Source organism: Helianthus annuus, chromosome 13 (assembly GCF_002127325.2).
Source record: "Helianthus annuus cultivar XRQ/B chromosome 13, HanXRQr2.0-SUNRISE, whole genome shotgun sequence".
Taxonomy (NCBI): domain Eukaryota; kingdom Viridiplantae; phylum Streptophyta; class Magnoliopsida; order Asterales; family Asteraceae; genus Helianthus; species Helianthus annuus.
Window position 1 is genome coordinate 109,039,650 of NC_035445.2, and position 72,089 is coordinate 109,111,738.

Sequence of the window (72,089 nt, forward strand, 5' to 3'; positions counted from 1 at the left end):
AAGAGATTATCTTAGTTATTGTAGTAGGCCCCTCTTTTGAAGGCGATGTTACCCTCAACCCAGTAGTTTGAGTCAGCAAGGATACAATCCTAAAGGGTCGGATTATTGAAAGATAATTAATTAAGTTATTAATGCATAATGTGGTAGGCCTCTCTTTTGAAGGTGACGTTACCCTCGGCTAAGTAGTCTAAGTCAGCAGGGATACAGTCCTAAGTAGCCGGGTTAAAGTTTTAATAGTAGTTTAACTTATGAGGGGATCAAAGAGTTTGGACCCCGCCATCCAATACCGTTGGGTATTGAAGGAGGTCCTACTAAATTTGACCTAGGTCCTTTGCAGGATCTATACACTGAACAATGGCAAGACTCTTACCAAACCGTTCCCTTAACCCCCGACCAGGTAGCCAACATACCTCCATATAGACCGTGGAGATATGAATGGTGAAAATCTTTTATTTTATATAGACAGTAAAATAATGCCAAGACACCACGGACAAACGATAAGGAAGAATCACCTTCAACATAAGAAACTAGTAATTAAAGTCATTAATACAAAACCAATTAAAAAGTGCAAAAGATTAAAAATAAAAAGTATTACACTAAACACTTGTCTTCACCAAGTGATGTAAGAGACTTAGGCAAATATGGCCTTTGATTGTCAAGAACTCTTACGATCAATCTTGGATCCCGAGACGACTCACACACTCTATGATGGACAATGGATGATGGTGGTGGATGATGGTGTTGTGATGGTGGTGGGTGAAGTGAGAGAGAGGTGGTGTGCCAAGGGATGAGTTGCAAAAGCTCCAAGCACTCCTATTTATAGGCTGAACAGAAGCTCAGGCACGGCCCTGTGTCCACTGGGCACGGCCCCGTGCCCATCCGACTCTCTCTCTTCATTAATTGCAATTTCATTAAATGCTGTCTGCATTAGTTGACCACGCCCCCGTGTCCGCTGAGCACGACCCCGTGTGCAGAAGCATATCTGTACTATCAAGATTTGCCTGGATTTCGCGAATCTTATAGTTGACCACGACCCCGTGTCCGCTGAGCACGGCCCCGTGGTGGGCAATAGAAGCTTCTACCACTTTGTCTTTTCCGCTGACACTTGGGCACGCCCCCGTGCTCACTAAGCACGGGGCGTGTTCAGGCTTCTGTCTTCTTGTTTTGCTTGGGAAGATGCTGTCGGGAGGTCGGGCATGCCACGTTTGTTCCTTTTCTTGTATTTATGTTAGATTTAGCTGCCTTTTTCCTTCTTTTGTTCATTTGAGCTCATTTAATCCTGAAAATACAAAAGGAAGACAAAACACACTTTTTCCAACATTAGTACTAAAAAATGGTTAGTTTTATGCCATAATTGATGTAATTTATATGTTGCATTTTGTGCACATCAACGTCCCTAAAACCTGCTTCCATCACTAACACACCTATTTTTCTAAGTGACCATAGATCTTTCAATCTTCCAACTATAGCAAGGTTATGAAATTCATCGACAAAATCTGAGACCTCCACAACTTTGACCTGTTCCAAGCCCTGATGCAACCCCGGAAACCGTCCCCGCGTAAGAGTTTGCACCCGGAGCAATCGTCCGAAACCTACGATCGAACTCGTCTGCTCCTTGTCGCTTGCCCCTTCTCATTCTTTATCCCCTTCTCTTTGTTGTAGAGATTATCTATATTTCCCAAACTTCACACCATTTTCCATCGAGAATCTCGCTACATTGATGAACAATCTGTAGTTACCCATCCAAACTCCTTACATTCTTTTTTCCATTTCTATGAGGTCTTTGATCCCTCTAAAACTAGTGAAACTGAAACGGTTCCCTCTTTTATCCCTTTTTTCTTGCGATATAAACCCCGGTTACCTCCACAAAATCTACGAGAACCTCCGCGGCCTCCTTACAACTACACTTTTCCAGCAACCCGTGATACGAAGAACTTCGTGATATCCTTGTCTCCCCTTCGACCCCCATCCTCTTTGCTTGCGCCTGCTACGTGTTCTTCCTTTCCTAGTCATCTTCTATGGAGTATCCTGTTGTCTGGTCTGTATATATAAACTCTAACTTTAAAGATAAATTATAAAACATGTAATTTTATATCAAAATAAAAGGCGTTTTTTTTTTAATTTTGTCTGAAAGTTATCGACAATTCTTATAATCATTAATTATTCGGATTTTTTTGGACTAAACTAATTACAATGTTAACAATTAAAATTTATTGACATAGTTCTTTTTTCTAATCTAGAGATCATTTCTATAAATAAAATCAAACCATTTATTTATTCATTTACTTACTTAGGGGCTGTTTGGCAACTTATGAATGGTTAAGTGCTGAACCAGTAAGAGATGTGAACCATTAAGTGCTGAACCAATAAGAGGTCTGAACTATTAAGAGCTAGTATAATGCTTAGCCATTCCGAGACAAATGTCTGACCAATTCAAATTTTAGGAGTTAACCATTCAGATTTAGTATAATGCTTAATCATTCAGATGCAAATGCCTGAGCCATTTAGACATCTGCTCACGAAACAAACAGTCTGAACCATTAAGGGGCTGTTTATTTACATCTGAATGGATCCATTAAGAGGCAGGCCTCTGAATCGGTCAGACGTCTGGGTGTTTGGTTCACCAAATAACCACATCTTAATGAAACCATTCAGATCTGAATGGTTCAACTATTTTTGAGATCTGAATAAAGAGTAAACTGCCATTTTGGTCCCCGAGGTTTGATCACTTTTGCCACTTTAGTCCAAAACTCAAATTTTTTGCATCTGGATCCCTGTGGTTTCAGTTTTATTGCCATTTTGTCCCAAAAATGAAATCAGTCATATTCGTCTTAGAAAATCCTGCAATTTTGTCATTTTCCTTAGGGGCAAATCAGGTCATATTTGTCTTATAAAATATGGTATTTATTTATAAAAAAGAAATGTTCATTTTGCCCCTGCCGAAAAGGACAAAATAACAGGATTTTATTAGACAAATATGATCTGATTTCATTTTTGGACCAAAATGGCAATAAAACTGAAACCACAGGGACCCAGATGCAAAAAGTTTGAGTTTTGGACTAAAGTGGCAAAAGTGACCAAACCACAGGGACCGGATCTTCCCCTCCTCTCCTCCACAAGTCGCCGCCCTCCTCCACTCCGAACCTCCACAACAACGTCGACCTCCTCCACTCCGAACCTCCACACAGTCGTCACTCTCCCCCTCAATCGGAGCTCCACAGCGGCACCACCTTCCTCCTTAGCCGACACCTCCGTAGCGCCGCCGCCCTTATCCGAGACCTCTCCAGCGCCGCCGCCCTCCTCGACGATCGATTAAGGTACCGTTTTACACATTTTAAATTTATATCTCTGTGTATATAATGTCTGTTGATATTATACATTTTGATTTTGAAGTTATATTTTTGTGTATATAATGTCTGTTGCTATACATTCTGACTTTGAAGCTATTAATTTTGAAGTTACTAATTTGAAGTTTGAGTTTGAATTTTGATTTTGAAGCTATATATCTATGTTGTGTATGTACAAAGTTTGAGTTTGAATTTGTGTATTTACTTGTCAAGATGTGATAGTTTAATGATACGATATTGTGATGTTATAATTTGATTTATTTTCTCATCTTAATGGTTTGATGGTATGGTTTGTATTAAGTAGCTATTTTGTGTGTGTTGAATTGTTCAAAGAAATGACATAAAAAAGGGGTATGATTAATTGGAACCTAGAAGGTGTTGAGAAAACATTTCTTGAAACATGTCTTCAAGAAACCACACTTCGTGGACGTGAAGGGAGCACTCTTAAACCACACTCATGGAAGAATGTAGGTGAAAAGTTGAAAATAGAACACAATTTCGTAGTGGATCAAAAGCAAATGAAGAATCGTTATGATTATACAAAATCAAAATTTGCGACATGGTTAAAGCTTAAATGCAAAACCGGTAATGTTTATGATCCCATAACGAACACATTTAAGTTATCAAAAGAAGAATGATTATGATTTTCTATTATGTTTTGTATTTTTTAAAGTTATTCATCATTCAGTACAGAGCACTAACAAACAACTATATTTCATTTAGCACAAAGTAGTTTAGAGGAGTAAAAATGTCATTTTACACAGTCATTCAGAGGTGCAACTCAACAACACTTTATTGGTTCAACATTTACTGGTTCAGAGTCTCTTAACTATTCAGACCTCTTATTCATTCAACACTTATTGATTCAGATGTTGCCAAACGGCTCCTAAATGATTAGCCAGTAAAATATCTAAATATCTGAACCATTAAAAAACTAATTAAGAGCTATGTCTGAACTATTAATATTAAGAGACTCGTTAAAGGTAAAGAAACAACTACTTTATAATTTGACTAAACTGCCATTTTGGTCCCTGAGGTTTGGTCACTTTTGCCACTTTAGTCCAAAACTCAAACTTTTTGAATCTGGGTCCCTGTGGTTTTAGTTTTATTGCCATTTTCATCCAAAAATAAAATCAGCTCAAATTTCTTAAATAAAATCCTAGGTTTTTGTTCTTTTCCCAAGGGCAATATGGTCATTATAAGTTTTATTATAACAAACTATTAATTAAAAAAATAAAATTAAATATTGTTGATAAGCAGACACTTTCATGACCATTTTACCAAAATCACATTTCAACTTTCTTCATCTTTCTTTCAACCCAGTTGAATGTTGAATCGAAGGTTTGGTTATCTTCTTTGTTTAGAAGAAATGAGGGTTTGGTTAGAAAGAGGGTAGGTGGGAGACTGTCAAATCTCCATACCCTCTCTCTAAAATTCCATGTTTTATTCTCTCAAAATATAATGATCCCTGATTTTCAAGGTATTTATCACCAAAATCTAAACAATTTATTATTCGTTGATTTGGATTCTTCAGCTCCTTGATTTTTTTTCTTTTAAATATTATATCTTGTGTTGTTTCTGTAGATTTGGATTTCAGTGGAATCAATAAATCTATTTTGTTTTTGTGATTAAATTCAGATTTCTTTTCACAGTCACTGTGTGTAAGATATATATGCGTTTTTGAGAAGTTAGCTTTGTTGGTTTGGTGGGTGTGTGTTATTTATGAGTAAGAAACCTTCCCCTTTATGGAAATGAAATCACCTTTTTTACATCTCATCTCATCTCATCTCATATTATCTCACCATACCCCGAATAATAACACCACAGTGAATTATTGGTTCAAAAGGTGTTCCAGGAGGCAAAACCGACCCATGGACTAAGTTGTGGGTTTATTTGGAGTTGTAATTTTAAGATTTGGGTTAGTACAAGTCTGCGCAAACTGAAAAAAATAGGAAAATGCTCACCCGACCGACCACAATTCGTCTTGCAACCGAGGTTAAGGTTCGATTTTGATTTATGTTTCTCCTTATTTGTGGATCTACACGTTATCCTCGAATTTTTCTTTCTTCTAAGATTTCAGAGTCGGGTTATTAGCTTTTAATCTGTTGTTTGTTTTATCCCTGAACTTCCTGTTATAAAAAGGTAAAATGATTTTTTTGCGGGTGATTTTGTGTGCAAATTGATGGAGGGCAATGGAGGGGGTCAATTAGATGGGAAGGTGTTGCAGACATTTCAAAAGAGTTTTGTCCAAGTTCAAAACATTTTGGATCAAAACAGGCTGTTCGATTCAACTGGAGAGAAAGAAAGATGAAGGAAGTTGAAATGTTGATGATTTTGGTAAAATGGTCATGAAAGTGTCTGCTTATCAACAATATTTAATTTTATTTTTTTAATTAATAATTTGTTATAATAAAACTTATAATGACCATATTGCCCCTGGGAAAAGGACAAAAACAAAGGATTTTATTTAAGAAATTTGAGTTGATTTTATTTTTGGATGAAAATGGCAATAAAACTGAAACCAAAGGGACCCAGATTTAAAAAGTTTGAGTTTTGGACTAAAGTGGCAAAAGTGACCAAACCTCAGGGACCAAAATGGCAGTTTACTCTTATAATTTACACAAGTTACCACCTTGAAAAAACAATAATCAAACACATAGAAGCCTCCAAGAATCTCACCATTTGCAGCAGCCCCTTCCGTACGATTAATTTACTCATCTTCGTCAACCTTCCATTTCTCATTCAACCAATTCTCTTCACACAAGATCCAAACCGTTCTTCAATCAGGTAATTTCACTCGAATCTCAAAGATCTCGTTCAATCTTCACCTGTTTTTGATCTCTAGGTCACCACACTCCCTCTATATACGTATATATCTGTTCATATCATATCGATGCATCTGTTTATCAATTTGCTAGCAGTTAGGGCTTCTTATTGTCGTTGAATTGAAGATATTTGGTTTTATACGTGTGTATTGTTTTGGTTGACAGTTTGTAGAGTTGAAGGTAGCGATGTTTGGTGTTTTCCGGCGAAAAGTCGTCAGCGGAAGCTGTTCTGCTTCGGTAAGCCTCGGTTTTGTTGTTAATCGTTTGTTATCTTGTCACTTTGTTTCGATTTGCGTTGTGTTTTTTATAATTTTATGTATGTTGCATATTTAATTTGGAAATGAACAAGTTGAGTGTTGATTGTGTTGGTTTTGACCTAAAGTTTTGTCATATTTGTTGTTTTGTGTACGAAAGTTCGGTTTGTAGGGTAAGTTTTGGTTATCTGGCATCATTAGAGTTCGTAGACAATGAGTAATTGACTATTGGACACACGCTTGCTTGATATATGTTACTTTGATTTGGACAGGTTATAGGAAAATCATGGCGAAGAACTCGTCCTGTAGCATCTATAAATGCGGATTGTTTCACCTCGGAAGGAGAGGTAGTGGTTATCTTAATTTCGAGACTTTTTTACTTATTTTGTTATGTTGCAGAACAAGTAATTTGTGCGGTAGGAATCTATTTTGATGCAAGTTGGTTTAAGCTTGTTGATCCGTAAACTTTAGTATTGTTTATGGTGTTTATGTTTGAGAATACATTATCTTAATTAATTGATTTATGACCTAGGAGCAATAAACAAATACTGTTAATTGAGTAAAGTCCAGTACTTCTGAACTGTGGAGTTAATGTTGCAGAATGCATTTATCTTAGTTTATAGGTTTATGACCTACTTGTTTATTATGTTAACTGTGTAAACTCCAGTATTTCTGGACTGTGCATTTGTGTTGCCGAAATCGTTCTTTCTATGCTCTTGGAATAAAACTGCATGCGATAAAAGTTGTTTCAAGATCAAGATTTTATTGCTTGATATATTAGTTGGCTATTGTGATTTGTGAATGTCTACAAGCATATGTAAAATGTCCAGCAAACTTCATGTGTGGGGGCTGACTGAGCAAAATTCTTTTGCTCTGAGCTTAAATTAACCTTGTCTAGTTACCATTACCATTACTAAAAGGAAAATGAAAATTTCTAGAAGTTTCCGACTTTCAGTTTGTTAATGATTTACAAATCAAGTGCATTGTGTTTTACTTTTACACTTTTCCTACACAACATGCTAAATGATTCATGCTATGTGTACTTGTCATTGTTCTAGGGATAACTATTTCAAAATGTCTATAGGTATTACGCCATTCACGAATCACCGAAAATGTTCGAAGTATATGTCACGTTACCCAACCTGGTAAGTTTCGGCCCATCTTTAGTTTGTGCTTTCAGAAAAGCTGATTGTTAGTGTATTTATTTAGTTATGTGAGGTTTTGATCTTTTTTCCAATTACTATTGTTACAGGTGCTGCAGTTAATCTAAGGCCTTTAAGGTTAGTGCATATACCATGGTTTTTATATCTGCTAAGAGTATTAATAGTAAATATTGTTGATGAAAATTTAGAAGCATGATGCAATGAGATTCATCATTCATGCCGAGTATATTGCTATTGATGTGTGCTAGTGTGATTTTTTTTTAACTAAACCGCTTTTCTTTGCAGGGATGTTATGACCAGTCTTCATCCATGTGTCGGCATGCAACTGCAAAATAGAATGTTCTCCTCTGAAAGTGGTATGACATTCATATATTCTTTTTGCTTACGTTTTGTTTGGTCGTATGTTAAACATGCATATATAAGATGATGTGTATCTCTGAGATGTTAGCACCAACGTATGTTTACTTTTGGTCTGGGAGTGTTGCATTCGTATGTTACATCTGCTGATTGCAAGTCTTTTAAGTAATATTGTATCTGTTCTATTACGAGAATGTAGAATGCAGTAATAGTCTAAAAGCTGTCAATTCTTTTATGCTCATTGAGTACCATTTGTCCAATTCTAAATATCTTCCTTGCTCTCTATTTCATGTTAATTATAAATTCTGATTGTCTTGCATATGTGCTACTTTTGTTCAAGGTGATCTGGTTGATGCCGTTGTTCCTTTTATGGGTGAATCAATAAGTGATGGTACTCTGGCAACTTTTCTAAAAAGTACGTTTCTCTGCTCTGTTAGAACGTTTACAATATTTGTTGTTATTGTGCATCTTCTGTTTTTTAATTGGTCTTCTTTGAGCAGAACCTGGTGATAGGGTAGAAATTGATGAACCAATTGCACAAGTTGAAACAGACAAGGTATTTCTTACAATTTTACTTCGGCTATAACCATTGTTTTTTAATTTATTTTTTATAGGGATAAAGTCATGAAATAATAATGAAGTTTCGGTATTTGTTCTAATATATGAATATAACCACTCAGGCTTCATTATTGTTCCATTGTTGTGAAACTTTTTTTATAAATGTTATTTTTTTTTAGAATGAAGTGACATTAATGGAATATATGTTACTTGGTTACTATTTAGCAATGCAGTTAAATCGGTGATATATCACTGATCTATCGGTTATCAGCCTCCATGTAAAATATCGGTGTCAAATATTGGTAAGAATATTGGTACCGATATTATCGGCGATATTGACTGATATCAGACCGATATTTGACCGATATATCACTGATTCCCGATATCAGTACCTTTTGTCTTAGTTTTACCATTTTTCTTTCTTCGTATTTCTGCTATTCGTGTTTTAGCTTTTAAGTCTTAATTGTTAATTGTTAGTGTTTTAAGTCTTAATTGTTAATTGTTAGTGTTTTGCAAGTTGCAAAGGGTTAATTTGTTAATGGTAGGAGAGTATACTGAATTGTTAGTGTTAAATTGCTATAACCTATATCTCAAATATGTATATTCTACATGATATTAAAATTACCGATTCCCACCGCGATAACCTATATCTCAAATATCGGTCAAGACTGATCCGATTTTTTACCGCCTTAACTGCTTAGCTATTTAGTGGTAATCTTTTTAAGGTGGTGTAAATGGAACAATTATGAAACTTGGTTATGAATTTTTTATTTACTATTACCTGCTATTTCAGGTTAAACTTGAAAAATATTCACTAGATCGCTTTTTTTAAACATTTATAGAAGACTTGTTTATGATGCAGGTTACTATTGATGTTGCTAGCCCTGAGGCGGGTATCATTCAAGAGGTACAATATTAAATATTACATCACTGTTGATAAACTAGTTATAAATTTTAAATTTTCTTGAAACTGAACTCGAGCTTTGATGTTTGTAGTTTGTTGCAAAAGAAGGGGATACTGTTGAACCAGGTACAAAGGTCGCTATCATCTCAAAGTCGGCAGAAGGTGCAGCTGTTCCATCCAAGCCGGCATCTCCTGACGCCGTTTCTCAACCACCATCTACCGCTGAGAAGGCGGAGGAGACACCAAAACCGAAAGTCGAAACTACCCCTGCTGTTGAGAAGCCTAAGCCGGCTTCTCCACCGCCTCCTAAAACCTCTGCTTCCGAACCCCAACTTCCTCCTAAAGAACGAGAAAGACGTGTGAGTGTCATATTTTACGCTAATGCTCTAGCTACATTAACATATAGGGCTGCAAACGAACTGAAAAACATGAACCTAGTTAAGGAAATATATGTGTTCACGAACTATTCATGAACACTTACCTCTGTTCGTATTTGTTTGTTAAGGAAATGAACGTGTTCATGTTCGTTTGTTAATTTTAGGTACCGAACGAACACGAACAAGACTTTGTCCGTGTTCGTTTCTGTTAAGGAAATGTATGTGTTCACGAACTGTTCATGAACACTTACTGAACGAGATTCTCTTCTTTTGTGTTCGTTCATTAAGGAAATGAACGTGTTCATGTTTGTTAATTTTAGGTAACGAACGCAAACGGACCGAACGAACACGACTTGTTCGTGTTCGCTTTTGTTAATGAAATATATGTGTTCACGAACTATTCATGAACACTTCCCGAACGAGATTCTCTGTTCGTGTTCGTTCGTTAAGCAAATGAACGTGTTCATGTTTGTTTGTTAATTTTAGGTAACAAACGCAAACGAACATCCATGAACACAAACGAACACAAACTAATATTCATGAACATAAAGGAATATTGGATTTTAATAATCTCAATTATTCGCCGTTGGCTGCCAAAAGTCCCAACATAAAAAATAACCACGGGCAGTCTCAACTATTAACATATTGGCCTCCAATGGACCAACTTATACACCTATCTTTTATGCTGAATCAAATTATACAACTAAAACCAAATTGCTTATCTTTTATGCCAAATCAAAACAGTTAACCAAATTGCTGTTTTATACTTTCATGTATTACAGAGGACAACCAAAAATCTAAAACAGTTAACCAAATTATAAAGAGCATAAATAACCTGCTGAGATACACAAACAGCATAAATAACCAAATTTATACATGATTTTGAAAACGAATTGCTGTGAATTGATTTTAGAAACTGAGTATTATGGAAACGAATTGTTGTGAATTGATTTTGGAAACTGTGTATTATGGAAACGAATTGACTGGTTGCCTGATTATACGCATTCTCTGTTTTCCCGCCAAAGAAAAACCCTAAATTCGCAATCTCTAATACGATTTCCACAATTAAGGTACGTATCTAAAACGAACCCTAAATCGAACCCCAAAGCAAATTGAACAAACGAATTGCTTAATCAGATCGACGAATGGAAACCCTAAATTCGCGAATTGGAAGCGTACCAGTTCGTATGCGTATTCCGTATCATACGAAACGTACCAATTCGAAAAACGTGTGATTCCCAGCGAATTAGGTGACTATGTGCCTAACTCCATTAGTCTCCGGAAAAACGTTTTTGGGCGGAAACTTCTTTTTGGCTAGAAAACTCACCTTTTCGTCACAAACCTCTTTGCAACCTTATTATGGACCTTTAGGAACCTTTTTCTAGTAAAAGCCCCAATTATGGAGGTCGCCGGAAAACTCTGTTTTTGCTCGGAAAACTCAACTTTTTTGGCCGGAAAACTCAACATTTTCGTCCTAAACCTCTTTGTAACTTTAGATCGGACCTTTATGAACCTTTTTTTGGCCAAAAACGTTTTTCGGCGATCGGAGACTAACGGCGTTAAGGTTCTGTTAGTCAGGGTCCATTGGAGGGGAATATGTTAAATAGTTGGGACTGTTAGTGGTTATTTTTGAAGTTGGGACTGTCAGTGGTTATTTTTAAAGTTGGGACTGTTGGCGGTCAACGACGAATAGTTGGATTATTAAAATCCAATATTCCGAACATAAATGAAAACAAATGAATATAAACAAGAGTTCATGAACATGATATATAATACAACAATACTTATTGAATATATAATTTGCCAGAGTTTTGAAGTGTTTAAATTAAATATAAAAATTAATAGCACTAACAAACTATCGAACATAAAGAACACATTAACGAACGTTCATGAACGTAACTGAACGAAAGCAGGGTCTGTTCATTTAACTAAACGAACGAAATTTCTTGTTCATGTTCATTCATTTATTAGATGAATGAACACAAACTTCCTGCTGAACTGTTCTTTGAACGTTCGGTTCGTTTGCAACATAGTTTTAAAATCTATCTATGATTTATGGTAATATGGTTAAATTATCTGTTATCAAAGTAAATTAGCTTTTGTGGACTTTATTTAATCACATTTTTTTTCTCAACTACTGTATTTGGTTTAAAGTTATGTTTGATGTGTTACCAATGTAGGTTCCTATGACCCGTTTAAGAAAGCGAGTTGCCACACGTCTGAAAGATTCTCAGAACACATTTGCTTTGTTGACAACGTTTAATGAAGTTGATATGTGAGTTCTTTACATCATTTTTTTACAACATGCTAGTGTAGTTTAGAGTAAAGTAACAGATGGTCCCTGTGTTTTACCAAAATTTTGGATTTGGTCCCTAGCTTTTAGAAGTACACGGTTGGTCCTTGTGGTTTGCACTTTGTAACGTATTTAGTCCCCAATTAATAAATATAAAAGGTTTTTTCATGTCCAAGTTAGGGACTAAATGCGTTACAAAGTGCAAACCACAAGGACCATTCATGTACTTTTGGAAAAAAACTGGGGACTAAATGCGTTACAAAGTGCAAACCACAAGGACCATCCATGTACTTTTGGAAAAAAAAAATTGGGGACTAAATGCGTTACAAAATGCAAACCCCAGGGACCACCAGCGTACTTTTTAAAAGCTAGTGACCAAATCCAAATTTTTGGTAAACCACAAGGACCATCCGTGTACTTTACTCTTTATTGTAACAACCAAATGCTGTTTAGGAGTGAGATCTTTCTACAATGAATAATGTTTGTATCTGCATTGTAAACTTTATAGTCTTCTTGCGTGTTAATTAAATCATTATTCTCTTTTATTGTTTGCTCACATTTTTACAGGACTAATTTGATGAAGCTCCGTTCCGAGTATAAGGACGCCTTTTTAGAGAAGCATGGAGTCAAGTTGGGTCTGATGTCTGGTTTCGTTAAGGTACGGCCCACCCTTCTTTATTGAAGCTTTTTGACGTCTTGACGTTTTTTAAATACTTGAAGATCTCTCAAATTACAGGCTGCTGTCAGTGGACTCCAAAATCAGCCTATCATCAATGCAGTTATTGACGGGGATGATATTATTTACAGAGACTATATCGATATCAGTATAGCCGTTGGTACTCCAAAGGTAAGCTCAAGAAATTTATACTGTTTGACCCATTTTCTTCTTAGCTTGACTTTGTTATATGATTTCCAGTTTGACTCATCGATAGAATGTGCCCAAATTGGCTTGTTTTATTCTGTCTGTCATGCAGTTATGTTTTTTTTTTTATTTTTTTTTTGTTTTAGGGACTTGTTGTGCCGGTTATCCGCAATGCTGAAAAGATGAACTTTGCTGAGATAGAGAAAGAGATAAACACTCTTGCTAAGAAGGCAAATAATGGAACCATTTCTATTGATGAGATGGCAGGAGGCTCGTTTACAATATCTAATGGCGGTGTTTATGGAAGCCTTTTGAGCACTCCCATCATCAATCCTCCTCAGGTATGCACTTTTAGTTGGTAATATTAGAAAAAAAAAATATATATTTATCTAAATGAAAAATCACCCTAATTTTGTTTTTGCCCCACAAAATTTTCATATAGTTCATTAAAAATACAGTTCTTTTTAATCATATCTGATGCACCAAATAAGCTAACAAAGTAAGGGTTTTTTTTTTGCATAAATACTCATTGAAATTTTGTTGTACATTTGTGTCATTAAAAGATGTTTTTCTGTCCTGTGTGGGACATTTTGTAAATGTAGACGTATATCTTAGTATTTTTATAAAAAAAGTTTATATATAAAATGATGAATTTTTAAATATATATGATCACCTAGGCTCAAGCTAGGCTCGTGAGTAGTTTTCGAAACTCGAGCTTGGCTCATTCGTTATTTATTAATTGTTTTAGATAAATGAATGTATAATTATATTTATGTGTATATAATTATAAAAGAGTTAATTACATAGTTAGTCCCTGTGGTATATAGGAAGTAACAAGATCAGGTACTAATAGTTTAAAATCACATTCTAGGGTACCAACTTTTGATTTTGTAACAACTTAGTATTAAGACTAACAAATGTTAGTTTTTTTGTTAGGTTCAAGGGCATTTAAGTTCTTTTACACTTGGTTTAAAAAAGCGCGAGGCGCTCCGAAGCGTTTTGGTTCCAAAAGCTTTAAGCGAAGCTTTAAGCGCGAAGCGAGAGCTTCACGTATTCGAAGCGCTCAAAATAAAAAAAAATAAAAAAAAATATTATACACATCAATATGACCTATTCTACTTGTTAATCAATAAAAAACAAAAAAAAAAAAAACATGATTAAAAAAGACACTTAACACATAAAAAACACAGTTAAAACATAAATTAAAGTCGAAACACACTTAAAAGTTAAAACATAAACATAAAAACAGTCTTTAATCAATAATCATCATAATCAAGTACGTATTCATCTCCACCAACATCACTCAATAAGATCATGTAGCTAATAGTGCAAAAGTTTAGGACTTGTATATTGGAAGTTTTGGGGGTGTGAATGAAAGTCTCAAAAGGTGGTAAATACTTTGTCCCACATTGGTGTGGGAACAAAGTGAGTGGTTGTTTATAAGGTAAAGCCTTTACTACTCCATTGTAGCTTTATGACATGTTTTACCACAAGTCCTACCCGCGCGCAAGGGGGGGGGGCTGCAAAAAATGAGCTTCTGAACTGGAATTTGGTTGAACTCGTGCCCGCACGTCCTGCGGACACGAATGCAGCTCAGAAAACCCGGGCCCGCGTGAGGCGGTTTTTTGCACCGCGTGTCGCCTCAAACCATGGGAAACAACGTTAAAACCTATGCTGAAGCGTCGTTTTTGCTAAACCATGGCCGCTTCGCGCTTAAAGCTCTCCTCAAAACGCTTCACGTGTTTTGACGCTTCAGACCAAATAAAGCGTTTTGCCAAACGCTTAACGCTTTAAGCGCGCTTTTTTAAACTAAGCTTTTACATCTAAATGACTAATTATGTAACTATATGATTAGTTCAGGCACTATTTTTGTAAAAGAAAACAACATTACGTGAAGCTTGTAAAAACAAATATAAATCCCCTACCAATAATGATCCCATAGCCCCAAACACACCAGCACCAACAATTCTTACTTAAACCATCAAAACTGAACCGGAATCTATCAAAATTTCTAAATCAAATAGATTAAGAACACTTAATCATGAAGGTAAAGGATCAAATAAAAATAATATTAACGTACGAAATGTACGCATTGAGGGAAAAAGCAAAAAGTGGCGGTGTCATTTTGGTAATTATGAGCAACTTCAAAATAACTGGGGAAAAAGCAAAAAGTGTCTTGTAGAGTAATTTTGAGCATCTGTAGAGTAATTTTGGGAAATGTAGGGTAATTATCAAATTACTCTAGTAGAGTAATTTTGACTTCTGTAGAGTAATTTTGGAAAATGTCTTGTAGAGTAATTATGTTAGTATTTAGTTATGGGGTTTAGCTTTATGGTTTAGTTTTTAGCTTTTAGTTGGGGGGGGGGGGTGTTAGTGTAATTTTGATAATTACTCTACACGACCAAAATTACTCTACATGAACATTTACAATGGTTTAGGTTTTTGGGGGGTGGGGGTTAGTGTAATTTTGATAATTACCCAACAATTTTGATAATTACCCTACACGACCAAAATTACTCTACATGAACCTTTACAATGGTTTAGGTTTTTTTTTTTTTTTTTTTTTGGGGGGGGGGGGAGTGTAATTTTGATAATTACCCTACACGACCAAAATTACTCTACCTGAACATTATTTTGAAGTTGGTGATAATTACCAAAATGACACCGCCACTTTTTTGACTTTTCTTTCAATTCGTACGTTTCGTACGTTTATTTTATTTTCACGGGAACTTAACTCTAATCATGAATCTGTTGAATTATGTATTGACTAGAAAAACAATAAATGATATACGACCCACTGTAAAGAGCGTGCAAGACAAAAGATATAAAACCGGAGGTAGTCAGCACAACTTACCCCTAATCACAACTTTACAAAAGATTGTAAAAAAAAACACTCAATTATAATCGAACAGAAGATGGGTTCTTTATATTATAAAAGTCTTCTCCTTTTATAATGAAGTAGCAGCTCCTTTCTTTATTAGTTATCTTTTGATCCACCAACGACTATGGAACAATAAAAGGCATGGATTTCAAGAATAAAATGCGAGAAATTGCCAGCAATATCTTCCATCAAAAATACTAGACAAGGTATATCACAAAGGGCCCCCCAACTTCACCGGTGAATTCATTGTTTGATAGATCTGGGTTAACTAAATACGGCAACCAGCTACATATTTCACCAGGAATCGAACACGTGAGACGATTACCTGATAAATCTAGGTTTTTTAAGCTCGCATAAAACTGTAACTCCGACGGAATCGTTCCGGCGAGTCCGAAATCACGAAGTGTGAGTGAAATTAAGCGGTTTTCCTGATCGTTCCAGCAGGATACTCCGGTGAAGCTGCAGATTAATCCTCGAGTATTTTTCGAGAAGTTCCAGTTCAATAACTCCGATGATTGATGCACACCTCGTAAACAATGAATGTTGTCCTCTGTGGCGGTTAACGGCGGAACGGTGGTGGTTAAAAGGGTGGGATTAGAACTGGTTGGGGAAGAAATGGGTGGTTGAAGAAGGGGGGAGAGAGAGATAGCTCTGAGAGAGATCTAGGTTTATGTTTCTAATATCTGATTTATTTCTTAAAAATTATTTTAGATAAATGATTATTTTACACAAATGGTCCTTGAAGTTAAAATGGGTGTTTTTGTCATTTCATAGAAATCTAACTGGAAAACTAACATTTTGTTAGTCTTAGTACTCTTAAGTTGTTACAAAATTAAAAGTTGATACCCCAAAATGTGATTTTAAACTATTAATACCTGATCTTGTTATTTCCTATAAACCACAGGGACTAACTATGTAATTAACGCAATTATAAAATTAATATATAGCATAACATATATTGATAAAAAATTATTTTCAAATTTTTTCCAAGTATTTTACCCATTACCAAACCCATAACTAAAACCTAAGTAACAAATCTATCAATAGATTTATAACCCTAAAAATATTAACTTGTAATGTGGAGTGGTTATTCCCGACTTCTCGTTTTGAATTTTAGACTTACGGCTTTAATTGGAACTTTTTAATGTGATATCGTGCTTTATGGTTGCTTTAAAATATATGTTTCATTTTGATAGTTTTTTACATGTTTTTAAAGAATCTGAATTAAATCGAATTTATTTGAATTCAATTCGAATTCGAAATTTTAATCGAATACGAACTGGGTTTTTTATTGGAATACGGATTCGAATCGAATACGAATTCAAGGGAAAATAAAAATTATTCGAATAATTCGAAAATTCGATATTCGATTTGATGAACACCCCTAATTTTGGCCATCTCTACCGTTTTCCTTCTCTTTTTCATGGATGAGTATTGTAATTTTACTCGATAACATACATACATATATCTATAACAGTCGGCAATTCTGGGTATGCATTCAATTGTGAATAAGCCAATGGTGGTTGGAGGCAACATAGTACCGAGACCCATGATGTACGTCGCTCTAACCTATGACCACCGGCTAATTGATGGAAGAGAGGCTGTGTTTTTCCTCCGCCGAATTAAGGATGTGGTCGAGGATCCAAGGAGGTTGCTTCTTGACATCTAAACATTTTCAGAACCTTGTTTTGCTTTATTTATGTTAAATTCTGGTATTCATAAAGTCTTCACTTTACCAGAATAATTGATGTTTATTCTAAAAGTTTTTGCTGTTCTGTTACGGCTCGCCATGTTTTTATTTATTGCATTTTGTTACTCAAACGAGTTGTTTGGACTTCACACCACCCGAACCAACCATGGGTATGTTGCTGCTCCATGGGTTTGGTCTGTGTTCTTGTCGGACTCATAATTGATACTTCTATGAACATCGTTTTTGGTGATTGTTTTTTTATAAACGTCGATAAATTTGTTAATTTTTTATTGCATCGATAATGGTTGATGGGGGTGCCCTTGCAATGTGATAATGGGTTTTGTGCTGTGGGACTTGGTTGTTTGGGTGGTTCAACAGGGGCAATGTTCTGAAAACTGGGCTGTAAACCGGCCGCTTTACCAGCTTGCTGGTTAGACCACCCTTTTTAGAATTCGGATGATGTAAAAACCAAATAGACGTAGAAAGTTATGCGTATATACATGAATATGATGACTTCAAACACTATCGAAGTATATATACAAGTATTATGTATAATAAACAATAATAGTGTGGTTGGGAAATCCATTTTATTTTATAAACAAGCTACAAACCATTACACGAACATGGACCTGGTTCAAAAACTTTGAAAGATAGATGCTGAACCCAGTTTGTGTGAAACCGTCCAGTCTGTTGTGGCATGGCTCGCCCACTTCTAATCGGACAACCTGGACCCCATTCCCAGTTCTGACCGATTCAAGTATAGAAACATGTTTGGCTTCTGTGTTCGGATTTTGGATACAAAGAACTAGCTTGAGGAGGTGTTATACAAACAAGGTTTGGATAATAACTCTAGTCAATGGTCAACCATCTTCTGGATGATGATGGCTCCATGTATGTGCTTGACTTGGTGGGACTTTCAGGTGGAACTCCACTTGATTTATGGAACATCTACAATGAGTCATGCGAGTGGTCGATAGGAACATACTGCAAATTCGTTAACTATATGACTAGTTCAAACGCGATGATCAAACGTATGTAATGCAAAACATTTTTTTGTCACATGGTCCCATCTTCACCTTTCCTCCAAGTCGATGACCATTCATCTTGATTAACTTGATGCTAAACAAGAGTTGGACTAATACTTCATTTCTGCCTTCTTTGATCGAACCTAATTCAACATTACAAATATACAAGTGACTAATTAACTAACCCCTTCTAAATGCATTGGAGGTCGCCAACCTACGTCATGAGCCTTATTGTTAGGCTGATAGTGCATTGACCTTGTCCAGGTTGGTCTCTTTTCTTTCTAATTTATCCTTCCTTACATTAACCACACCCTTCCAAAATGATTCGGGATTACACTTGTTAATAGGGTCGTTCAAATAGGTCACGGCTCAAATCTTGTTCGAAAAAAAGTTTGCTCGCTCATTATTAAACCAACTGGCTGGTTCAAATTCCGAGCAAATGTGAGCTCTCTTGTTGCTTGTTCAAGCTAAGTAGGTATTAGGTAGGGCTGTAAACGAACCGAACGAACACGAACAAGGCCTTGTTCGTGTTCGTTCGTTAAGGAACAAGCTTGTTCATGAACTGTTCACGAACGCTTACCGAACGGGATTTCTTGTTCGTGTTCGTTCATTAAGGAAACGGACATGTTCGTGAACTGTTCACCAACACTTACCATATGCTAATGAACTCTAACAAATGTGCATGAACATAAATGAACACAAACGGCGTTTATGAACACAATATTGATTTTAAAATAAAATCTGCATTTTCATCACAAACATTACGAAGAATCGACAAAAATAAATAAACACTCAAGATAATTATCTGAACACAGTTGGCGTGATTATCAAAAACATGATAAACACAAAATTAAGAGTTTGTCAAACTTTAACACAAACTAAAATTGAAATAGTGAAACGAGGGATGTAGTAAAAGGCATATAAGATAACTAGGGTTTCAAAATTTTAAAAACTAGAAATAATAAAACAAAATACAACTTATAAAAACCTTTAAACAAACTAAAACAAATAAAGATTAACGACCAAACATAAATGAACTCATTATCGAACGCTCACGAACATAAACGAACACATTACCGAACGTTCACGAACATAAACAAACGAACGCAACCTCTGTTCATGTTCGTTCGTTTAACTTAACGAACAGAATTTCTTGTTCATGTTCGTTCATTTACTAAACAAACAAACATAAACGAACTTCCCGCCGAACGGTTCACGAACTGTTCGTTGAACGTTCGGTTCGCTTACAGCCCTATAAGTAGGCCATTTAAGAAGTCCAACTAGGCAAAAAAAAAAAAAAAAAGGAAAAGAAAACACCGACCTTTTTTTCATGGGCGGCTCTTATGGTGTGCAGGGAGGAGTTCCGCACAAGGCCAGTGATTTCGAGGGGCACGGGATTTTAAAAAAAAATCGATATATATATATATATATATATATGTATGTATGTTATTTTAAAAAAAAATTGTAAACACATACAAATACTATATAGAGGCCTTATCAAATACCTTTTTATGCTTTATAATTTACCCAACTTAACATAAGGTTTATTGGGCCCAACCCAATATTAATATGATTTAAAAAAAAATAAAAATAGAAAAACAATTTTCGTTAAAGCATATGGGCACATTTTTCGAGCTCGAACAGAGTACGCGAATTCTCAGAGACGCCACTGTCTTTTTTTTTTTTTGTTATTTCTGTCCATATATGTAAAAATATGATATGTTGTCATATGATCAATCTGTGCAAGGAATACAAGGTTTCAACAGTTTAAATGCATATGAACTGGCTCGGATGATTTATCTGAGCTCGCGCTAAAGCTGGTTCGACTCGACTCACTCACAAAGCTACCTTACTCATAAACAATCTTAATTACTCATCTTTTGTTCTATTTAATTATTTTTAAACTTGTTGTCAATTCCAAAAGTAATACCAAACCATATATTTATAGGATAGGAATATGATTCTTTCATCCATATGAAAGTTTAGAATAAAGATGGCAACTCCAAAAAGTGAAAAGAAGGAAGAAATGCAAGGAAACTCTGCATTCTTCTCTCTTTTCATCATTCATCATAATTTCATTCACCTAAAATCACTCAGAAAAAATAAGAAAAAAAATGACACCTCTTTTGTTTATGGTTCTAGCCATGGAAATGGGCGTGATCATAACCATGTTGTTTCACTCACCCTTGAGGAACCTAATCATTATGGGTTTGGATCGGTTGAAGCAAGGTAGAGGGCTCGTGACCTCAAGGACCATTTTCGCGACATTATTCATTGTCTTCGTGTTCAACGTGTATGATATCCTTAAAACCCAAAAGCGCGTGATCGAGGTTGGAACCACTAATCCAACCGATCAAGTTCTTTTGGCTAATCACGTTCTAGAGGCGTCACTCATGGGTACATTCTTTTTATTTCTTAATGTATGCAAGTTTATTATATCCATGTTTTGGTTAACAAACAAGATTTAAACGATGCACGCAGGTTTCTGTTTATTCCTCGGATTGATGATCGATAGACTTCATTATTATGTCAAGGAATTGTGGTTGTTGAGGAAGAGCTTGAAAGTCGCTCGTGATTCTAATCCGATTCAACCCGTCAACAAAAACAAGAAAGCTTAGTTACAACACTTTCTCATATTCAATCAACCTTCATGTGAACAATTCTTCTATATTGTAAACATCAATAAATTCACCAAATGTAATTCTAACGTGTCATGTGTGTATATGCTCTTCTAAAGTCGAGTGTTTTATTTACAGTTGTAACTAAATTATTGTGTGTATAAATTGTTACCATGAGAATCTACTATTGGAAACTCATGGATCCGTCAATACCCTGCTAACCAACAAAGTGAAGTATACTTTGTGACGAATAGTGAATGTTATAACAAACTCAAATTCAAGAGGTTAAATTATTGTATGTTGCATGTGTTATAATTTCGAATGTTATAACAAACTCAAAAACAATGAAATAGAAAGTGATTCAAAACAACAACGTGAAATATATAACAAGAACACACAATAAGTCAATAAGTAAAAAAAAGTGATTCAAAACAACAACGTGAACCACAAATTTTATCCAGAAGTGCTTGCTTTGAATATATATGGCCACGCACGTGTGGTAGTTGTCGTCTGTTATTTTACCGCCTGACGTGTCGTCTTTTGATTGGGCATGCACCACAAGTTGCGGGCATGGTTACCCATCGCGATAAATGTGATTGGTATAAAAATAGGAGCTTTAGGGTTTGAGGAAACCATTTCTCCGAAATTTGTTACGTGTCTTTTTCATTTATTTGCATTTTTCATATTATGCATTATTTAAGGGGTAATAAGGGTTGTTTTCTATTTGTTTGAGGGTCTTGTGTGTAAGTTTATCTTTTATAAATTGAAAGCTACGTAACAATCCGGAGGATCTCCAGAATTTGAGTCAAATACTTCTCATCTCTTAGCTTATTTCTCTGCAATACGGTTATAACCCTATCAAGGGTATCAGAGCCATTCCGATTCCTCATCGGAATTCCTTGCCGCCGCCATGACTAACACCCGCAATAATGAAATCGACAACACCCTCAAGTCCCATGGTAAGGCAATCAACGACATCCAAGCTGCGTTAGCGGCCCTGACGAAGCAACAAGAACAATCTTCGAAGCAGCAGGAAGAGATTTTGAAGGCGGTGCGTGATAAAGCTGTGCAGCCGTCGGGTAGTTCCTTCGGGTCCTTCTCCGGCCCAGATGGTGACTCACTAACATCCAAACCATTCCGTATCGGTAAGATCGACTTCCCTAAATTTTCGGGGGACGATGTTGAGGGGTGGGTCTATCCCTGCAAACATTTTTTCGATGGATGACACCCCCGATGACTCGAAATTACGCTGTGCTGCGGTTCACTTGGAAGGCGATGCCCTCCAATGGCACCGTGCCTACTTGAAGACCCGTAATGCCACGGTTGCCGAGGTCCCATGGGCGGACTATGTTCGTTCGATCTCTGCCCGTTTTTCTGATGCAATGTTTGAAGACCCTATGGAAGAGATTGTATCTCTCGTTCAACTTACTGATGACGCCAAGGGTCTACAAGAATATAATTCAGGTTTCGATCGCTTGCTTAACAAAGTTACCGTTAACGAACTTTATGCTGTTAGCCTATATTTGAAGGGTTTGAAGCCGAAAATAAAAGGGCCGGTAAACATGTTCAAGCCTCAAACACTACGCGAGGCATTTGGGTTAGCAAGAATTCAAACTATCAACAACACATGCTTGATGAAGCGTTTCAATGCTGTGGAGGATGGGCTGCAACCCGAAGATGTCAAAACAACACCTCCCGTTAGTGGTTCAAAACTACCCTTCCTGCCAAGTCCAACATCCGAGCCATCAAGTTCTAAACCGGGAATTCTTAGCTCGAGGCGTTTGACAAGTGATGAACTTGAGCAAAAAAGGGCAAAGGGGGAATGCTTCTGGTGTACCGAAAGGTTCGTTCTGGGGCACGTGTGTAAGAAAAAACAACTTTACATACTTGAAGTGGTAGATGATGAAAAACAAGCAACAGAAGGGGATGAAGACAAGGTTTCTTGAAGTACTTTTTGAGGGCAAAAAGTAGGTTAATGGGGAAGTATTGTTACGTGTCTTTTTCATTTATTTGCATTTTTCATATTATGCATTATGTAGGGGGTAATAAGGGTTGTTTTCTATTTGTTTGAGGGTCCTGTGTGTAAGTTTATCTTTTATAAATTGAATGATACGTAACAATCTGGAGGATATCCAGAATTTGAGTCAAATACTTCTCATCTCTTAGCTTATTTCTCTGCAATACGGTTATAACCCTATCAAAATTTCTCTTCTACTTTCTCTCCGATCTTCAAGTTTTCTTCAAGTGTTCTTCATTTCCTCAAGGTTTCCTTCAGATTTCCCAAGTGTTCTTTGAAGATCTTCATCTTTGTCTAGAAAAATGAGAGAATTTATTTCATCATGTCAACATCGTCGAACCCAGAAGTTGAAGCTCAAGCTAGTGGTCTACCTCCATTGAAAGGGAACGAACCGGCTTTTGAGTAGATCGTGAATGGTCTTGGGTTTCCTGATCTATGGGGGGGGGGGGGGGCTTTGTACCCTGTTGCTAGCCAGACTGCCGTCGTTGCACCGACTGGATACATTACTTTTTTTGCAGATTTCTTCATTGATATTGATGGTAAATTTAGGTTGCCGATTACTAACTTTTTCGAGGAGATTCTTTCATACTATAAGTTCCATAAATCTTAACTAAGCCCGATGGGCATGGTGCACCTAAGGCACTTTGAGTTTTGTTGTCGATCTTAGGACGTAGAGCCTACGATGGACAGGTTCCGGGCTTTCTATCAACTCCATTGCGATATGGGGTTTTATTCTTTTGTGTAGCATCCTGACACGAAGAAGATACTGTCATGCCCCCGAAGAGCTTCATGATTGGAATGACAAGTTTTTCTTCATCAAGGACACCGGTGAATCCGGTGGCCATGATAATGAGGGGGGGCATAAAATATCACCAAGGAGGAGCTACATGTCCCCAAGACTAAGGACTGGTATAAATAACTCAACACACTACCGAATAGGAGTCTGGGTGAACGAGCTCTCGTTGCAGTGCTGATAAGCACGCGATAGGAAGCGACCGACAAACACGTCCCAGTGTATGTGGAGAACAAGATTGGTAAGCATGCGCTTTACTTGTTTATTTTCTTTGTATAACATTTGTTTGTTAATTTACTGCTTACGCAGAGTAACCAATCCATAAAGTTATCTATGAAGATGCGCCATGAAAGATAAGCGTTAGGAAATTGAAATCTGAAGAACAATTTTGGTATGATCAGATCCGGGGTAACTTTGTATTTCCCAGAGCCTAGTTGTTGGCTGCGCCGCTTCCCAAAGGTAAAGGTGCGGGGATTCCAATCTAAAACCAGTAGGGCCATGGCTCCTGCGGGGGAGGAAGTTATGATTCTTTCCAATGAGGAGTCTGTGGCTTCTTCTGGACATGGGCTAACTCATCCCCATCACGTTTCATGTGCAGGTGACTTGTGCGATCTGAGCATTGGTCCATATGGTGGCAACACTCAGAAAGCTTTAATAAAGAAAACTGTCGGCGCCGTTGGTCCGATGAAAGAGAAAGTTGAGCAAACCGTTGTTACGCCTAATGTTGGTTCCAAGAAAGGTACACCCCACACTCGCAAGGCCTTCTTAGATGACTATGTTATAGTAGTTGACTCTTTTGATGCTCTTAATGCTGAAGGTGGAAAGAGATTAAAGAAAACAGACTCAGACACGGGTGCAGGCAGTGTGTTTGTCGGAGAGACCCCTGCTAGTGCGTCCCTTATGTCTGCTCCCACGGACTTAGGACCAAATATGGTGAGGGAGTTGAAGAAGAAGGGTGCTAGCAAGAGGTCACAGGCTGAAGGTGAAACTGACTCATCACCAGCTGCGAAGAAAGTTACTTTTGGGTGCCTCCTATTGGGAAGAAGGGCAACCTGTTGTCTCTTATGAGTAAGATCTCACCTGGTATATTTGCTTGTTGTTTTCTTGCTTGTGTGTTTATGATTATATCTGCGTGTGGTGCTTAATACTGTGTGATCAGGTACAAGCCCCACGCAACCAAGATTCTGGTTTGTGCATTCAAAAGATCCCAAGCCAGATGATGTGCCTCCTCCGCCTCTACCCCCTCAATGCAACTTAAAGGTAAACATATTGGGGAAGAGCCGTAAGGGGAAAATGGTGGGGAGGGAGAGACCTTGAAGACTACTGAACCCAACATACGCGTACCAGAGGTTGTTACTACTATTGAGGGGACCAGCAAGGGTGCGCCAGATGTTACTAAAGCACTACATGTTGAGACTTTTGACCGAGAAACTGTGAAAGATGCATCATTGAATGTTGAAGCGGAGCACATTGAACATGTTAGGACAAAAGTGCTAGCTGGTGGCGAAAATCTAGGTACTTGTAAGCCAGAATAAGCTGTTGAGTCTATCAAAGGACTGTTTGTTGAAGGTTCTTATCTGCGCGTGAATGTTGCTACTGGTAGTTTTAGTCATGCTTCCCATGAGGAAGACGGAGATGAAAACATATCCTTGGTTGGGCGCACCACGTAGCGGGGGCAAAATGTCGATGCCTCTGGGGCTGCGAGAAATGGAGCAAGTGGTAGTGGTGGTGGTAAAGTTGATGCTGTTGGGGGTGGTGGTGGTGATGCGTTGAATGTCTAACATGAAGACCCACACCCAATTCTAACCAATGAGACCCCTAGGGATTATTATTATCGCACCTACGGTGCGCATCATGCTGAGACAGTTCATGCCCCGGTCTCGAAATTAAAACAAGGGGATTCATTTGGTACTGTAGCCAATTGTCGAGAGTGGTTTAAGGGAGTGTTTCCCCTAGCTGAAGTTACGAATCAACGGGGTAGGGCACATGAAAATTTTTATCATTCACACCTTTTCGCACAAGTAAACTTTGGGTCCACTAGCAACCAGATTATGTGTGAATGGCGCATAATGCATAGGGAACATGTTACCTTTGAAGAGACTAAAGCCCAATAATCTGCTGATCATCTAAGATTTCTCGCCGGGTAGGCTTAGCTTTCGGAGGCTCAAGCCAGTGTTTGAGGCGGAGAAAAAATCTATGGAATGGTCAGTGCTTGGTGCTACAAGGAAAGTTGAAGTAGCCAAAAAAGAACTATCTGACATGCGCAAGCAGTGGTCTGAGGCTTGAAAAAGATAATATTGTTTTGCACGGTGTTCATGAAGAAAACAAAAATCTAAAGGCGTAGAATGAAGCTCTCAAAATACAAAATGTGGAGTTGCATGGATTGGTTAATGAAGCTCAATCATGCCGTTAGTGTGTAGAACAGAAGGGGGGTTAGGCAAAAGCCGTTGTCCTTGTAAAAGACTAAGAAATTGAGAAGCTAAATGCGGACTTGTTTGAGCACGACGTTGTTGTGAATTGTCTGGCTGCTAGTAATAAGGACCTAGCCGCAAAAGATGTTGAAATTGTGGGCTTAAGCATCGTCTTTTTGAAAGTCAAGACAAGTGTAGGTCATTGGAACTGGATGTGGGTGCTGAAAAAGCTCGTGTTGAAGCCGCGAAGAAAGAACAAGATATTGCCCAATCAGCATTAAACGTCGCTCAAAAGGTTGACGCTGATGCAAAGGGTATGTTGGAGTCGTTCATGAATAATATTGTTTGGTTGTAGCAATGTGCCATTGCGCACGTGAGTTTTAAACTTTGTCTGTTTCAAATTTATTTTTGGTTAACCTTGTCTTCTCTCTACGCAGGTGGCCAACACCGTGTTAAACTCAATCGAACTTGATACCATCGTGGTGACTTTGATAGTTGCTCCGCACAATGATGGATATTGAGAAGGTTATCAAGAATGTGTGGCGCACGTTGGGGAGGTATTAAAGGTTCAGTTGAATGACCAGTATTCTGCAATATATGACAAGAATACAGAAAGTGAATTAACTTCTGCACAAAATACGTATGATAACATCCACCTCCTGGTGATGGATTTGGTGATTGAGGTGCTGAAACACGATGATTTCTTGGATCGTTTGAAGCTTATCTTCAAACCGCCAACTACGACAGTTGTTGAGGAAGAGGGTGACCAAAAAGGTGATGAAGATGCTCCTAATGTTTGAGTAACCCTGACTGCACGCCGTGAATGGGTTGTGAGCCCCTGTAATAGTTTAAGTTTCTAGAGAATAGTTCCACCCCACGATGCCTTGTTGTAACGTAGGTTTAAAACATGCTTTATTTTCCCGACCTACGAGTCGAGCATTTGGCCCTTTATGGGCATGGACAAGTTCCACCCTTTCCATAATCTTTGTTGATTGTGGAAAGTGAACACGTATTTGGTGTATGGCGCATATATTTTTGGCCTTATCAGGTGTAAGTAAATAGTAACTTTAATGTAAACTATTTTCTACAATATTTGCGTGTGTATTACTACTTTATGAGGTATCGCGAATGAGGACCGGTTCAAGTTCATGTGGAAACACCGTACAATCTGCGATGCGCATAGAGATGCGGCAAGCCTTGAAGACCACAAGTGTTCATGAATTTGTCATTTAGCCAATATGTTTTTGCGTATACCCAAAGTAGTGTGCACATTTGTAGTATAGTTTATGTGATTGTAAGAATGAAAGATAATGTAAAAGACACTTCTTGTATTAATAAAGATGTTTGGCAACATGCCTTGGTTACAATTGTTTGTGTCACACATGTAACATTATCTTAATTACTGGGCATTCCACATGCGCGGAATGATCTTGCCATCTAATTTGTGCAGTCGGTATGCACCTTTGCCGAGGACCTCATGTATGACATAGGGTCCTTCCCATTTAAGGGCAAGCTTGCTCTAGTGCTCTACATTATAAGCTTCATTGTCGCAGATGACGCAATCTTTCGGGTTGAAAGTACATATGCGGACCCGCACATCGTAGTACTTCTCTAGCTTGGGCTTGTATTTTGCTTCGTTGATGGCTGCATTTTCACGTTGTTCATCCAACAACTCCAAGTCTAGACGGCGTTCTGCCTCATTGTCGATGGAGTTTATCGCGAGCATGCGTGGCAATGGGAGATCGATTTCAGTGGGGATAACCACTTCCGAGCCATAAGTTAGGCTGAAGGGTGTTTCGTCGTTGCTCGTTTTTTGCATGGTCCGATGAGCCCACAAGATACTTAGGTTCTCATCGACCCAATCTCTTCGCTAGTTACCAATCTTGCTTAATGCCTTCGAGGATGCTGCGATTGACACTTTCCACTTGGCCATTCCCTTGCGGGTGTGCAACATATGAGAAAACGTGTTTGATGTGTAGGTCCTTCAGCTACTCTTGGAGGTCTTCGTGAGTGAAATTAGGACCATTATATGTAACGATGCACAACAGCAGGCCGAAACGACATATGATGTATCCCAAGTAAACTTTCTGACCACCATGGCTGTTGTGGATGCCAGCACTTTTGCTTCAACCCACTTCAGAAGTAATCGACAACAATGATGATAAAATTTGCTGCACAAGGAGCATCTGGGAATGTAAATACCATGTCAGTGGCCCACTGTTGAAAAGGCCATACAATGCTAACCGGAACTAAAGAATTCTTGGTCGCAGGGTTTTGGGCACATCTATGCAGCACCTTGACGGCGGCTAGGTTCATCCCTGGCCAATAATATCCAACGTTCATAATTTTTGCCACTACCATGCGTGGTGCCACATGGATGACACAAATTCCTTGTTGACACACTATATGTCTAATGCCAGCAATTTTTTTATTTGTCGTTTTGTTTATTGTGTAGCATGTTCATAGAGGTGTCTTATGTTTAGAAATCAAATGTAAATGATTCATACGCACGTAGGAGTCCTATGCAGCGTATGAGTGATCCGTGCGCATGTGACATACACTCCTAGTCATACGCCTATATAAAGATAGGCTCATGCGCAAGGATTCATAACTTGATTTTGGAGAGCTTTGAAAGTTAGAGCTATCTGTAACGAAGTGCTTCTAAATTGAAATCAGAAAGTTATATTTAGAATCTGAGCATAACACATCAACACTATTTGGATTCCGCATTTCTAATGTTGTTGTAGATATTGTGTGCACCTATCTCAGTTTTCTCAACGTTTAGTGCATCAATCAATGTTCCTAATAGTGGTACCAGATCTTTCGTACTGATTCAATCGATCTAATCGTTGATTGAATCACCTACGCTCATGATGTATGTATTTTATATGTAAAATCAAAATTGGAGATCAATTCATGGATGAAATGTCATAATGAAAATATATACTCTTGATAGGAATTTATTTTTGCACCTATTTAAAGTGGTTTCATCTTCAAAATTGAAGAAATTTAGATTTTAGATTGAAAAATTGGAAACAACAGCATGGAGCATAGGAATTATACGTGCGCAGCACATGGAGCGCAAGAGTGGTACACATGCAGGAGTTGTACGCACACAGGAGTGATAGGCAAACATAAGTAATACGCTCAGGAGGAAATGATACGCCGTTGAGAGTAAAAAAAGAAATTAAGAATACGTGTTTTTTGTGATCGTAGTGAGGAGATTAATGTCCAGGAAAAATATGGTGATAGAAATTTTTTCCTAAATTTTATTAGATACGGGGTCATTCTGGGACACGCCAGAGTTTTCAGAGAAAGTTTAGGATGATTGATGTATTGCAAAATACATCTTTTATTCGTGTTAAGTTTGTATAGTTTTTCGTTATATTTAGTTTTGTTTTCGTTAGAATGTGCATACTATTGATCAAATCGTCTTTCGCAGGCCTTGATGCTTAAAACCGCTGGAAACTGAGTAAAACATGCAAAAATATTGAAACATCAAGTCTTGGAACGTGTTGGAAAGATCGGGAGCTGAAAAGAAGTTAAAAAGCTGAAAAAAGAGTCTCTGGCACCCCGTGACAAGTTTCTGGCACCCGGCGAGAGACTGAAGGTATTAGGCAATTAAGGGAACAAGGTGGCGCCCCGCGACCCACTCCCTATATGGGTCGCGCGCTGCCAGAGGCCATATGAGGTAGTTTTCTTCGAAATAATTCAAGGATTGGTTGGAAAAATCATATATATTCATCATAAACTCGAAAAAAACCCTAGTTACAAATTATGGAACCCTAGGGCGATTTCAAGAGCACAAATCGAGCTATTCAGAGCGTTTTTTATCACGGGAATCATCGGTTCGAGTTCGGGTTGAAGATTGAAGACTTGCACAGGTTCTTTAGTTCCTTGTTTGTTGATTTCTCTTTCGAAACTTGTAACCATGAATTCTTGTTTGAAAAACTTTGCTTTGTTTTCATTGTTTAATATGCTTGGCTAAACATTCAAACCGCATAGACTATGATGAATGGATTGAAATAAAGTTTGAACCTTTTTTGTTAATTACATGTGTTTATGGATTAATTGTGTTTTGTAAGAAGTTTGGTTTATTAATTTGGTGTGTAAGCGTACTTTGATTTGGTTAATTATTATCAATTGCTTCGTGTGAATCTAGGTGGTTGTCTGCTACAGAATAGGTTCATGCTAGATCTTTGACCTTGTGTCTTTGACCTTTAGGGTGAATTGGCCAATAAACCTTAGAAGTGATAGTTAATAATAATTTGCTGAATTTTACTATTCTACTAGTCCTAATAGCTGGAAGGTGCAGGGCTATTGGTAGGTCTTACCCGGCGAATTGCTTTAGACAGTCTTTGGAAAAAGTCGTGCCTTAGTTGCCCCGTCGGTTTATTAGTCTATCAAGTCAAATTGAGCAACTCAAACTACCCTAGATCTATAATTGGAAAAGAGTACGTCAACATTAGGGTACTTACATAATAATTAGATGACCAGAAGGAAGTCTAATAACCGGTAGGATTAACAGCCTAGGTACTGCCATAAGTTTCACCTCGAGAAGGATTGAGGGGCTTAGTTGGTGTCTTAGTAGGTTTAGTATCACAAGATCCCAGTTCCATAAAACATGTGGTTAACTTAATTGGTAAATTCTTAAAATCAATCCAGGATTCTAGTCTAGGAGGTATTCATCACCATTTAAGTAAAGTCTTCACATTAGTTCGTATTAGCATAGTTCTAGTTTAATAATCAGTTTATTAGATTTCCTTAGATTTTCAGTAACCCCCCCCCCCCCAAAAAAAAAAAAATTAAACAGTTTGAGTCGTGTCTGTCAGAGTCTGTTAGAGTTTAATTAGCGTGATTAATAGAGTCTCGTGGTTCGATATCCGGACTTCCTTAGGTCATACTACAGTGATTGGTACACTTTCCGATTGTGTGGTTTAGGTCTAGTCTAGATTTAAAGCTTTTTAGTGTCTAGCTTAGAGAGTCTAAAGTAGTTAATTTTAATAGTCTGTTTAGCACACATCAAGGTTTTGGCGCCGTTGCCGAGGACTCTTGGCAATTGCGTCTGTTAGAGTTTAATTAGCGTGATTAATAGAGTCTCGTGGTTCGATATCCGGACTTCCTTAAGTCATACTACAGTGATTGGTACACTTGCCGATTGTGTGGTTTAGGTCTAGTCTAGATTTAAAGCTTTTTAGTGTCTAGCTTAGAGAGTCTAAAGTAGTTAATTTTAATAGTCTGTTTAGCACACATCAAGGTTTTGGCGCCATTGCCGAGGACTCTTGGCAATTGCGTTTATTAGCTTTGATAGACTTAATTGACATATACGTGCTACGTGTTTTGTTTTGTTTTGAGTCTGTTTTCTTTTATTTTTATTTTTATTTTTATTTTTGAGTCTTAGTGACTAGTGTCTGTTTTTCTCATATTTAGGTTTTTGCTTGTAGTGGATGCCACATCTGCCCTCGCACGGACCGCCGCCGAAGCCACCAGTCACAGAGTCATCGTCTCGATTGGGCCAAGGCCCACAGGTTAGTACTTCATCCTTTTCTCATTTACCAAACTTCGATACCACCCCTTTTCCCTCACCACCCCATTCACCTAAAACATCACCTAAAGTTTCCCCACCCGATAGTCCCACTTCTAGCGCCCCAGATAACATAAACTTAGAACAAATGGCCAATCCAAGACAGATCGCCCATCAACAAGCCACCCGAGGCTTTACCGGTCTTGCTTCACCCATCACTGTTCCACCCAGAGTAAACGAAAACTCATGGCAGATTCCATCGTATGCCATGCAAGCCATCACCAATACCATTCAGTTCCACAGCCGTGAGGACGAGGACGCCCCTGATCATATAAACCGTTTCTCTCGTATGATCGCCACTTTTAGCCTTCACGGAGCCCCCAAACGATGCTACCTACTTACATCTTTTTCCCTTTTCACTGGCCAGCCGTGCGGCTACTTGGTTGGATTCTCAGCCAACCGGTACTTTTACCAATTGGACGGGCCTCCTTCAAGCCTTTTTGAACAAATATTTTCCGCCCGCTAAAGCTTCACGTCTTCGTGATCAAATTCACTCATTCCGCATGGAGCCCGTCTGTAGGATTGTTTTGTGACCCAAACGAGTCAATCAGAAGAGCTCTTATCCGTTTTAGAGGCGGAAACAAAGAAACAGATTTGAAAAACAGCTTGTTTCACTAAAATTTACCTTATATATTCATTTCACACTGATTACAAATAAACGGCACTTCGGCAACACTTCGGTACCGGAAGAATGAACTGTTACAAATGATTTCGCTTGGGGAGGTATTTATAGATGCCTGATTTCGCTTGAAAGAGACTGTGAACATTTCAAGCGAAATCACTAAGGTTCTAATTTCGCTTGAAATTTCTCATAAACCTTTCAAGCGAAATCACATGCATTCTTTCAAGCAGAATCAGCCCAAATAAACCCTAAAACCTCCTATTTTCTCGTACAACGCGCCCTGATCTAACATTCCTAATACTAGACTCGATACAAGACGAAGTCGACAGACGTATGCACCAACAGACTCCCCCTCGGATGTTGACGAGTCTTAAGTGTCGAGCCTTCAACGTCTTTAGTCTTTATCAGTCTTTGGGCTTCCAGAATCTCGATCTGGTTCTTGTCTCACTCTAACTCTTTCTTCAGCTAATCTCCCCCTCGGATGATGCTCTATCAATCTCTGGCATCTTCAAGATCAAATTCCTAGCTCTTGCATCTTCAGACTCTCTTTCTCTAACAGACTCCCCCTTAACTTGTGCTGGAATCGTAGTCTGGCTCAAACTCTGCTCACATAATCACAGGTTCAAGTATTGCAACCTTGCTCACCTGCATATTCTGTACCCAAAACATAAGTTTCATAAAAATAAGATATAGCAAATTGAGAAACCCTGCTAACCACTTGAAAACACAAACCGAACACATCATTTTCAAGTATTGTATAAAATGATTTAACATATCAATTTTTGATGACCCACTTGCATGTATATCAATTTTCTTTTCAAACAAGCTTTCCCAAACCTGTTCGTCATGTTCAGCACTCGGAATTTTGAAAAACAGCTTTTCAACATCAGTTGTCTAAAGTCTTTTTGAATTTTTTCCAAAATTATGCTAAAACACACTGAAAATCTTTTTGGATTTTTGAATGAAATGAAATGAAATGAAATGCAGTAAAGAAATATATACATACAATATTTTTGCGAGTTTGTGTAAGAGGATCATATCAATTTTTGAGACAAATCACCAACACCGTTAAGCTTTAAACATTTTAAGTTCTAAACAGTTCACTTAGATTGTCTGTATACTGATCCACTTAAATTTTCACACAAAGTTCAACTGTTTAGAGATACGAGATTAATGTCTTAAGCACTTAAACTTATTTGCGTGTCCCACCACTTGAATATACTCCCGTATCCAGATCCCAATATTTAGTCTTACAGGTGAGTATACCTAGATGATATCTGTTAAAGGGTTAAATGCGAAACCGTGAGAGCTCAGGTCAGAACTTCCGTTCAGCAGAGAGATGACGGCTCGACTTTTGGTGTGTCCCCTTTAAACGATCTTTTCTTCAACAACACATGATTAGCATTTTGCAATGATTCATCATTTTTTGTACTGAGGGTAGGCTATATTTCAAGCAAGTATAAAGTATTCTCCGAGGACTAGGCCATTGCTTCCGCAAAATCAGAAGTCCCTGGATAATACCCCAGATATCACTAAGCATAAAGACTTAGTATCTCAGAAAGAGGGACCTTTCAAACAAGATTTCAGGGGTTACCCATATATCAAAGAAATGTTTCCCATGATATAAGCAAGTTTGAAATTTAGGTTTATATCTCGAATACAATCTACTGAATGTGTAAAAACCTACTGACACATCCACAGTGAGATTGTTTATCACATTTTAACTCTCCAATTCTTTAGCATGTTGTGATAGTCCACTGATGTACTATCATTTCCTCTTTTCACAACAAAACTCGTTTTTGATTTTATCATGTTTTTGTGCTTTTTCAACTTGTCTAATGTTTTTGGATTTTCTGAAAATTTTTACTCCCCCTAAAATTCAAACACATTAAAGAAAAATTGAAAACAAACTGTACAAGTAAAGTGACAACTAATATCGAATCGCTTCAATTCGACATCCACTCGGCGTAAACAATCAGAACTCCCCCTCTCAACAAACTATTTTCCCATTTAGATTTCAAAACACTTAAGTTTGTTTTAATCAAAATGGTTTTTTCGGAAAATTAGTTTAGTTAATTTTACCACTTGTAGGAAACAAGGATCATTTCATCACATTGTTTTCAAACACTTGCATGAGGATTACATCAAGTTCAAATTAATGACCTTGATTAATCAATTTGTCAGAACAAAACTCTATACCACTTGTAAATAGGCACAATCAAAACTGTCATGAAGAATGATGCCGATTCCTGCTCCACTCTCACCAACCTGGGAGCTCCGGCAAGTTTGGTTTTTAATCAAACATTATGTCCACCTAAGCCCGACCAGCCTTGGGTGATTTTGGTACACATCTATCCCACCAACATTTTGATTTGTAAAACTCTTTGGCACCTTTTACCTTTCTGTCAACCATCTTACCAAAAATATGCTTGACTTTTCCATTGAAAGCCTTCTCAACATCAAATTTTCCTTTATCAACGAAGAATTGATTTGAGATCTCAACTTTTCCCACTTTCGACTTTAGATTTTCCTTTGACAATGGAGGAAAATTTTCATCGTTCATCACAGGAACGGAATTCTCAATCTTTTTCTCAACCAATGACTCCTCTGATTTTATGGAATCAGATTCATTGTCAGAACTGTTCTTTGAACTTTTAACAACCCATTTTTGTTTTCTTAAATCAACTCTCCTTTTGTAAAAACGTTTTGAGTTTTCACTGTCTTCAGAAGTTGAATTCATTTTAATTTTCTCAGTTAGTTGTTTCTTTACATCAACACTAATTTTTAGTTTTGAGTGTGAAGAAACTCCCTGTTTTGTGTTGGACTTGGGGCAATTCCAAGCTATGTGTCCAACTTCTTGGCATTTGAAACAGGTTCTTCTATCAACTCTTTGAACAAACTTTCTCACATTCTTCTTTACTTCAGCAAGAAACTCTTGATTTGACTGCTTCTAGAACAGTTTCTTCTGTTCTTCATCACAACTACCACCTGCAACAAATTTTGTGTTTGATTTATAAGTTTTCTGATTTTTATAATTTTCTGAAGAAATGAAACCAAGACCTTTCTTTTTGAAGGTACCATTATGGTTTGATTTCTTTTGAAAATCATAACCACAATTATAACCCATTTTCTTGTTTATTTTTTGTTTGATTCTTGAAGTGTAAGGTTTAGGTTTTTCAGAAAGATTTAAATCTTTTATTTCAGAAATATTAATTTCTGTCAGTTTGAAAACCTTTTTGATTATTTCAATTTTTACACTTCTTATTGGAAATTCCTCATCAGAATATAATTTGTCTGAATCATTCAATGTATATGCTACTTTGATTGATCCGTCATTCAAATTAGATTTTGATAACAAGAATTCTTTATTGTAAACCCTTTTAACTGGTGAACTCGGACTCTTCTCAGACGAACTCGAAATATCTGACTTAGACTCTGACTTTGACCCTTCATCCATATCCAACACCTTATCGACAACTTTCTTTACTAACTCAGACTCATGATCAGTGTCAGATGCTGTGAATGTGACATTAATATTATCTGGTAATTCATCAATGATTTCAGACTTTAACTTGATGTTGAGAGCCTTATTAACTCGTTCCTCGTTTGGTTTTCTGGGAGAATGACTTTCAAAGATCGGGGGTGGACATCTGTTATACTTGACACATGGTTTCTTACCAGTATCAGTATCTTCAGTCTTTTCCTTCTTGAAAGCCTCAAGACCTGCAACAGTAGGATAAACACGATCAATCAAATAATCACAAGTAGTATAACTCAACAGTAATCGTTTAATCCTTTCACTCTCAATCTTCTCAAGTTCCAACTCCTGCTTTAGCTTAGCACAATCTTCAATATACTCATTGATGACGCTCTGCTTTGTCATTAATGTTGCGCTCATTTTTTCCATTGCTTTTTCAATTTCTGAATTCGTCTTTTTCAAGCTATCAACTGTCCTGTTCAGCACATCGTACGACTCCTTCACATACCTCACATCAGACAGTAAATCTTCTTTAATCTTCTCTAATTCCGCAATCTTCTTGTCTTTCTCTTCACAAGCTTTACAAGATTCTGAACATTTCAAACATGGTTTTTCAACTTCAACCACTTTTTCAACTATCTTTTCAACCTCAATAGTCTTTTCAACTTCAACAATTTTTTATATTTCGACAATCTTCTCTACTTCGACAAGTTTTTCAACTTCAACTATTTTCTCTACCACTTTCTCCACTTCAACAATTTTTTCTATTTCATTCTCAGTCACTGCTTCAACTTTTGTTTCTTCAGCTTCTGTCTTTGCCTTTTCATCAGTGAGTAACTTTGCTGCTTCCAGATCTCTCTTCAATCTGTCAATCTTCTTTTGATTCAGCATCTCAACTTTATCTGCATAGAAAAAATTAAAGCTGTCAGGATCAATGCTTTTTCTACATTTGTTAAGATATTCTTCCTCATCATCAGTATCAACATCACTTCCTAGATCTGGAAAAATTGGGATTCTTTTCTGACTAGCCTCATTTTCTCCTAGAATTCTAGCAACAAGAGCTGTTCCAGGTATGTACTTGTCCCAACTAAAACCCTCTGCAACTTTTTCATCATCTTGATGAATAATTAAAGCTTTCTTCTTTCCATCGTCAATGGCATGAGATGATGATGGTTGTTGCTCAATCTGATGAAAAATTGATTTCTGATATTAATTGTTCTTATCTTGATTCCCAGTTGCTTCTTGATTTTTACACTCTCGTTTAAAGTGTCCTTTTCCTTTGCAACGGAAACAGGTAACTTTAGACTTGTCAAATCCTAATGGAGAAGTAGCCAGTCCCCGAAACTCATCTCTGTCGGTGATTTGCTGGAATTTTTCAGCTCTTCTAACAACACTGGCCATGCACCATTTTACATCCATCAACTCAAGTTCCTCTGCATCAATTTGATCATAATCTTCTTTTGTAAGCATCGGATTTCCAATTTTGCCAGCAATCAAATTTTCGTATGATTCCAACACAGCAACGAGTGATGCCATGTGTTGCTTAGCAATTTCAGGAGACAAGTTGTGACCATTTTGAATGTTTAAAGTAACATTGCACTGCAAATTTGAAGAATTTTGCTGTTGAGGACTTGATGTTGTGCTATTTGGATTAAAACTTGAAAATGATGAAGAATATCCACCACTATGAGTTGTAGTGCTAACATTCGGACTAGATAAACCATCAGCACTAAAAGCAGTACTAATATTTGAACTTTGGCTAGGGTTTGTTTCAAACTTGTTCCCTCGGTAATACAGACTGACATCCTGTTTAGCATTTGGATTTGTGATGATAGCCGTTTTCTGGATATCCAGCTCATGTTCCTCAATTCTCTGAATAAATTGTGCCAAATTCATATCCTGAGACTTCCTCATGTGTTTCAAGATTATCAAATAAGTTCCCCACTTTTGATGTGGTAGAGCTTCAGCAAGTTTATCCACCCATTCTTCATCATCCTTCACAATTTCCATTCTTCCCATTTCCAAAACAAGATGACAATATCTGTCAATAGTCTGTTTTGTTGATTCATGATCGAAAGCTACAAACATATCAAACAATTTCTTTAATAATGCCTTTTTATTTTTGATCATATCTGCGCTTCCTTTGAATTTTTGAATTAGTGCATTCCAAATTGATCTAGCAGTACCCTCATGTTGAAGTAAAACAAAGATGTCTTCCTTTACTGCTTGTTGTAAAAGACTAATAATCATTTTCTCGCTTGTATACTTCAATTTATCACTTTTCGAAAAATCACAAAAAGCTTTTTCAAGCCCACGCTCATTTTTCGGTTTCTCGTAGTCTTTGTTTAGAGCACACCATGCATCAAACTTGTATGCCCGTACCCAATTCTCAAACCGATTTTGCCACCCTTTAAAATCTTCAATATACATCAGCTTTGGTGGTTTTTGGTAAGTTCCCGTCTTGTTCTCACTGTATAAAGTTTCAGAAGCTGTGACCGGAGCAACCGGTGTCGCAAACGCGTTGTAAAATTCTTCAGCCATTATTCGGAAAATTTTTTCACACAAATATCTAGTTTCAAACGGAATCTCTTTTCAAGCAGAAACAAAATTTTCAGAAAAAAACTCTTTTCAAGCGGAATACCCAGTTGAAGCGAAATCACTAGTTTGAAGCGAAATCAGAATAATTTGGAGCGGAATAATACCTTGAAGCGAAATCAAGTATACTATTCAAGCGAAATAACCAGTTTCAAGCTGAATCAGGTAGTTTCAAGCGGAATCTCTGGTTTTGCTTGAAAATCTCAAGCGGAATATCATCTTTGAAGCGGAATCAGAAAATACTCGTTCAAGCGGAATCACCAAATCAGTCCATTTTTACCACTTTTAATCCGAATTATGCTCTGAAACTCTCAAGGGTTTGTTAAAATACAATTTACACAATATGTGAGAAAATGAGCTGATTTTAACCGTAAAAACTTGTTCAAATTTGAAAAGAAGGTGTAGAAGTCAGAAAAATGGTTGTTTTTGGCAAGAACTCTTCTTCCTGAGCTCTGATACCACTTGTAGGATCGTTTTGTGACCCAAACGAGTCAATCAGAAGAGCTCTTATCCGTTTCAGAGGTGGAAACAAAGAAACGGATTTGAAAAACAGCTTGTTTCACTAAAATTTGCCTTGTATATTGATTTCACACTGATTACAAACAAACGGCACTTCGGCAACACTTTGGTACCGGAAGAATGAACTGTTACAAATGATTTCGCTTGGGGAGGTATTTATAGATGCCTGATTTCGCTTGAAAGAGACCGTGAACATTTCAAGCAAAATCACTAAGGTTCTAATTTCGCTTGAAATTGCTCATAAGCCTTTCAAGCGAAATCACATGCATTCTTTCAAGCAGAATCAGCCCAAATAAACCCTAAAACCTCCTATTTTCTCGTACAACACGCCCTGATCTAACATTCCTAATACTAGACTCGATACAAGACGAAGTCAACAGACGTATGCACCAACACCGTCGAGCCCTATTACCTTGCTTGGGAGCGATTTCAAAACCTGGTCGCTCGATGCTCCCAGCATGGTCTTTCTGATTGGGCCCTTTGTGAAAAATTCTATAACGGTCTCACCCAATAGACTCGTGATCGTTTTAACACTAATGCTGGAGGTCATATGATGTCACACCCCAATATTTCCACGTGTTACCGGTGGGCCCGGCGGGGAGTATCGTGACGTAGTTGATATCATCATTGTCAACACACACAATAATATAACACAACGGAAGGATGGGTAAATAAACTATTACAAACCATACTGTCTGTCGCTGTTCGAGTACATGAATAATATAGACTGGAATGTAATAAGATCCACATGTGGATCAGAAAGTACAAAGAAACAAAAACTACTGACTCTGGGTATCTATGGGATTTGCAAGATCCTCTATAACACCCTATAGCTCCAGCCTATTATGAGAAGTACCTGTCAATTCAATCTTTAGGAAAATACGTCAGTATACACTGGTAAATACAATTTAACTGACACATTTTGGAAACATTTAAGAAAATTGATTTAGGTGAACATGGCACAAATCTTTTATAACTTGGGACAATCTTTGTTAAGATCTTGTATACAGCTTTACATATTTGTCATACAAGTGGGGCCGGTTTGGAAGCCGGACATGATTAACTGACTCACCACTTATAGAACCCACAGAGGAGTTATCCCCAACTTGTGGGTAATTTAATATTTAGCAATTGCATCTGTCACGTGCATGCCTGCACCCCGTGCATAGGTCGTGGCCATTAATAACTTAAATGAGCCGAGGATATCCAGGACACGGTCGTTAACCCCCAAATGTTTATGTTATCAAATAATACAGATTAAAACGGCTCATGCGGATTTATTAAATCACAATCCGAAAAAATAATCCCATACCCGACCAAGCGGTATTAATATACCATATCCCAAGCCCGTATAGGGAAAATAAGTTAAAAGTATTTACCTGGTGGTAGCTGTAAATTCCTAAGGTTCTTGAAAGGCACTTTTTATCGGAAGCTATTAATCTGTATGGAAGGTTTAATTAGCCTATTAGGATGCTAACGGGTCTTTAATTAAGTCAAGGGCTTAGACCGACTAGCTAGAAGGAAACCTTACGGACCTAACCGGTAGATTAAGCGGAGACCGGGATAGAATGTGATTTAGACTCAACAAGCTTGGATAGTTGTATAATATGGGTAACTTAAACACATTCTGGAAAATGAGGATTTAATGACAAGGTTAAGCACGTTTCGGCTATTTTACGTAAACTAGTCACGTAAACCGATCCGAATGCGTAAATGCGTAACGGGTAACCGGACAAACTATAAACAGGTCTTAATCATTATTATGCTCAAAATATGTTAATTAGTAGTATATTAACATTTATGCCCAAAAAGCAATTCAAACCAAAATAAGTCCCATAAGGGCATTTTGGTTATTTTGATGCTCATAAAAGAGTTTATTTATAAAACTGAGTTCTAGGTCTGATTAGATTAGTAAAAACATGTATTTTAATGAGTTATATCAGTAGGGTACTTAATATATGAAAAATATATCTTTTATAACTAACTATGCACCGTAGGGGCATTTTGGTAAATTTACATAGGCTTTTAAAGGCTAAATAGGTTTCTGAGTTTAAATACTTTAGCTTACTGTAATAATATATAAATTAGCTTAAAACATCAGTAGGTTATGAGTTTTATATGACAAATATAGTTTTGACCCATACTAGGTGCTAAAAACGCTAAAAATGCGATTTAAAAGGGCTAATATGGTAAAAATAGGAAATCTGAGATTTTGGTCAGTTTATAAAGTTCAAAATATTACATTTATCATATGGAATTGGTAGCAAAAAGTTTGGCATAAAAATGTTAGGTAAAACTCATTTTATGGATGAAAAGGGTAAAACCGGCAAATACCGAATTTAGGCTATAATCCTATGTTATGCTCAGCCTAAAAATAAATAAAAATCTTTGAAAATCCCAAAATATTATTTAACATCAGTAGGTAAAAAGTTTGGTGTCAAAAATCGGGTTTAGATAGGCTTTATGCTAATTACGCCTTTTAAATACTAAAAAGTCCCTTAATTACGCTATTGAGCATAACTCCCATTCTAGACCTCAAACTGATGTCAAATTTTTGGGACATGTCTAAATATCAGTAGCAAAGGTTTTAGTTCATTCACATTGCTAAAAATTTCTGTTTTATGCAAAAAGGGCGTTTTAGGCATTAATGAGCACAATTACGATCAAGAGCATATATTACAAACGATTAGGCACCATGCAATATAACTTCAGAGGGTTATACTACAATGTAATGTGGTCCTAATGGAAGCTTAAAACATGGAATAATTAATCTTGAACGGGTCAGAACTGAAAGTCAAAGCAAAAGTCAAGCTTTTGCGACTTTCGGTTATAATCTGCCCTTAGACTATAAATTGTCTGGTTAGGACTGATAAAACATGTTTAGATAGTCATTACCAAGTCATTAGAATGTTAAAATGTAATTTAGAACCTCTAGTTTATTAATTAGAATCATTTTTATCATTTCTATCCAGTTTGACTTTTTGTCAAACTACTTTGACCCGACATTTAATCAGTCAAACGAGATAATTAGGAGACACCCTTTTAAGAGTTAATCACCTATACTAATGTGGTTTCATAACCACTTTCAATTTGCTCAGTGGTTAAGCCACATGTAATTAAAACGAAAGTCAAACTGATTATACACTAAGTTTGACTTTTAAGTAATTGGGCTAAATTATACAACTAAATAAGTAATTAGAAGCTTACTAATGGTCCTAGCAATCTTTTCTACACTTGTAATCCTCTTGTTACTGCTGAGAGCTCCAGAGCAAGTCCCACAAGTGAAGTGTTGCAAATGATGTGCCAAGAACACAAGTCCAAGCTCACTTATATAGTAAATTCCATTGATCTTGATCATTTCCAGGTGTAATTGGGGGCCCTGGGATCATCCCAGGTGTCCTAGCTAGTAAATTGAACCGACATATAACTCCAAGGGTCGTCACAACCTATGCAAAGGCGGTTGAACAGCCAAACCTGCACCTGGCAGCTCAATTCTGTCGCTGGCACTCTCTCGCGGGCCGCGTAAGACTTAAGGGGTGTCTTACGCGGGCCGCCTGGACCATGTTTACTGGTAAAACAAGTTTAAATGTTGGCAGTTTCAGTCCCTGATTGTTTTTAGCCCTTTTTAACTTCGTTGTTGACATGTAGGGCCCTTGTAGTCAGTAAGTTAAGACTATATGAAGAATAAACTAACTTCGTTAAGCTCGGGTTTGTTAAATTCCTTCATAAAAGCAAGTTTCATCAAGTTGACGCTTTTAACCCAAAGTTTAGAAAACATGCTTAACGATCTCGGAATCACGTGAAATTTTTACCATATATTCTCGGGTGTATATTTGAATATTACGAAGCCTCGGTTTCGTTAAAAGGCCACTCAGAGGTCAGAATTGACATATTGACACTTTTAACCCTTGTAATTTATAATCTTCCGATTATTTTCACAAACGGCTTCGTATACCCAATCAATCACCCATTTAAGAATATTTTCTTCACGTGTGGTCATTCAGAGGCCTAAGTTTGGCATGTTGACACTTTTAGTCCTTTCGTTTGCACATTTTCACTTGTTGTCAACTTTAGTCCCTTAAACTCAATCTTTCGCATAACCGGAGTTTAGGACACGTGTCTATGTATAATTGGACACATTTTTATGTGGTGTTACATCCTCACCCCCTTCAAAGAAATCTCGACCCCGAGATTTACTGGAATAAGTGAGGGTACTTCTGTCTCATAGTGGACTCAACTTCCTACGTATACTCAAGACCTCTACGAGCGTCCCATTTAACCTTTACTATAGGTACATACTTTCTTCGGAGCTTTTTGACTTGTCGATCCTCGATCGATATAGGTCTCTCAGTGAACCTCAAGCTTTTATCAACTTACACGTCCTTATGAGATATAGCTAGAGATTCATCGGCTAAACATTTCTTGAGATTACAAACGTGGAACACATCATGAATTCCACTCAGCTCCTCTGGCAAGTTTAGCTTATAAGCTACACTGCCAACACATTCGACGATCTCGAATGGTCCAATATATCTAGGGCTCAACTTCCCCTTTTTACCAAAACGCATCACACCTTTCCAGGGTGACACTTTCAATAAAACTTTATCGCCCACTTCAAACTTAAGAGGTTTTCACTTCTTATCAGCATAACTTTTCTGCCTATCCCTAGCAGCTTTTAGGCGATCACGAATCTGGACAATCTTGTCCGTCGTTTCAAGGACTATATCAGGTCCTGATATCTGAGCTTCTCCCACTTCTGCCCAACAGATAGGCGTTCTGCATTTCCTACCATATAATGCCTCAAAAGGCGCAGCCTGAATGCTGGTATGATAGCTATTGTTATAGGAGAACTCAATCAATGGCAGGTGGTCGTCCCAACTACCACCCAAATCAATAACACATGCACGAAGCATGTCTTCTAAGGTTTGAATAGTACGCTCACTCTGACCATCAGTCTGAGGATGGTAAGCAGTACTAAATTCAAACGTGTGCCCAAAGATTGTTGGAAACTTTTCCAAAAATGAGAGGTGTATCAAGTATCTCTATCAGAGATAATAGCCACTGGTACTCCATGAAGAGCTACAATCTTATGAACATACAACTGGGCTAACTTATCAGAGCTATGGGTCTCTTTGATGGGTAAGAAATGAGCTGACTTCGTCAGTCTATCAACTATGACCCATATAGTGTCATTTCCGTGCCTTGTTTTAGGTAACTTGGTTATAAAATCCATGGTTACCATTTCCCATTTCCAAGTGGGAAGTTTCGGCTGTTGTAGAAGACCTGATGGCTTTTGATGTTCAGCCTTAATCTGAGCACATGTCAGGCACTTAGCTACATGGGTGGCAATAGATTTCTTCAAACCGATCCACCAGTAATTGGCCCTTAAATCTTGATACATCTTGTCACCTCCCGGGTGAACCGAATACTTAGAGTTGTGGGCTTCCTGAAGGATCACATCCCGAAGTCCCCCTTGAATAGGAACCCAAATTCTACCGTTCATTCTAAGAAGTCCATCCTTACCAGGTGTTAACTGTTCAGCAGTTACACCTAGCTTTTCATTTGGAAGATTAACTTCCAATACCGCATCCTTCTGTACAGCCAACAGCCTTTCATTCAGACTATTCTTCAACTCAATGCTCTTTGCATTGATCCTAATCGGTTTAACTCTTTCTTTCCAACTTAGAGCATCTGCGACCACATTCACCTTACCGGGATGGTAGCGAATCTCGCAATCATAATCATTTAAAGTTTCCATCCAACGGTGTTGTCTCATATTGAGCTCTTTCTGATTGAACAAGTGTTGGAGACTTTTATGATCTGAGTAGATCACACATTTAGTTCCATACAAATAATGTCTTGTAGGTCCCCCGGAGGTCGAGGTTAAACCTTATCCTTGTTATGTTTAACACACTAGCAAGTGCGGAATCCAAGCTAGAATGCAAACCGGTAGTTTATATGAGAACACAAGCTACAAAGAGAAAGGGTAGACACACAAGATATCAAAGTTTTCTCTTGTATTTCAGTGGACACGGTTACAGCCCTTGACCAAACTGAAAATACTCTCTACAAGACTTGGTTCACTCACATACAACTCTATCGGATGTCTTTCTGTCTCTCTATCTGTTCTGTGAAGTGAACCCATATATATACCCATAACAGTTAGACTGGTCGAAGGATCAGATTGACTGCTCGAAAGATGATCTGTCGATCATACAGCTATCGAAGGATCCACATATACCTCTAAGGATTGTATATCCTTCGAGGTCCAACTGCATCCATCGAAGGTTATCTTTCGAGCTCATCGAAGGATATAAACAATCCTTCGATGACATCCTTCGACACAACAAACTTACAATCTATGTGTTAACTGTTTGGCCAAGTCAAACCAGGAGGATGGTTGACTTGGTCAAACTTACATCAAAACACATATATAGACCAACAAAAGACGTAACCCAGACTAACAAAAGACATCGTTTTGTATCATGACAAAATACAGACAAAGTACAGACATAAGTGCACCAACAAACTCCCCCTTGGCTGTAGCTTTGTCTCGATTTTCGTGTCTTCATGTCTCTGACGTCCTTTCAAGTCTTCAATGTCAGAGGATCTTCAAGGTCTTCACGTCTTGAAAGCAGAAAGTGTATCAACAAACTCCCCGTTTCATGTAGGAAGTGTGTTGACAAACTCCCCCTTAACATAAGCTCCCCCTTGAGTTATGCTCGTGAAAAACGTGATCATTATAGTTTGAGATCCTTGTAGTGTTGATGATGGTCAGCGGCAACTCGATCATTTTCATCTTTTAAGGGCCTTCACGTCGTGTCTTCATTCCGAAGCTTGTCATCGACCATGTTCTCCTTGCCTTTAGAATCTGCACATGCAAGAAATCTAAACGCGTAATGAGAACAACTGCTTGGAATATAGTTTATATAAACCAATGACACACGAATGACCATGTCACAATCGAACACCGTCCGACAGTTTGAAAGTTTAGTAAATTTGTTAGTTTTAGTTTCCAACTTTCAAAACTTGCAAATTTCGACCGTTTATGAAGATTTAGTCAATTCGGTTTTCAGTCAGGTTTCAGGTAACGAAGACTCGAGATCCAACATCATACGATCGATATATAAAATAGAAATAAAATCTTTTTGGCTTTTATAAAGTTTATATTAAAACACACCTAAAATCTTTTTGGTATTTTTGAATAAATTAAAAGACACAATTTTAATATCCTTTGAGTGTTATCAAACGACATCACCGCTAATGTCGTGCTGATATGCACCAAACAACAAAACTGTTTAAAATAAGACAATAAAAGTTAAGCAGTAAATAAATATATACAGACATTCTTTTTGCGAGTTTCGAGGGTAAGAGAATCATATCAGTGTACGGTCATGTCAAAACACTCTTGTTGTTCAGTTAGTTAACATTAAGATAAGCATCCTATAACAATTATCGGTATTGTTGTCCACTTAAGCTCAACTTATCAGATGTAATCATGGCGAGGGGATACGTTAAGGTATGATTTATACTTACCGACCGGTGTTCATCTGTCACACCCTGGCTTTGCGGAAGCGTGGTTAATTTGGTGTGACTTCTTAATACCATAGCTTAATCATAACCAAGCTATATGAATTAAAAATATGCAAGATCATCCATTAAAATAAAAATACCATAACATTGTCTTAACGGGATAACACCCTAACAACCACAAACTTGTTCAACGAACATTACAAACGTAAACATAACATAGGCATGATTCAAGGACTGTGACTTGTGCAGGAAAGAGTCACATTCCCCAAACCCTGGATGACCTCGGTGACTAATGCAGCGGAAAACATGCCATACCGTGCCAGATCTTTAATTCCCTGAAATACATGTAAGTTGAAAAATCAACAATAATGTTGAGCGAGTTCATGCGAAAGTGAGTAAATAAACCTTTATCTTTATCAAAACCCTGGTATGTAGCAAATAAGGAAAAAGAGATCACCAATGGTTTGCAAGGCCATTGATATGTGTGAAGTGCAAGTAGGAAGACTCAAACCTAGCGGATTTATGCGTCGGGCACTAAGTCACCCCTAGGTCCGTTATGCTGGACCTGGGGCTGGGCTCGCTACACCCAGATAGATCTACCGCTCCTGTCCCTCGGTCCTACCATGAGGATTAATGGCCTCAAGTTTCCGCCTACCCACTCACATGATCTAAGTAACAAACCTCCTTACGCTAACCATACCATGTATAAAGTATTCATAATCAATGTAACATGTATTTCACCCCCGCAGTTTAGAAAACTGAAAACAGTTAAGAGAAAAGGGGGACATGAACTCACAGTCAGTGCGTCGCTATACCAAGTACTCCGAATGTCAGGCAGCTGTGCAACGACCTACATGTGCTAATACTATTAGACGGATGGCCGTGCCTTAGCTTTATAGTTTAGGTTTTTGGGAAATAGTTAGACAACTATTCCGTGTTTATATTTTGCATCTACTTGGTAGTTAATCTCCTTCCCAAGGATGGGGGATTTAATACATGTGTTTTTGTATTATATCATTAAGTCCCACTTAATATATTTTTACTTCTACTTCCAAAATATAAATATTTTTCTCAAAAATATTATATTTTCACTTCACATAATACTTTCCAAAATAATACGTTGACAAAACACGCGTTCATGAATATTTCCGTATAATGCGTAAGTTACGTTTTAGTAGTCGTGTGGTAATAATAATTACCGTTGTAACTTATATATTTGTCGTGTTAGCGTTTGTATTATTTTGGGTCTTGTTATCGATCGAAATATTATTTTTACTCTAAAAATAATATTTATATATTTTCACAAAATAATCATAAACAGTGTTGTGAAAAATATATTTACCAAATATATATTTATCACGTTTAGTTTTGTGAAAATCCCACCTGCGAATATTTGTAAATAAAGTAGTGGCGAAATATATTTTGAAAACATATCAAAAATAATTCTAACACTTGTAAATAATTCTAAGTGTTATATTTTTAGAAAAATTTCGCTAGAGTTTCCCCTATAACTGGAGGTGGCCACGCTTTCTAGCGTATCATTTTCTTTTACAAAATCATTTCAACACTTCTTTAATCAATCAATCAATTTTTGACACATCAAACTAGTCGACAAGTATGTAAATCGTATAATCACATGAACTTGTAGTTTTTCCGAAAGCTATAGTGTAGATCCCGTTATATTTTGTGGATCTATGTGTAAAGTAACTAAATCTTGTAAAAACCTCGTTTTTAGAATAAATCATCCTTTACAACTTCCCGTCATCTTTCTCAAAGATTATTATTTTGTCGAAACTTTTCATTTCACAAGTGTTTATATACTTGTGGTTTGTAAAAACCATATTTGTTAGTGTGTCATCCGACTTTTAGAAAACATGATTTTCTCGACACTTGGTCCTTTGAAAATACCACTTGCAGATACGTAGATCCGCTAGTTTTAAACACTATTTAACAAGTAAAAATACTTTTACACAAGTTCATGTTACCCGTGTGGTAGAGTTTCACCTTTTAACCCTTGTACCGATAGAAACAAGCTTATGTCAAGATTTATGATCTTAACAAAGTCGGGTTAAACGATGATCCGAGCCACCACATCGTAGATCGGGCCTAAATAATCACCATATTTAAACACTACAACTATTACACAACTTATGATCTTTTAACCAACAAGATTCATGTTTTAGTAAACTTTAAAGATTCAAAAGATAAGTTTCCGACTTTTAACCGTTACAATTCTTATTAACCACCTTAGATATGTTCTAGAATGAGTTTTAAGCATTATACCTCTAGCTCGGGGCTAGGGAAGAATCTAGGCGAAAATGTGATGGATAAAAGCAAGGTAACGAGGTCCTTCCGCTTCCGTTTGCTCCAAGACTCCTAATGCGTGACCTTGAACACTTGTATGTGCTTGGAATGGATTGAACAAGATCGAAAAATGGATGTAGGAGAGGAAGGGGGTTCGGCCGAGAGCTCTTGGAGGGAGAGAGAGTGATTTTGAGTGTTGTTGAATGTGTAAGATTATGATGTGTAATGGTTGGATTTTATAGACATAATCAAGATCATCGTCCAAAGGATTTCGTGTCTCCTTGATATTAGGCAACCTCATTATTTTAATCAAGTCTTGTACCATGATGTTTCCCTCTAGTTGGGCCGATTAGGATGGGGGGGGGGTCATTTGGTTCAATTTCAATCATGTAGTTAGGGTCTAGTTACTTTAAACCAAGTTAGATTAGGGGTTAACTCGGTTAGTGGTGTGATGCGTTCTATAGCGGGTGTTAGGGTAACAGGGACCCTAACTGGCTCAGAAAAAGATCAATAATATTATTGGCCAAGTTTTCATGTTCCGGGTTTAGTCCGGTTGTTCGGTTGGATGGTAATCCGTTAAAGTGCTTAAGTAAGCTTTTAAGCGTCGTTAATAATATTTTTAGTGACACAATTTATTTCCAAAAGTGTCAGGAATACTTCCCCATGTTTTGGCACTTTATCAGTTAGCCAGAAGCTAGTATGTTAATAAAAGTGCTGTGTTTCGTGCTTAGAGTACGTTTTAGGCACATCCAATCATTATATCTTATTCCTAGAGACGCAGTTCTACAACCCTTGTATCCCTACACTCACTATGGGTGTAGTAAAATATTTCTGGCTCATACAGGCCCTTAGAGGCAGTGTCTGCCTGATGCTGGCTTTATCAGCATGTTCAATAGGTTATCCGTTCTAATGCTACTGTGCTTTAGTGCATCATGTTTGTCACTAAGGTTCAACTTGTAAATAATGTAGTGACGGAAATCAAAGTATGATGTAGGAATATACAAGTACTAGAAATCAAGTAGCAGTTCGTCAGTAATCTCAGTTAAGCACAGTAATTAAGCAGCAATTAATTATTAATTAAATCGTACGGATACCTGGTTTAGTGAGGGTTGTCACATTCTCCCCCCGTTAGAAAAATTTCGTCCCGAAATTTTAAGCTCTGCTTGTAGAAGCAGGGTTCTCAGGAAATAAGTGGGGGTATTTCTCTTTCATTTGGTCCTCACGCTCCCAGGTGAATTCTGGACCATGTCTAGCATTCCAACGAACTTTGACGAGCTTGACACTGCTCCGGCGGGTCTTGTTTACTTTCCAATCCGTGACCTCGACAGGTTCTTCAACGAAGTGGAGCGTGTCGTCAACATGAATTTCGTCGGTAGGAATGGCAACGGTATCTTGTGTTGGACTTCTCTTCAGATTGGATACATGAAATGTATCGTGAATGCCATTCAGTTCGGCAGGTAGGTCCAACTTGTATGCTACTAACCCGATTCTCTCCAAGATCTTGAATGGTCCAATATACCTCGGGTTCAACTTTCCACGTTTCCCAAAGCGTGCCACACCCTTTCAGGGTGATACCTTCAACAAAACCATCTCACCAACCTCAAACTCTAGAGGTTTCCTGCTTCGATCCGCGTAGGCTTTCTGCCTGTCACGAGCCGCACTGATGCGGTCTCGTATCTGTGCGATCTTATCTGTGGTTTCCTGTACCATTTCAGGACCAACCAATTGTCTATCACCTGCGTCAGCCCAACAAAGCGGCGATCTGCACTTGCGCCCATATAAAGCTTCGAATGGCGCGGCACCAATACTGGTGTGGTAGCTGTTGTTGTATGAAAACTCAACCAAAGGCAAATGCTTATCCCAGCTACCGCCCAAATCCATCACACATGCTCTCAGCATATCTTCTAGTGTCTGTATCGTCCGCTCGCTTTGGCCGTCGGTCTGCGGGTGAAAAGCAGTGCTCAGATTCAGCTTTGAGCCAAAAGCTTCCAGGAAGGATTGCCATATCCTTGACACGAACCTTCCGTCTCTATCAGAGATAATCGAGAGAGGTACTCCATGACGTGTAACAATCTCCCTCATGTAAATTTCGGCCAGTTTGCTCGTATTATCCTTCTCTCGGATAGGTAGGAAGTGTGCTGACTTCGTTAAGCGATCCACTATTACCCAAATAGTGTCATGGCCTCTTGGCGTTCTTGGCAACTTCGTAATAAAATCCATAGAGATTTGTTCCCACTTCCACTTGGGAATCTCTGGTTGCTGCAGAAGTCCCGAAGGCTTCTGGTATTCCGCCTTAACTTTGGCGCAAGTTAAACATTTACTCACATAAATAGCAACATCGCCTTTCATCCTCGGCCACCAATAATAATCTTTAAGATCCTGGTACATCTTATCCACTCCAGGATGGATAGAGTACCGCGACTTGTGAGCTTCATCAAAAATAACCTTTCTTAAACCTCCAAACAAAGGAACCCAAATCCTTTTCTCAAAACACAACGTTCCTTCCTTGTTTGGTACCAATAACTTCTCCATCCCACGGAGATACTCTTCTTCAAGTTTTCTTTCCTTGAGAGCCTCTTTCTACGCGGCACGGATGCGCAAAGAAAGATCGGTCTGAATAATCATTTCCAAAGCCCTAACCCTTATGGGCTTGATCCTCTCTTTTCGACTTAGGGCATCGGCGACCACATTCTCCTTCCCTGGATGATACTTAATCTCGCAGTCGTAGTCATTCAACAGTTCTACCCATCGTCTTTGCCTCATGTTCAACTCCTTCTGGTTGAATATATGTTGGAGGCTCTTGTGATCTGTGAAGATTGTGCACTTCATACCATAAAGGTAGTGTCTCCAGATCTTTAAAGCAAAAACTACTGCGCCTAACTCCAAATCATGTGTGGTATAGTTCTTTTCATGTACCTTCAGCTGGCGTGACGCGTAGGCAATAACCTTTTGGCGTTGCATCAATACACAACCCAAACCTTGACGCGATGCGTCGCAGTATACCACAAAATCATCTGTACCTTCCGGTAGGGCTAAGATTGGCGCGTTGCAAAGCTTATCTTTCAATATCTGGAATGCTTCCTCCTGTTTGATTCCCCAATCAAACTTCTTATCCTTCTGAGTGAGGAGCGTCAATGGTTGAGCGATCTTTGAAAAGTTCTCAATGAACCTTCGATAATAGCCAGCCAAACCCAAGAATTGCCGAATCTCGGTTGGCGTCTTTGGTGTTTCCCAATCCTTGATCGCCTCGATCTTGGTGGGATCCACGTGGATTCCATCTCCATTCACCACGTGCCCAAGGAATTGCACTTCTCTTAGCCAAAACTCGCACTTAGAGAACTTGGTGTACAACTGTTCCTTCTTTAGCAGCTCCAGAATGGCTCTTAAGTGCTGCTCGTGCTCAGCCTTCGTCTTTGAATAAATCAAAATATCATCGATGAATACAATCACGAACTTATCCAGGTACGGCTTACAAACTCGATTCATCAAATCCATGAATACTGCAGGTGCGTTTGTCAAACCAAATGGCATAACGAGAAACTCGTAGTGTCCATATCGAGTTCTGAAGGCTGTCTTCGGGATACTCTCCTCCTGTATCCGTAGCTGATGGTATCCAGATCGAAGATCGATCTTTGAATAGAAGCTTGAACCTTGTAGTTGGTCAAACAGATCATCGATTCTTGGCAGGGGATACCTGTTCTTGATCGTCAGCTTGTTCAACTCTCTGTAGTCAATACACATACGGAAACTACCATCCTTCTTCTTGACAAACAAAACTGGAGCTCCCCAAGGCGAGAAGCTCGGTCGGATAAACCCCTTGTCTAACAACTCTTGAAGTTGTGTCGACAGTTCTTGCATCTCAGACGGAGCAAGTCTGTAGGGTGCCTTAGCCATAGGCGCGGCGCCTGGAACTAAATCGATGCGAAACTCCACTTGCCTCTGAGGCGGCAATCCAGGCAAATCTTCTGGAAAGACTTCTGGATATTCCCTCACGACAGGGATGTCTTCGATCTTTGGCTCAGCAGCCTTCTTATCTACAATGTGTGCCAGAAAGGCAGCACATCCCTTCTACAAACACTTTCTTGCCTTCAGGCAGCTAATAATCCTCAACGGCGTCTCACGCTTTTCTCCGTGAACAACAATGGTCTCACCATCGTCGGTTGGGATACGAACGACCTTCTCATGACAAACTATCTCGGCCTTGTTACTCGATAACCAATCCATCCCTACTACCACGTCGAAGCTTCCCAACTGGACTGGTAGTAGATGTAGAGCGAACTCACACTCTCCCAATTCGATTACGCAACCTCGAATCACTTCATTAGCTTCTACTAACTTCCCATTCGCCAATTCAATCGAGTACGGAATATCTAACTTACTAGCGGCTAAACCAAGCATATTCTTAAATTCTAATGACACGAAGCTATAATCAGCGCCAGTATCAAATAAAACGGATGCATAGCGTTGGTTTACAAGGAACGTACCAGTGACAACATTGGGATCCTGGCGCGCTTCCCTTGCTTCTATGTTGAAAACCCTTCCGCGGGCTTGGTTCAATTCCGGGCAATTCCTCTTGTAATGCCCAACATCACCGCAGTTGAAACATCCGGGCCTCTGCCCGTTCCCACCATTGTTTCCCGCTTGGTTGTTTCCCTGATTACGATTCATGACACCCGTTTGGTTTGCGCGATTGACACGGTTTCCATCACCTCCATGGTTTCCTTGGGGGCGGTTCCCATTACCACCACGATTATTCCTATTCCCAGATCCTCCTTGGCCTCCCCGGCCAGCACTAGCCCAACAAAAATCCTTCGTATGACCAGACTTCCCACATGATTCACAAACTCTTAGCCTGCAACGACCAGAGTGATGTCGTTGGCATGAGTTGCACTTGGGTTGCGCACCCATATATCCCTTTCCTTTCTTCTTACCAACTGTATCCTGAGCTGGCGCGTTCTGCTCTCCTTTCTTAACCACCACCCCGGTGCCCTGCTTGAAGTTTGAAAACTTCCTCTTGTTTCCTCCAGATGACTCCACATGAGTCTCCTTTTTCTTAGGCTCCACTTCATCAAACTTGTTTAAACGAATTGCCTCCTCCGTAAGAGCCACACTCAAATCAATGGCTTCAGTGATAGTTGCAGGTTTGGAGGAGGTCACCATGCTGATGATTTGAGGAGCTAATCCCCAAATGAAGCGTTCAATTCTCTTGAACTCAGGTGTGACCATGTAGGGTACCACATGCGACAAGTCGTGGAACCTCTGAACATACTCAACTATCTTAGGACCTTCCATTTTTAGATGCCAGAACTCGGTCTCCAATCTCTGAATTTCAGCGCGAGAACAGTACTTCTTGCGCATGAGTTCTTTCAGCTCGGTCCACGTCAGTGCGTAAGCAGCAGCTTCGCCAAGTGTTTGGACTTGTAGATTCCACCATGATAGGGCTCCATCCAAAAATAGCCCTGAGATATAAGTGACTTGTTGATCCAGCGCGCATTTGCTCATGCGAAGTACGGATTCTGTTTTCTCAGCCCAGCGGACAAAAGCGACAGCACCTCCGGTGCCATCAAAGTTTACGGGCTTGCAGTCCAAGAACTGTTTGTAGGTGCACCCATGAGGTGGATTGTTGTTGTTGCCCGTGTTGCCAGAGTTGCTTCCACTCATTCCTCCTTGAGAGGCAGCATATTGAGCAATAGTTGCAACAATGACTTACTGTAGTTCGTCCGGAGTCGTAGGCATTGGCTGAGGTTGACGTCTTGGCGGCATCTTCTAAAGATGTGTTTACGTCGGTCAGGCCATAGTAACGTGTACGTATATAGTAATAGTAATAGCACATAACATCTCATGTTATCAATACTTCACAAATACTAATCACACAACACCCCATGTCACAAATATTATACACACAACATCCCATGTCATAACAATATAAATAAGCAATCAAGCGAATCAAATATGATGAGAATACTGCGATTGCCATATATATCGAGACCACAACGTAAGTGTATCAGTACATCACTGTGTCATACAATCATCAATCAACTAGGGGCTACATCACCCGTCCAAAAGCTATATCAAATCAGTGTTAAATACATCAAATACATCAAGTATGTGTCAAAAGTCAGTATCATCATGTAGTCTCCAAAATGCTATGTAACCAAAAGCAATCGCGGTCCTCTCACCAACGTCTACACATGCAGTACTAATGAGCTCTATACAGATGGCGGCGGAGGAGGTGGAAAGTAAGTGTAAAGCAAGCGGCGTAGCTGAAGCCAGTCCTCCTCCATAGCCTGCTGAGTGCGAATGACAGAGGCAACCTGCTGCTCTAGTGTAAAGAGACGAGCAGCAAAATCTGGGGGTAATGATCGACAGGGCTGAAGAGGAGAGTGTATCTGACCATGGCATGAACATGGTGGCAGCTGAGCTCTCTCGAGCTCCTGGAGACGCTGCGTGTGTGACTCATGCCGATGAACGAAGGACATCAAAACGTCCTCTACAGTGTGTCCCACATGAAACGGATGGTACGGATCAGTAGGTGGCATGGCTGGTGGTGTCGACCAAAGCAAAGGCTCACTGGTGGGGTCAAACGGTGCCATATGAAATGGTGAAGTAGAGGGTGGAACAGATGACATCTGGGGCATGAAGGGAATAGACATCGGTACGTGCCCAAAAGGATGGGCTGAAGAGCCCTCTCCAGGCCTCGCTGGAGGTACAAACTGGGGAACCTGGAAAGTGAAATCAACAGGTCGTGTAACAGGGATCTGAGGGGGCAAAGGGGGAACGTCCTCATCAGCAGGTATCCAACCGTGCTGAGCATCCTCATCGGGTGGATCCATGTGGTCAGCAAACAGTGCGTGCTCAGGCTCAAGTGGAATGGGATCAAATGGGGGAGCAACAATAGGATCAACTGGTGCAATGTGCTCAACAGGTATATCATCAACTAAAGGTGGAGGAACAACAGGATCGACAGCAACAACATGATCATCCTCTAGATGATCATCAATGGGCGGGTCAGCCAGAACGGGCTCAACTGGGATGCCAGCATGTACGGGGTCATGCTCGGGCATAGGATCTAGGGCAGCTGCCTGCTCAGGAGCCAAGGCAGGCTCGTGGTCATCAAAAGCCATATCAAAATCAAAATCGGGATCAATAGGATCAACTGGATCAGCGGGATCCTCCATGAGCTGGTCCATCGGGATAAACTCGATATCATGATCCGGGTCGAATCCCGGAGGAAAAATGGGATCAGAATCCTCTATGTCGTCATGCTCAAATGCAAAGCTCGGAATAGGTGCAGCTGAGGATGCCTGGTCAGGGTCCGAGTCGTGTGCAAAATGTTGTGCGCTCACCTCGTGAGATGGTGCGGAAGCCACAGACTCAAAGGAGTCTGGGACCGGTGAATGTGCGGGTGAGTCCTCGGCAGGGGCATCAGCGATCATCAGAAGATCGCCAGCGGGAAGAAGGGCTGCATCCGGAATCTCATCCTCAATAGGCTCGTCCTCAAATAGATCAATGTCGCCGTCAGCCTCGGCGTCGAGTAGTAAGTCATATGCGGGATAAACGGCTAAAGGAATAGGAGCCGGAATCACAACTAGGGGTAAGTACTCAGCAGGGGGGCCATCCGCAGGCTCATCAGCACCCTCGGGTAGTGCGAAGGGCTGGAAGTCATCGTAGTCCGTGCTGGTGGAATCAGATGTATGCACCTCATGCTCCGAAGATGGGAGGTCATCAGATATGATAGGTAGGGGTCCGGTGGTATCCGAGTCACCTGTGCCAGGTGAGTCCATGTGTCTGTAACACAAACACAAAGATGCACAAATAATCAGTCATACAATCAGGTAATCACGTAAATCACCAAGTAAAAATCACATAATTCTCCTAGTCCCACTAGCCTCCCAGCCTCCCAGCCTCCCAGACTGCTTTTCCTAGTCCCACTAGCCAATTTTCCCAGCCTCCCAGACTGCTCTTCCTAGTCCCACTAGCCTCCCAGTCTCAGACTGACTCCCTAGTCCCACTAGTCAATTCTCCCAGCCTCCCAGACTGACTCCCTAGTCCCACTAGTCAATTCTCCCAGCCTCCCAGACTGACTCTAAAAATAATAAATAAAATGCGCTCAACATTTGTTTATAAAAAGGTTTTGGATCTGGACTTAAGTGGTATGCAGTAAAAATGTTTTCGTGAGAGCCCTAGTGATCATAGTCTAGACTCGAGGAGGAATCCTAGTTCGCTATGATCAGAGCTCTGATACCAAGCTGTCACACCCTGGCTTTGCGGAAGCGTGGTTAATTTGGTGTGACTTCTTAATACCATAGCTTAATCATAACCAAGCTATATGAATTAAAAATATGCAAGATCATCCATTAAAATAAAAATACCATAACATTGTCTTAACGGGATAACACCCTAACAACCACAAACTTGTTCAACGAACATTACAAACGTAAACATAACATAGACATGATTCAAGGACTGTGACTTGTCCAGGAAAGAGTCACATTCCCCAAACCCTGGATGACCTCGGTGACTAATGCAGCGGAAAACATGCCATACCGTGCCAGATCTTTAATTCCCTGAAATACATGTAAGTTGAAAAATCAACAATAATGTTGAGCGAGTTCATGCGAAAGTGAGTAAATAAACCTTTATCTTTATCAAAACCCTGGTATGTAGCAAATAAGGAAAAAGAGATCACCAATGGTTTGCAAGGCCATTGATATGTGTGAAGTGCAAGTAGGAAGACTCAAACGTAGCGGATTTATGCGTCGGGCACTAAGTCACCCCTAGGTCCGTTATGCTGGACCTGGGGCTGGGCTCGCTACACCCAGATAGATCTACCGCTCCTGTCCCTCGGTCCTACCATGAGGATTAATGGCCTCAAGTTTCCGCCTACCCACTCACATGATCTAAGTAACAAACCTCCTTACGCTAACCATACCATGTATAAAGTATTCATAATCAATGTAACATGTATTTCACCCCCGCAGTTTAGAAAACTGAAAACAGTTAAGAGAAAAGGGGGACATGAACTCACAGTCAGTGCGTCGCTATACCAAGTACTCCGAATGTCAGGCAGCTGTGCAACGACCTACATGTGCTAATACTATTAGACGGATGGCCGTGCCTTAGCTTTATAGTTTAGGTTTTTGGGAAATAGTTAGACAACTATTCCGTGTTTATATTTTGCATCTACTTGGTAGTTAATCTCCTTCCCAAGGATGGGGGATTTAATACATGTGTTTTTGTATTATATCATTAAGTCCCACTTAATATATTTTTACTTCTACTTCCAAAATATAAATATTTTTCTCAAAAATATTATATTTTCACTTCACATAATACTTTCCAAAATAATACGTTGACAAAACACGCGTTCATGAATATTTCCGTATAATGCGTAAGTTACGTTTTAGTAGTCGTGTGGTAATAATAATTACCGTTGTAACTTATATATTTGTCGTGTAAGCGTTTGTATTATTTTGGGTCTTGTTATCGATCAAAATATTATTTTTACTCTAAAAATAATATTTATATATTTTCACAAAATAATCATAAACAGTGTTGTGAAAAATATATTTACCAAATATATATTTATCACGTTTAGTTTTGTGAAAATCTCACCTGCGAATATTTGTAAATAAAGTAGTGGCGAAATATATTTTGAAAACATATCAAAAATAATTCTAACACTTGTAAATAATTCTAAGTGTTATATTTTTAGAAAAATTTCGCCAGAGTTTCCCCTGTAACTGGAGGTGGCCACGCTTTCTAGCGTATCATTTTCTTTTACAAAATCATTTCAACACTTCTTTAATCAATCAATCAATTTTTGACACATCAAACTAGTCGACAAGTATGTAAATCGTATAATCACATGAACTTGTAGTTTTTCCGAAAGCTATAGTGTAGATCCCGTTATATTTTGTGGATCTATGTGTAAAGTAACTAAATCTTGTAAAAACCTCGTTTTTAGAATAAATCATCCTTTACAACTTCCCGTCATCTTTCTCAAAGATTATTATTTTGTCGAAACTTTTCATTTCACAAGTGTTTATATACTTGTGGTTTGTAAAAACCATATTTGTTAGTGTGTCATCCGACTTTTAGAAAGCATGATTTTCTCGACACTTGGTCCTTTGAAAATACCACTTGCAGATACGTAGATCCGCTAGTTTTAAACACTATTTTACAAGTAAAAATACTTTTACACAAGTTCATGTTTCCCGTGTGGTAGAGTTTCACCTTTTAACCCTTGTACCGATAGAAACAAGCTTATGTCAAGATTTATGATCTTAACAAAGTCGGGTTAAACGATGATCTGAGCCACCACATCGTAGATCGGGCCTAAATAATCACCATATTTAAACACTACAACTATTACACAACTTATGATCTTTTAACCAACAAGATTCATGTTTTAGTAAACTTTAAAGATTCAAAAGATAAGTTTCCGACTTTTAACCGTTACAATTCTTATTAACCACCTTAGATATGTTCGAGAATGAGTTTTAAGCATTATACCTCTAGCTCGGGGCTAGGGAAGAATCTAGGCGAAAATGTGATGGATAAAAGCAAGGTAACGAGGTCCTTCCGCTTCCGTTTGCTCCAAGACTCCTAATGCGTGACCTTGAACACTTGTATGTGCTTGGAATGGATTGAACAAGATCGAAAAATGGATGTAGGAGAGGAAGGGGGTTCGGCCGAGAGCTCTTGGAGGGAGAGAGAGTGATTTTGAGTGTTGGTGAATGTGTAAGATTATGATGTGTAATGGTTGGATTTTATAGACATAATCAAGATCATCGTCCAAAGGATTTCGTGTCTCCTTGATATTAGGCAACCTCATTATTTTAATCAAGTCTTGTACCATGATGTTTCCCTCTAGTTGGGCCGATTAGGATGGGGGGGGGGTCATTTGGTTCGATTTCAATCATGTAGTTAGGGTCTAGTTACTTTAAACCAAGTTAGATTAGGGGTTAACTCGGTTAGTGGTGTGATGCGTTCTATAGCGGGTGATAGGGTAATCAGGGACCCTAACTGGCTCAGAAAAAGATCAATAATATTATTGGCCAAATTTTCATGTTCCGGGTTTAGTCCGGTTGGATGGTAATCCGTTAAAGTGCTTAAGTAAGCTTTTAAGCGTCGTTAATGATATTTTTAGTGACACAATTTATTTCCAAAAGTGTCAGGAATACTTCCCCATGTTTTGGCACTTTATCAGTTAGCCAGAAGCTAGTATGTTAATAAAAGTGCTGTGTTTCGTGCTTAGAGTACGTTTTAGGCACATCCAATCATTATATCTTATTCCTAGAGACGCAGTTCTACAACCCTTGTATCCCTACACTCACTATGGGTGTAGTAAAATATTTCTGGCTCATACAGGCCCTTAGAGGCAGTGTCTGCCTGATGCTGGCTTTATCAACATGTTCAATAGGTTATCCATTCTAATGCTACTGTGCTTTAGTGCATCATGTTTGTCACTAAGGTTCAACTTGTAAATAATGTAGTGACGGAAATCAAAGTATGATGCAGGAATATACAAGTACTAGAAATCAAGTAGCAGTTCGTCAGTAATCTCAGTTAAGCACAGTAATTAAGCAGAAACTAATTATTAATTAAATCGTACGGATACCTGGTTTAGTGAGGGTTGTCACATCATCCACATCACGACACATTCCCGTATCAAGGTATGCACGAGGGTTCATCTTACCGGTGAGTATACCGATTATCATCTGTTTGACCGTATATGATGTGAGATTCTCACTTATTTTGATTTGAAAACAAGCCCTATGTGATATAATCACTTATTGATGAGGAACTTGATTTTCATATGCATGAGGGCACAGGTGCAAGTCCGTGAACAGGTCAGTACTTTCGTACAGCAGAGAGACGAACTTGACTCCCGGATAAATGTGATATATTATCACTTATTTTGATATGGACATGTGATTGTTGATCACTTATTGAGGTCGAATGCAGTATGTATACGTATGTATAGTATCATGGAAGATCTAGACTTGCGTCCCCGTTATTTTTTGGTAAAAGATACAACCATGATACCCAGATGATAAGCAGCATAAAGACCGAATATCTCAGAACCTCGGCAATCTCTCAAACGAAATTTCGGTACTAAGACCATATGCCAATGAATGGTTCCCACCTGGTCTTCAGTCGATTTAAGATTTATATCACCCTGCACACTTTAAAATGATTGTGAGCCTACCGATACATCTTATATAGAGCTGCTTATCGTTTTTCATTTAAGGTTTAAAGAGGTTTGGATAGACCACTGATGTACTATCATTTTCTCTTTTGCTCGCCAGGAAACTCATTTTTGTTTTTCTATTGTTTTTGTGTTTTTGAAATTTTTCGATGTTTTTGGATTTTTAGATTTTTGGATTTACTCCCCCTAAAATCAATAAACTAAGACAAATTTAAAACACAAAGGTATTTACAAAAATGATTTTCCGATGTTGGTTTACTCTTGCTTCACCTTTATGCCGTTTACCAAAAGTAAATAATCGAATCTTAATTTATCAAATGCTTTGGTAAAAAGGTCGGCACGTTGGTGATCGGTATGAATGTGAACCACATCGATAAGTCTCTTTTCAAAGCAATCACGTATGAAGTGATATTTAATATCGATGTGCTTCGTTTTTTAGTGCTGTACAGGATTTCTAGTGATCTGTAATGCAGCAGAATTATCAACATAAATAGGAGTGGTTAGGAATTCAAAACCGTAGTCCCGCATCTGTTGTTGGATCCATAGAACCCGGGAGCAGCAACTAGACGCAGCAATGTATTCCGCTTCACATGTAGATGTAGCCACACATGTCTGCTTCTTGCACTGCCAAGTGACTAGGCGATTGCCTAAGAACTGACATCCTGCTGTAGTTGATTTTCCATCTTTCTTGCAGCCGCCGAAATCAGAATCACTGTAAGCCTTGAGATCGAAGTTATCATCCTTAGGGTACCATAACCCGGTGTCAGGGCAACCCTTCAGATAACGAAAAATCCTTTTGACAGCAGCATAGTGAGAGACCTTCGGATTCGCTTGGTATCTGGCGAGAAGGCATGTTGGATACATAATGTCGGGTCTTGATGCGGTGAGATACATTAAAGATCCAATCATAGCACGATAAAGTGAAGAGTCCACAGCTTCCCCTTTTTCATCCGGAGTAATCCCGTGATTCTGCGGAAGAGGAGTAGAAATTGGCTTCGAATCGGACATCTGGAACCGGCTCAAGATGTCTTCGACGTACTTGGTTTGATGGATAAAAATTCCAGATTCGGACTGATTAACTTGCAAACCCAAGAAGAACGTCATTTCACCCATCGCACTCATCTCGAATCGATCTTGCATCACCTTTTCAAATTCCTTGCATAACTTATCATCAGTAGAACCAAAGATAATGTCATCGACATACACTTGTACCAACAGAAGATCTTCACCTTTTTCTTTGATGAAGAGGGTACAATCGATCAAACCCCGTCTAAACCCGTTGTTCAGCAGGTAGGTAGACAGTGTCTCATACCAGGCTCGAGGCGCTTGATGAAGACCATATAACGCCTTGTTAAGCAGTAAAACTCTGTCAGGATGTAATGGATCTTCAAACCCCGGTGGTTGCTCGACATATACTTCCTCTTCGACTACTCCGTGAAGAAAAGCACTTTTAACATCCATCTGGTACACCTTGAATTTCTTGAAGGATGCGTAGGCTAGAAAGATTCTAATAGCCTCCAGACGTGCAACAGGTGCATACACTTCATTGTAGTCAATACCTTCTATCTGACTGAAGCCTTGAACAACTAACCTTGCTTTGTTTCGGACAACAATCCCACGGTCGTCCTTCTTGCACTTAAACACCCAACGAGTTCCGATCTTCTTGTAGTTGTCGGGCCTATCAACCAATTTCCATACGCCCAACTTCTCGAACTGTTGAAGTTCTTCTTGCATGGCTTCCACCCAGGAATCATCTTTCAATGCCTCCTTCCAAGATCTAGGCTCTTCTTGGCTAACATAGCAGGCGAAAGACCAATCATTTTGTTGTCCCGATTCTCGTATCTCAGCATACAAGCCAGCATTTTCGTTATTTCTGATTTAATTCCTTGTCCTTACACCACTGAGAACATCACCTATAATATTTTGCTGAGGATGAATGTTATGAATTCGGGTTTCAGAAACTGGAGGAATTTCAACATTTGACCTCAAGTTATTGATATTTAAATTCCCGATATCATTCTGAAGCTGTTGAGTTGTAGAAGATGATGCATCAACATACTCCTCATTCTGAAGTACCTTGAACAGGACGCGGTGCTTCACCATCATTTGCATCAACATACTCCTCATCTTCCGATGACAAATTGTAGTCAACAGCATCATTAAACACCTCATTTGAAACGAGATTGTTGACAGAAGAAGCTGCTTGTGAATCAACAATGATTGGACGAGCTAACTGAGAGCCAGTCGCATTCTCGCTTTCAGACAACATTTGAGCAATTGCATTGTCATCATCAAATGTCGGCAGATTAAATGAGTCGAAAAGACCATCATAATCGAACATCCATGGATCTCCAGAAGGCTTCAGAGGATTAGAATATCTTTGAACTCTTACTTCACCCCATTCTTCAATCTTCTTGGTAGTCAGGTTCCATACTCGCAGATTAGGAGTAGCATACCCAAGGAAGTAACCTTCGATAGCTTTGGCACCAAACTTCCCGTCAGGCTCAATCATGGTACATGGTGCACCAAAAGGTTCTAGATATTCCAAGTCAGGAGTCTTCTTGTGTAGGAGTTCGAAGCACGTTTTGCCATGTCTTTTCACTGTGAGAACCCTGTTTAACGTGTAGCAAGCCGAGGCAACAGCTTCAGTCCAGAATCGAACTGGAAGCTGAGACTCAACCAACATGGTTCTTGCAGTCTCAATTAAGGTTCTGTTCTTTCTTTCAGCGACTCCATTTTGTTGTGGTGTGTACCGAGAGCTGTATCCATGAAGGATTCCTTTTGCAGTGCAAAATTCATCCATAACCCTGTTTTTGAACTCGGTTCCGTTGTCGCTTCGAATTCGCCTCACCTTTAGATTATAAAGATTTTCCAACAAGGTGATCAAATTCTTTAGAATTTCTGGAGTCTCACTCTTGTGAACCATGAAGTCAACCCATGAAAATCTTGAATAGTCATCAGTAACTACCAAGCAGAAAACCTCACCGTGCACACTCTTGTGTTTGACTGGGCCGAAAAGGTCCATATGCAGACGTTCGAGTGGCATGTTTACAGTGTTAACCTTTTTCAATGGATGTGATTTCTTGATCTGCTTCCCTTTCTGACACGGCACACAGACATCTTGAAGTTGAAAATTCTTCACATTGACACCTCTCACCAGATTGTTTTTGACAAGGTGATTCATTTTTCTGAGGTGAATATGACCCATCCGTCTGTGCCAAGAGATCGTCTCCTTTTCAGTGGCTTTTGAAATAAAGCAAGTAACTTGTTTGGACTGAGTTATTGCTTGGCTCATATCAAGGACATACAAATCATTAACTCTTGGTGCTGATAAGAGAATCCATTCTGCGGGAATCTTGAACCCTGGTTTCAGCACATAACAACCGGCATCATCAAAATGCACGGTGAACTTCTTGTCGCAGATCTGAGAAACACTCAGGAGATTGTGATCCAACTGTTGCACATAATTGATTTTGTCGAAACTCACAATTCCATTTGAGATCATTCCCTCGCCGGTGATATACCCTCCTTTGTCTCCAGCAAACGCAACATATCCTCCTCTTATACTTCGCACATCGAAAAGAAGACGATAGTCGCCCGTCATGTGCCTGGAAGCCCCACTATCAACAATCCAATGACTATTAATAGTTCCTCCTGGAGCCGCCTGCACATGCAACTAACTTATCAGTTTGAGAGGGGGACCCAAGCCTTTGTGGACTTGGGTCGTCCTTGATCATCAAGGAAGGTGATCTCAATCACTTGATGATTAGGAAAAAGAACTTGTGGTGCTCCCCCTGATTGAATTACCTGCTTTTGCTTCCAAGCTGTTTGTCGTTTACCAGTATTTGAATGTATTGTTTTAGCATTTACTGGTTTTACAGTTTCAGGTTTTGCTTGTACAGGTTTTTCTTCTTTGACCTCTGATTTTAAGGCCTTTTCAATTACCTTTTGATTCTTTTGCTTTAGCTTCTTTTCCCTTTCTTTCAAGACACGTGGGTCCTGTTTCGGGGAAACTGGTCGTTTTTGGTAATTGATTTCTTGGGGAGCACTCGTTTTTGACTTCAGCTTTTGCAGGTATGGGCAATATCTTACAATATGCCCAACTGTGCCACATTCAAAACATGTTCTCCGCTCTACAAACCTCGGAGAAACATGTTGATGACCAGAGTAAGAACCAGACAATGAACTTTGTGATCTAGACGTACTAGGACCTAAATCACATCCGTTGGTGTGTTGGGTGTAATTATTCTGATCATTTCGTTTTAAAATTCTAACTTGTTTTACAAAATCAACGTTAGATTTATCCTGAAATGTTTCAAGTTTGTCTGAACCAGTTGATCCAACAAAGTTCATTTTTGGTTCTTGTTTCTTAACAGGAGCTCTTTTGTTTTGCACCTTTTGTTGTTGAACCTTAGGTTGCTCAACCCTTGATTGTTGAATTTTAGGTTGTGCAGCCTTAGGTTGAGTAGCCTTAGACTGTTCAACTTTAGGTTGTTGAACCTTTGGTTGTTCAGTCATAGGCTGCTGAACTTTAGGTGCTTGAACATTCCTGTTCTGAGCCTTCTTTTCCTGTACCTTACCCTTTCCGGAGTTGACTTGTCGTTTTCGCTCAATTGGTAGTTTTTGGTTTCCATATTGTTTTCTAATTTGTTCACACGGAATTGGATCACATTGAGTGACTGTAACTTTGCCACTTTTGTTCCCCAAAAACTTATCAGTGCATCCTTCAAAAATTTGCTCAATTAAATCTTGATTTACATTTTTAATTGGAAAATCTTTGTTAGAGTAGATTTTGCTATCTCCTTTGAGCGTATACAACAAGTTATTCCCTTCAGAGCTAACTACAAGGGATTCCATTGCTTTTGACATTTCAGTCTTACTCGGTTTCACTGGTGGATCACACAGAATGTGATTCTCGATAGGAATATCTGTTGTAACCGAGTTAGACTGTTGTTTCACAATTTCTTCAGATTCATCGTCCGAAGAATCAGCATCCTCAATAATGGGAGGACTCTGTTCCTTAACACACGATGAATCTGTCACATTCTCAGATTCTGATTGACTCGAGGATGATGTACCAGTTGTGAACCCGAGGCCTGCTACAAAGTCATCTAGACCGAGTGGCACAGTAGGTTCAAAACGGGGCATATCCTCGTCATCAGGCAATTTGGAGTAATTGTGATTCATTGGGGGAGGACATGAGTTGAATCCAATACATTTTGTATCCCCCTTTTTCTTTTGAACGTCAATGATGTGATCCAATACATAGCGGGAATTGGAATAGCTTTCCAGTTTCTGCTTAATTGTCTCACATTCACATCGAGCTGTTGCTAACTCTACCATTTGCTTTTCAATTGTGTCAATAAGATTATTGTTAGCATGTTGTTTTCGCAAAACAGCCTTTTGTAATTCTGAAACAACATGTCTTAATGACGCAATTGTTGCTTTAAATTCCTTTTCATTTCTGGTTAAAAACAAGTTAGCTTCGGTTGCTTTAGAAAGATCTACAATCAATTCTTGATTGTGTTTGTGTGTGATTTCAAACTGACTTTCCTTTTCAGCATATTCTAAACACTTAGCACATTCAATAGGAACAGAAATAGAGTCAGAATTAGTATCACATACCTGAGAAGTCTGACCTTCTACGTGAGCCATAAAGGCTGTATGAAAAGAAAAAGATCCATCTTCAGAGAAAAACTTAGCAAGCTTCTCAGAAGTTCCAGCAGATTTCTGGCAGAGAATAGATCTCCTCTTGCATAATGCTTCAGCTTCAGCCAAAAGCTCATCAACTTCCAAATCTAAAGCATCACTTGATAAATCACCAGCATTAAGTGATTCCCCATCCATGCTCCCACTATAACCCGAACTATCTTCATCTTCTGAAGATTCACCAGCAGACACGGGTTCTACTACCTTCTCAATCACTTTAGCATAACATGCTGTTCCACCATTTCCTCCTTCTCCAAGCTGAAGATTCCAGTTGCAGATTTCATCAGCTTGAACAACCAATCCTCTGTGGGGATTAGTGTTTGCGGATCCAGATGCATTTCCTCCAACAGGAACTATTGATCTGACAGAATTGTTGTTCTGTTGCTGTTGTGGCTGTCCTTGATTCCTGAAGGGATTCTGATTTCCTTGCTTAGGTGGCTTCTGGCACTCCCGCTTGAAGTGACCCTTTTCACCACAATTAAAGCAAGTGACAGCATTCTTATCAAAACCATACTTGGTGTTGTTGTTTCTTTCCAAGTTGGTTCTCCCTGTCCTTTCCATAAACTCCTTTGCTCTTTGAATTGCACTAGCAAGAGCCCATTTGATATCCATCATTTCAAACTCTTCTCTATCCACTTGCTGATAATCTTCATTGGTTAGATTGATATTCCCAATCTGACCTGCGACTAATCCACAATAAGCACTAACCAAGGTATTCAACATCTCCATATGCTCCTTGGCTATTTCGACAGTGACTTTTGAAAAGTTGGAAGTGTCTAATCTGACTGTGTTTGGATTGGAAGTGGCTTGAAAGTTTGAAGAGCTTCCATAAAACCCTTGCTGTTGCGGTTGTTGCTGTTGAGCTCTGCTTGGGTCTAAGAAAGGCGGTGGTGTGAATTGCTGAGCTGTCGGTTGCACATACTGTTGTTGAGAAGAAGAATCTGGTCTTGAATACATCTTCGTATATGCTGAAGGATCAAACTGATTTGTTGTGGAAGGTCCGGTGTTTGAGATGAAAGCTGTTTGAAGCTTCGCGTGTTGAGAGGCTGGTTTTTCTCCACAGATACCTCCTGCAATCCCAAAGTACATCTCTGGATTTTGAGGAGTTAGTGTTCTTTTTGCCTTAAGCTTTTCTTCTACATCCTTGTTCTCCAATTTTTGAATTAGCTCATAAACGGTGATTGTGTCTAGAACACCATTTTCTTTGAGAATTTCAAGAAAACTGCTCCACTTTGCTGGTAAGCTATCAGCGAATCTCTGCACCATTTCTTGTGGAGTGGCAGTGACTTTAAAAGTAAACATCTCGCTCAACAAGTGATGGAACCTTGTAGATAACTCTGCCAAAGTCTCATTCTCCATACACGTGAATCCTTCAAACTCTTTCTTCAGTAATTCTTGCTTGATCTTTCTAGATTGAGCATTTCCTTCACATCGTAACGTGAGCATATCCCACAAGCTTTTAGTGGTCGTGCAGTAAACAAACTGGTGGTAAATGTCTCTGTGAAGAGCTTGTGTGAGAATCATGAATGCTTTCTTTTCTAACTCATATTTCTTCTTATCATCATCCGACATAGTGCTGTAAGTTGTTGGATTAGATCCTGCAACTTCCAAATCATTGTCAAATGCGGTGAAGAAACACATCCATAGATCTTGACCTTGCCCTTGAACATAAGTTCTCAGCCTTTCTTTCCACCATCCCCAATCATTGATGTGATTTAGCTTTGGCGGTTTTGCTTGTACCAGTTTCACTGTCGTTCTGCATCATTGCTTGAATGCTGCTGCTTTGATTTGTGACCAATGCCCATTGATTTGCAGTTATCATTGCAGCTTGAGGTGGGGCAATAGCTCGCATCCATGCAGTTTTGTCGAAATCTGACGCAGATTGCGTAGCTGATGATTGTGGAGTCAAAGTTGTTGTAGTCCACGCGGTTGGATCCCACTGACGGTTTGTTCCCATTTTATAAAAATTAATATATTAAGTGAAAATTGATTTAAAATTTGAAAAATTAATTTTCACAAACTATGTTAATATGTTGAAATGAAACAAACAGCCAAAAGATCCTGGATCGAAAGACCTGAAAAACACAACTTGTTAAATTTAAACAGATAAGGGTCGAAAGATAGTACTTGTTCGAAGGATCAACAGTGTTCGAAAGATCACTGTTGAATTTCGAACAATGATTTCGAAAGATTCTCCAAGACGAAGGATCCTTATCTTTCGAATAGTAACAGTAGATCGAACAATATATCCTTCGGAAAGATTCCTTGGCTCGAAAGATAAATCACAGACTTCGAAGGATGTTCAAAGGATCAATATCTGTCGAACCTCCTTTGATCGAAAGATGATCTTTCGACCTCGAAGGATATCTTTCGATGTGAACTGACACAGCTGACAAAAGGTGACAGGTTGGTGAAAAAGGTGATTGGTTGGTAGACAACTTTCGGCAGAAAGGTATGTTCAGACCTTACCTTTTCACCAACTCAGATTTGACTAATAAAAAATTGCCTAAAATAGAAGGTTCTTATCCAGAAACCGGTCACCGGAGTAAGCCGGAATTTTGGCCGGAAATTACCAAACCCTTTAAAACAAGATTTTAAGTTACCCAAACCTTCCTTTAACACACCCGGTTAGTTTAGAACACGTTTTTACGTCAAGAAATCCAAGAAAAACACTAAAAACGGGTGCTAAACCAAGTGAGTTTTGTCCAAACACTCCAAAGTCTTGTATAAACTCGGTTTTTAACAAGGAAAAGAGCCACGGCTCTGATACCACTTGTAGGTCCCCCGGAGGTCGAGGTTAAACCTTATCCTTGTTATGTTTAACACACTAGCAAGTGCGGAATCCAAGCTAGAATGCAAACCGGTAGTTATATGAGAACACAAGCTACAAAGAGAAAGGGTAGACACACAAGATATCAAAGTTTTCTCTTGTATTTCAGTGGACACGGTTACAGCCCTTGACCAAACTGAAAATACTCTCTACAAGACTTGGTTCACTCACATACAACTCTATCGGATGTCTTTCTGTCTCTCTATCTGTTCTGTGAAGTGAACCCATATATATACCCATAACAGTTAGACTGGTCGAAGGATCAGATTGACTGCTCGAAAGATGATCTGTCGATCATACAGCTATCGAAGGATCCACATATACCTCGAAGGATTGTATATCCTTCGAGGTCCAACTGCATCCATCGAAGGTTATCTTTCGAGCACATCGAAGGATATAAACAATCCTTCGATGACATCCTTCGACACAACAAACTTACAATCTATGTGTTACTTGTTTGGCCAAGTCAAACCAGGAGGATGGTTGACTTGGTCAAACTTACATCAAAACACATATACAGACCAACAAAAGACGTAACCCAGACTAACAAAAGACATCGTTTTGTATCATGACAAAATACAGACAAAGTACAGACATAAGTGCACCAACAGTCTCCACAGATTTAGTGCGAATACTACGGCATCCAGTTCCAAATCATGGGTGGTGTAGTTCTTTTCGTGCACCTTTAACTGTCGTGATGCGTAAGCAATTACATTGCCTCGCTGCATAAGTACACACCCCATACCCGTGTGTGAAGCATCGCAGTAAACAACAAAATCTTCAACTCCTTCTGGTAGAGATAATACCGGAGCATTGCTCAATCTTTGTTTCAGAATCTCAAAGGATTCCTGCTGCTTTGGACCCCAGTCAAACTTTACATTCTTACGGGTCAAAGAGGTTAATGGTGCAGATATTCTTGAGAAATTCCCAATGAACCTTCTGTAGTATCCTGCTAAACCCAGAAAGCTACGAATTTCTGTAGGTGTCTTAGGTATTTCCCAATTCATAACAGCTTCTACCTTGGCAGGATCTACTTGAATAACTTGTTCACTGACAACATGTCCAAGGAACTGGACCTTACGAAGCCAAAATTCACACTTGGAGAATTTGGCATACAACTTCTCCTGTCGAAGTAGTCCTAAAATACACCGAAGGTGCTTTTCATGTTCCACTTGGCTACGAGAGTAAATAAGTATGTCGTCTATAAAGACAATGATAAACTTATCTAAGTATGGCTTGCAGATTCTATTCATGAGATCCATGAATGCTGCAGGCGCATTAGTGAGCCCAAAAGGCATCACTAAGAATTCAAAATGTCCATATCTCGTTCTGAATGCCGTCTTTGGAACATCTTCAGTTCGAACCTTGAGTTGATGATACCGAGATCTCAAGTCAATCTTTGAGAAATAACTCGCTCCTTGGAGTTGATCAAACAAGTCATCAATCCTGGGTAAAGGATAACGATTCTTGATCGTTACCATATTCAATTCGCGATAATCAATGCATAGACGTATTGATCCGTCCTTCTTTTTCACAAACAAGATTGGAGCTCCCCAAGGCGAAGAGCTGGGCTGAATGAAACCTTTTTTCCAATAACTCATCAAGTTGAGTTCTGAGCTCTTTCATCTTGGTAGGCGCTAGACGATATGGAGCTCGTGCAATAGGCGCAGATCCTGGAAGGATGTCTATCCTGAATTCCACTTGCCTCCCAGGAGGTAATCCAGGTAACTCGTTAGGAAAGACATCAGGATACTCTGAAATAATTGGAATGTCCTCAATCTTCGGTTTTGGATCATTCACAGTCACTTGTGCCATGTAGATGACACATCCACCCTTCAAACACTGGGAGACCTTAAGGATAGACACATTGCTGGGCAACCCGTATTGTGTGTCTCCTTGGATAGTGACTGATTCACCGAAGGGGGTTTTGATAATGATAAGCTTTTTATCACAGGCAATTTGGGCTTGGTTATGCGACAACCAATCCATGCCTAAAACTATATCAAAACCAGCCAATTTCATTGGCAGGAGGGATAGCGGGATAGAATGGTTCTTAATGGATATTGATCATCCATCAAGAAGAGTTGAGGCGGATTCTAAGGTACCATCAGCGAGTTCTACCTCATATTTTACGTCTAGAGTCTTAATAGGCAAATTCAACAACTTACAAAACTTATGATCTATAAAGGACTTATCAGCCCCAGAATCAAATAAGACTCTAGCATAAATATTATTGATGAGGAAGGTACCTGTTATGACGTTATCATCGGTCACCGCTTCCCGTGCCTGCATCTGGAACACTCGGGCATTGCTCTTCTTAGCCTCT

At 38.9% G+C, this 72,089-nt stretch overlaps 2 protein-coding genes across 4 annotated transcripts; both read left to right on the plus strand.

Moving 5' to 3' along the window:
- Window positions 1-4,726: 4,726 nt before the first annotated feature.
- LOC110899022 (dihydrolipoyllysine-residue succinyltransferase component of 2-oxoglutarate dehydrogenase complex 2, mitochondrial) lies at window positions 4,727-17,794 on the plus strand. 3 transcript variants are annotated; one of them, XM_035981829.1, is made up of 16 exons: window positions 4,727-5,348; window positions 5,490-6,134; window positions 6,338-6,409; window positions 6,699-6,773; window positions 7,511-7,571; window positions 7,679-7,706; window positions 7,875-7,945; window positions 8,287-8,361; window positions 8,447-8,502; window positions 9,367-9,411; window positions 9,501-9,767; window positions 11,966-12,060; window positions 12,646-12,736; window positions 12,815-12,925; window positions 13,087-13,281; window positions 17,299-17,794. In XM_035981829.1, exons 3-16 carry the CDS (start codon window positions 6,359-6,361, stop codon window positions 17,488-17,490), a joined length of 1,413 nt encoding a protein of 470 aa, XP_035837722.1. In that variant the 5' UTR covers window positions 4,727-5,348; window positions 5,490-6,134; window positions 6,338-6,358; the 3' UTR covers window positions 17,491-17,794. The 3 variants fall into 3 exon arrangements, with proteins under 3 accessions (XP_035837722.1, XP_035837723.1, XP_022001573.1); XM_035981830.1 differs by having other exon boundaries at window positions 4,732-4,827; window positions 5,194-6,134; XM_022145881.2 differs by having other exon boundaries at window positions 4,732-6,134.
- Window positions 17,795-20,543: 2,749 nt separating this feature from the next.
- LOC110899023 lies at window positions 20,544-21,364 on the plus strand. Its single transcript, XM_022145882.2, has 2 exons — window positions 20,544-20,933; window positions 21,018-21,364. Exons 1-2 carry the CDS (start codon window positions 20,651-20,653, stop codon window positions 21,152-21,154), a joined length of 420 nt encoding a protein of 139 aa, XP_022001574.1. The 5' UTR covers window positions 20,544-20,650; the 3' UTR covers window positions 21,155-21,364.
- Window positions 21,365-72,089: the final 50,725 nt, after the last annotated feature.

Excerpts from the sequence above, each read along its gene's own strand:
- LOC110899022 (XM_035981829.1), top strand. The coding sequence starts at position 6,359 with ATGTTTGGTGTTTTCCGGCGAAAAGTCGTCAGCGGAAGCTGTTCTGCT. Across the intron at positions 8,362-8,446 it reads TCTGGCAACTTTTCTAAAAA|AACCTGGTGATAGGGTAGAA; the intron begins GTACGTTTCTCT and ends TTCTTTGAGCAG. Across the intron at positions 12,737-12,814 it reads TGATGTCTGGTTTCGTTAAG|GCTGCTGTCAGTGGACTCCA; the intron begins GTACGGCCCACC and ends CTCAAATTACAG.
- LOC110899023 (XM_022145882.2), top strand. The coding sequence starts at position 20,651 with ATGACACCTCTTTTGTTTATGGTTCTAGCCATGGAAATGGGCGTGATC. Across the intron at positions 20,934-21,017 it reads TCTAGAGGCGTCACTCATGG|GTTTCTGTTTATTCCTCGGA; the intron begins GTACATTCTTTT and ends CGATGCACGCAG.